At 42.2% G+C, this 72089-nt stretch overlaps 1 protein-coding gene across 6 annotated transcripts; it reads right to left on the bottom strand.

The window, feature by feature from the left end:
• Positions 1-26926: 26926 nt before the first annotated feature.
• Positions 26927-60244, bottom strand: TFAP2B (transcription factor AP-2 beta). 6 transcript variants are annotated; one of them, XM_051812657.1, is made up of 10 exons: positions 60074-60244; positions 54593-55051; positions 49472-49532; positions 41735-41809; positions 41251-41470; positions 38572-38690; positions 35792-35933; positions 33517-33776; positions 32047-32109; positions 26927-26992 (listed from the first exon to the last, which is right to left on the bottom strand). In XM_051812657.1, the coding sequence occupies exons 1-9, from the start codon at positions 60152-60154 to the stop codon at positions 32069-32071; spliced, it is 1458 nt and encodes a 485-aa protein (XP_051668617.1). In that variant the 5' UTR covers positions 60155-60244; the 3' UTR covers positions 26927-26992; positions 32047-32068. The 6 variants fall into 6 exon arrangements, with proteins under 6 accessions (XP_051668617.1, XP_051668628.1, XP_051668608.1 ...); XM_051812668.1 differs by lacking the exon at positions 26927-26992 and adding an exon at positions 56283-56309 and having other exon boundaries at positions 28717-33776; XM_051812648.1 differs by lacking the exon at positions 26927-26992 and having other exon boundaries at positions 28717-32109.
• Positions 60245-72089: the final 11845 nt, after the last annotated feature.

Below are 72089 nucleotides of genomic sequence, written 5' to 3'. Positions count from 1 at the left end.
GAGTGATTTAAAGTCTTCTAGCCTCCAAAATGAGATGGGCAGATCCAAACTCTCCATTGGGAAGATTCTTTGGTTTGTGCTAATTCACCTTAGAAGAATTAGAAGAAATTCTAATTAACTAGAAGAATATTGTGTGAGAGTATCATCTTGGCCACAGGCAAAACCATCCTCACCCCCAAACTCTGGCAGTGTTTTATTGCTTAGATGTCTACCGTTAGAGGAGATTGTCTGTATTAACAAGGAGTTTGATTCAAGTAGTCAGCCATAGCTGTCTAGTGCCACCTGTGATATTGAAGGATATTTAATCAAAAGAGTTCAGATCTCTTATATGTTCTGTGTCATATCATAGAATCACAGAATGATTTGGGTTGGAAAGGATCTTAAAGATCATCTTGTTCCAACCCCCTGCCATGGGCAGGGACACCTTCTACTAGACAATTTTGCTCAATATCTAATAACTGGACTTGGATGTCTTGGATACTTAGTAGTATCCAGCAATCTAATACCACTATGGACTCAGGTCACTCAGTCAAACATGCTTTGGGATTTTAGCCATCTAAACTAGATTTATGTATATTAATCAGAAAAGGAATCCCATACTAGAATTCCTGAGTTCACCACTGCCTCCACCACCTCAAGAAGATGATAAAGAGACACCATCTCCTGATGCAGCTGGTGAGAGTAAATTTGCAATGGAATCTTTGCTGGAGTGAGAAATCCAACACTGTAAAAATTTCTCTCATTTTACTACATAGTGAGGAGGTCTTGATCCTTCAGAGCTACTAACAATCTGAATCAACCCAGTATTTTTTTAAGCTGAGATGTTGTTGTAGTCAGGTTAGAGACCCACAAGAGGCCATTTGAATATGTCCATCTCTCTCTTGCTTATTCCCACAGAAAACAATATCTAACCATATACATTCATTTTGTACATCTGAAACCAGTAGAGATCAAGGAGCAAAGTCCAGAATCAAAGGTTCTAGGCATCAGCTTTGATCCCACGTAGAGGACATCCATTCTTCCCCTACAGAAGTGGTTGCTCACATTGAACACAGACCATGGCACTACAAACCCATGATACACTGTTAATGTACTTTAAATCCAAACTTGATTCAGATTATTCAAAACTTCACATTGAAGATTCTTCTCACTGCAAAAAACCAAGAGGGAGCAGATTTCAGGGTTCCTGAGTGGTGTGAACAAAAGGTCAATTGTCCCTCACAAAGTTACATCAGTGCCTACAGGCCTGTGCCATGTATTTGAGTTTAGTCTTCATGCTTTAAGTGGCCTCATTTCCTAGTTTATTTTGACAGTCCCTTTCCAGTCTTTGCTTTTATATGCTTACCCATTATTAGTTCACTTCTCATAATTACAGCTGCACTTTGGGTGGTATGTTTTAACTGCTCCCCTGACAGCAGAGTTCAAGCATGAAACAGTCTCTGTGCACCCTCTTTGGTGTTTGTCTTCCTTAAAAGTTCTTTCCAAGCTCTGAGATGTGCTCACTGCTGTTTGCATTATGTTCCCATCACGTTTATGTTTTTCCCTCTTTCTTTGTAGTTCTCAGTTAAGAAACTGGGATGGGAAGAAAAAAAGGAGGATGGGTGTGAATTACAACCTTAAACAAAGAGATGGTTGAGACAATAAAAACCCCTTACAATTATCCAGTCTGACTTTGCATATGCATATGAAAGTCATGTGAGTAACATGATAGTTTATATAATGTTCCCCAGACCTATTAAGCAATGTAATGATGAAGACAAAATGATTAAACCAAGATGAAGGGTTGTGAATTAAAGCCAGCTCAAAATTTTTAATCCATACCCATCCCTAAGGTAATTAAGATTTTAAATACCAATTTGACAGACTTTAGTGCTTCAGCCTCATTCATTGTTGCAAAAACTGTTTCCAAAGGCAGACCAAAACTGGAGAGAACCTCAGAGCTGTGTTCAGTGACTGAACTCTTGTCCTTTTTGAAGTCAATGAGACTTTCACCATTAACTTCAATTGTGCCACAATTTCTTTCCTGGTGCTTTTTGTACATACACTGATATAGTTTTGAAGAAAGGCATCTGTTCTGCAACAAGCTATGAGTTGACAGAGCTTGGTAGTTCTTTTATCCCATGGGAACATTGTATGTCACTGCTAAAAAGCTTTCGAATAAACTGTAGGGGACGGTATAAATAGACTCAGTGATGTTACTAGGTCAGACAAAAATAACTCTTTCAAAGGTGGCTGGACAGTGCCACATCTCTATACATCTTGCTTGCTTTTTTGGTCTTACTTATTACTCATTTCAAAATGCATCTATTTGTCCTGTGAGTAGATATGTTTGGCAAAGAAATTACAAGCAGCTACCACCGAGCACAGATGTTCATTGTCATCACTGATAGCAACAAATATCATCAGTCCAAAGCAAGATCACTCCTCTAAGGGGAAAGTATATTTAGCCATCATTCAAAAACCTCAGCCTGATATCCTTGATAGTTCAGTAACTCACTGTTTTGCCAGTGGGGCTGATAGAAGTTTCTTTGTTGTGATGGATGCATTTGCCATTACTCACCATACCGGTTCTCCCCTCCCCTCCAGCTGTTTTACTGTGGTACAATATCCAAAACCCATGAATCTTGCAGTATCCCAGCAACCTGCTCTGGAACATTCCAGCTTGACAACATTAGAGCTAATAATTCAAACAAGCTAAAACATCAAATGGGAAAGAGTCAAAGGAGACTTTTCATTAAAGGCACTGAGTATTGGGAAACCTGGGAGATAAATGGCGATCCAGTAACCATCCTTGTCAAATCTGAAAGTGTCAATGTATTGATTGCCTCATTATCATTGAATTAATTACAGTTGTATCTCTCCAGATATTTAGCTTGATATTAGGACTTGCTTTTCTTGCCAGAACAATGGTGGTTTTTTTTCAGGACTTTCAGAAGTTTGGGGTTTGTTTTTGTTTTGTTGGTTTGTTTGTTGGGGGGGGTGGGTGTTGTTTTTTCTTTCAATATGAATTGCATGTTTTGCAAAAGGATGTTGACCTGGAAAATGAATCTCTGCTTATTCATGCAAACTGACACAACATCTCTACAAATTTCCAATCTTCCAGCTCCTTCTGAGACATTCCTCTGAACCTCCAGCTAGAAGAAAAAGGTTTTTGCATCTGTTTCATTGGAATCAGTATGACTAAATATTTCACAATGTGATGGACTCCAGTGACTATGTTTGTGATGTACCTGTCAGTAAGCAAGGAACTGCATTGGGAAAGCTAATTTAGTCCATGTAATCTAGCAGGTGGTCACAGCTCTATAGAAAAATGAATTTCAATGATCCAGAACCTGAGATTCCTGATAACCAACCAACTCTCTAGTAACATTTATACACAGTAATTAGAAGATCAAACTGCCTTACTCGTTTTAGCTAACTACCTAAGTTCCTTGTGTCTTAATGTTTCTCAACTAAAGTCAACATTGACAGGAAAATTATTCAAGCACTGGCAGAGCTGCCCAGGGCAGGGGTGGAGTCTCCATTCCTGGAGGGATTTAAAAGATGTGTAGATGTGGCACTTGGGGACATGAGTTAGTGGTGCATGTGGCAGTGCTGGGGAAAGGGTTGGACTCAATGATCTCAGAAGTCTTTTCCAGCCCAAACAATTCTGTGTTTCTATGACCTAATAATCCACTGCATTAAATGTAGCAGAACAGAAGCTCCATGTGAAATAGAGGGTTTGGGAGTTGTTACTGCAGCTACATTAGTAAATATTGTTATGATTTACCTGATTAGCATTGTTATATCTCATAGAGATGATGTCTGATGTATCATCTCATCAGCCATTTATTTCCAAGTGCCTAGAGATGGAAATACTAGTATAGGAAGATTACACATATTTTCTAAATTGTTTTAGGAAAATAACCATAGATTCAACCGGCCTGGGTTTCTGAATAGACAGGGCAGCTTGTTTTTCAAGAAACTGTTTTCTCTTTCTGTGATATTATAAACACATCACTTAGGTATCTTATTTATGTTCTCATTTAAAACTGATTAATTTTCTACCTTTATCTGTGAAGGTGTCCTCATAATGAATCTGGAGTAAATAGGATGAAATCTAATATTGGATCATGTCTGCTGGTACAAGCGAGCAATTATTAAGAAACCCAATGCTGTTAGACTTTGCAGGCTAATTTATCTTTGTTTTAATGATGAAAAAAAATATGTGGAGTGAAAAACTAGAAATATAATATTTTCTAAAGAGGGAAAGTATAGGACTTTCACGGATGCTAATGATTTCAACTATTTTACACAAGAGATGCAATTAACACATGATTGTTTCTTTTTGTATTGTTTGGTGTTTTTTTAAGATAAAACTGTTTTCAGTGTTTGCTTTCAGATCCAAACACAAAAAGATCAAGAGAACCCATACTTGCCAGGTTCAACTGTGAAGATCATATTACTGAGGCAGAATCAAAGAGGATCACAATTGGCAAACTGTCTCAAATCACTACTTAACTACACATTCCCTCATCTGGATTTCATTCACAACTTCTTCCTCTTCAAGTGTATTTAGAGCTCTTGGAGGCTGAATCCAGTTAAACTGCACCATTGGTAGCTCCTCCACAAGCAGAAACCATGATCCACCTTAGCAGTGTGCAGGAAAAGTGCGAAAATCATGAAGTCTAAATTGGAAAACATCCTTTTCTTCCCAGTTTAAATGCTAGACAATCCCGTTCACTGGCAGAGGAGGAGAGGGATTATCTTTTGAAGGAAGCAGCCTGAGAAACCATGGCCATGCACTTTGATAGGAGGGGATTGGAGGCTAAAAAGTCATATTCAGAATTCACTGTGTCTGGTTGCAAAACCTCACCAAGGCACAGATTTCTGCTTCCTGATGGCTATCCCTTGGAAAAGGCACATATAAACCCCTCCACCACTAAAACCAAGCACTCAGCAATCTGCCCTCCTTGAGTCAGAGTGTGGTGTGCAACAGGAGCCAAATAAAGACACTCGTTGGCTCTGTTGAAGTTGTAACTTAAACTTGCACTGGGCATTGTCTGTTTAGGAGCAACAGTAAGACAGACACTTCCAAATCCAGATCTTTACAATAACACCTCCCATCACTTTCATCCTTCTCCTAATATCTGGGGTTTTTTTCTTTTTTACAGTAAAGTACAACTTGTAAAATAATAATAATTACCTCACAAGACAGATATGAAGCTTAATTAAATAAGGGCTGATTATCAGAAACTTGGAGCATGTGCAGAGCCTGTTTGCTATAGCTTTTCTGCTGCTAAGCTTTAGTGCAGATCAAGCCTGGGCTGTACCAGAAGTGATATGAATCATCTGTATCACAAGAAATATGACTCATTCAAGGCAGAGCCATCCAAGACCACAAATGAGACATTATTTTGATAATGAGAGATTTATAGAGGAGACACAGGGAGAAGGATCTCCTGGTTCTTTAACCCAGCCCCTATTCTAGGCCCCTACACAATCTCCTTAAAAATGTAATAATCTTCACTTGAACATCTTGACTGAGAAGGACTAGCCAGCAATTCATAGAAGATAGAAAGCAGATGAGCCTCGGTCATTTTTACACCTAAACTCAAACCAGACTTCATCAAGTTCCTCTGTTCTTTTACTGCTGGTCGCAAGCTGAGACTGGAAGTGGAAATGCCAAAGCATCCCAAAGATGGGCAGCATTTGTGATGGGATGAGAAGCAGATGTTGAAGAAATCCCTGAAGAGATGATCTTCTCACAGAAATGTCAACATTTTTTGCACAATTCAAGTCCAAGACTTCAACAAGCAGGTGGATGCAGCCTCCACTCCAAAGAACTGTTTATAATATCTTTTGTGTCACATCCAACAGCTCCATAGTCATTGGACACATCCTGGAGTATCTCAAAGGGATCAGGACCAATACATGTGTCAGTAAGTCAGTATACCTTGATTTTAACTGCCCAACTGAAGAGGTTAAACCTGGCCTGGTGGAAGGTCTCCTGTCCATGGCAGGGGGGCTGGAACTGGATGATCTTCAAGGTCCCTTCCCACTCAAAGCCCCGTCCAATCTGACCTTAAACATTTCTAGGGATTGAAATGTGTGTGGAGTTAAGTAGAGAACAAAATGCATCCTTCTCCTGTATCATTGCCTTTCTTTGTGATATCAAATTGGATGTTGGGCCTAAATTCTCAATACACTTTAATTTCCATGGAACTTTGTCTTATTGGCCTCACCTAGTTGTGAAGATAACTGCACTGAAGATTGTCCAGCTTCTGTGGTGAGAAGACATATGTAACTATTGTGAATCAAACATGGTCAGATAGAGAAATCCATTGCATTGTCTCATTTGAAAAAATGGAAACCAGAGGTGGGATTAATCCTTTCTGAGTGTGGTTAAAGTCTTGGTGACTTTAGTCTTACTAATGTACTTAAAGGTATAGTGATTTGAGCAATTTATAGTGCAATTATGCTTGTTTCCTAACTAAGAGAGAAAAATAGACTCTTTCAGCAAGTCTTTCATCTCACCTATGTAAAATACTTCTTTTAGGTCTATTTGTTTCAGGAATTACCTGTTTTCTCCACTGCATACAAAGGAAATCCATAGCAACCTCCTTAAATTTAGACTTTTAACCTATAGACATGTAAATTCCATCTTAGAAAAGAATTGAGGCATAATTTAACACTTTAACCAGAAAACTGGCTGCAAGCACCTTCTGACAGAATATTTACAATAAGATTTTTTTTCATGTAAAACTACTTTTTTAAAGAAAAAAATTATGAATTTAAGATCCAATTACTTACATTTTAAGTTTTATGGGTCTACAAGGAGCTAACAGAATGTAACATTTTGAATAAAGATTTTTTTTTTAAGGGCAATCAAACCAAATGGATATTAAATGAGGATACTGTAAACACATTCATAAAATATTATTTCTTTCTACATGTGCACTATCTTTATGGTTGCCATATACCTTAGCATTAGCATTTTTGCCTCTAACTCTTGCAAAATCTCAGGGTGTTTTATACTGATTAATTAATTAATTGTAGCTCAAATTCATTCTCTTGCATATAAAACTACCTGATGGATTCCCTGAGGCCCAGAGTCCCTTATGGTTAGTGAACAAGTGGGTGGAAAAATTAAATCTTTTTGCTTCCTGCTTTACCCCCAAGAAGATGCTTCCATAGTGCACCACAGGGCTCAGGCTACAATTTTTCATCTCAATTCATTTGACCTGTGGATATCTGAGACTGCTGATGGAAGGGTTCATGAAATGAAAAACAGCTTCACACTCCAACCACATGATTTTAAAATAAATAAATATTTTGCTCCCCTTCATTAAAGCCAAAATGAATTTGGAGACAAACTTAAATTTCACTTTTTTAATAACTGGAGATTATTCAATAGATTGGAAGTGTTTATGTCTCTGAAGCACAAAGTTCATCTCACTAGCACCGATTAAGAGTGGCACTAATCACACCTGAGTCAGTGTTAGGCACCTGGACCAAAACAGCCTTCCAGTTTCTACATGTGGATTCGATACAAAAGAGGTAGGAACCTCCAGACAGGGATTCATTAAGTCCTAAAGCAGGTTGCTAGTTGATTAACCAGGACTAGGAGTCTAATCTATACACAACCAGCATGAAGCGAGTTTAATCCCTTCATAAACAATCAGCTACTGCTCTAATGCAAGTCTTACCCAAATCAAATCAGGCTTTTTTAGTACTAAGTCAACCAGACCACTTGTTTCGAGCCCAAATAAACATCTCCAGTAACAACCAAAAACAAAGGTGAGAATTACCAACATAAACGCTCATTTCGATGAAAAAATAAATCCCTGTTTTCTAAGGCTCTTTGGCTTAAATCAAACAACCAGCTAACCTTTGAACCAGCACTGGGAAGTTTCCATTCCAATGAGAGCTTTAGGAATCCGTGCCAACAACCTACACTCCATCCCCAGTTGGCAGGAGGTTGGCAGGGATACAAAAAAACATGTTAACAATGCTGCTTTTTTTCTATATATACAGTAAACCTTATGTGTATCAACACACTTGTTTAAACAGCTTTTTGAATCTGACTCACAATCTTCATGAATACATAAAAAGTTCCAGATGTTAAAATGTCCCAGGACGTGCATTTTAACCAACTTTGTTCTGCATTTGTTGCCTGACATGCAAAGGGGGCATATTGATTAGAATTACTGGCATACTTACTGCTCCAGCTTTCCTGCTTCCTACTGAGTGGTATTTGCCATGGAATGACTTGTCTTTGTGCTATTTATTCCTAACACGATGCTCTTGGGATCCTGGGTGCTTTGGAAATTCCCTTTTCAGCAGCAGCTGGAGAGTTGAAAAGGGAAGAAAATAAAAAAGAGGGAGGGAAACAGTCTGAGACTTCACAGGTGCACTGAGGAAGAGGTTGAGTGGAGGAAGAGAAGAGGGTGAGAAGAAAATGTGTTTTCTGCCATTCCAGCTGCTAATCAGATAATGTCCAGGTCTGGGCTCAGCTGCAGCTCACCCTTGGCATGTCCACTGCAGAGCCCTTCACACCAGTGCAAAATCACTGTTTGTTTTAATTTTGTTATTAAATTTAAGACTTGGAATCCCCTGTAGCCATTTGCTTTCATTAACAGTGAGCACGTGTGCACCGCCAGAAAATCCAAGGCCTGGGAGAAACACACTGCGAATGTTACAGCTTCAGCAAAAGCCCGTTAGAAGCAAGTATCCTGGATGATTTGCATGGGAATTATCATAAAGGCTTAGTGGAGCTTAAAATAAGATTTTGTGACTCTTTCAGACCTTGCTTGCACTGATGTTGTACCAGTGCCACTTTGCTGATTTCGGTTTAGCTACTTCTGAACATGAATAAACAAAGTTTAAGTGATTTTTTTTTTTTTTTGAGTGTCCTAATCCTTTTGTTATTAAAAAGGATGAAGCACTTAGCTCCACATTCATAAAGATTTGGTGGAGTCTGTGCTCCTTTGTACTTGGATTGAAATCTTAGAATGTTATCCAGATCATTTACTACAAACACCCAAAACAGGCATCACAGAGAGCAGCAGGTATTCACTCGGTGGAGTAACCCAAACGATGACATTTAGGCTGCATGATAAGTCAGCTGACACCACCAGGACTGATACAGAGTTCTCCAGGGACTATGTGCATGTTTTACTCTATGACTTTTCAGTGCACAGTGCACACATGATGACAAGAGTCTTCCATCCCAGCCCACAAGCCAGGTGCAAAGAAATTTTCCCTCTTTTTTCCCCTGGCCCCATAAATTTTGCATTCCTCCCTGCAGAACAGCCCGTGCCTGGTGCTAGGAATGAAGGATAAATCCCTATTTCCTTCATTTTCCTCCTTTGTCCCAAATCTCATGGTATAGAACAGATTTTGATGTGGAAGATGCTCTCTGGACAAGTCAATCAACGTGTTCTTCAGGACCATGATGTTTTAGCTGAACTCACTCTGGCACAGTTAGGAACAGCCTGTGCAAGTCTGGCCTTTGGGGACCTGACACCACGAATGAGGCACAACAACAGTTGACTCAGCAGAGACTTCCACAGCTCCAGGTATCATTTAGAGACAAATGAGAGGTGGGCAGGCAGTAGGAGTTGCACAAAATCGACCACAGCTGTGAGTGCAGAGTCAGGGGTGGGACAAAATAACCTACATTTGACCACTCAACTTGAGCTTCTGGGGTATCAAATTAAAATTAAATGTGAGTGTGGGCTGACACCCTCTCTATGCTCCACTGACAGTGCTGACTATTTCCCATGGTAGGATGTTTAATTCTGGGAGAACCCATAGGCACCTACATGGTGGAAACAACACTGAGATGCCTTTACCTCCAACTGAGTCCCACCTCTCTTTATCTCTGAATGATACTTTATGTACTTGCATGCTTGGCTTCATCTGGCACTGGGTTGTAGGCAGTGCCAAAATAAATGCATAGGATTTAGGTGTTATCCAGGCAGTGGATAACATGCTCCATGAATTTGAATTAATAGGGGCAGCAAAAGGACAGATGAAGGACAAATGACGGAGAAGATATAGTTAATGCTTACAGACTGGAGATGTATAAAAGTTTGAGTAGCTCAAAGGCTTTGGTTTCCTAATATTTAGATTAGCAATCTGACCTAATGCATCTCAAACACTACAGGAATTTATTGCGATTGGAGGCATTAACCTGGAAGCACAGGAGGAGTAAATTCACCTCTCCTAACTTTAACCATCAGAAAGTTAGACATCTGTCTGCACTATTTAATCAGTTCCTCCTACAGTCAGTGAAGACAGAAACCTCTGGAAAAGCCCTAATCCATCCCAATGTAAGTGAGATGAGCTGCTCTCTGGAGGGTCCTGTCTGCTCCCGTTGACTATTGGGAGATGATCAACAGCTCAGACAACCAGCTTAGATTGGGTACCCACCGTCTAGACACGCAACATGACATGAGATAAATCTACCCCCCAGATATTCAGTATCTCTTTAGAAATCTCACGAGTGTTGCTGCAGTAACAAATATCCCTTTTTCATATTTATGCTTCCCAGAAGCAAGTTTTGATTTCTGGTGTCTCTCTCTTCTCCAACAATGATTCATTGTCGTTCTCCACTTCCCCTGTTTAAACACCTGTGTATGTACATGAATATACAGACTATACACATTAACTAACTATATCTACATGTGTAATGCAACATTCATGTATTTTATGGCATTTGGGTTTGTTTTCTTTCCTGAGAACAGGGAAATCTGACAAAGTCTCCAAGTTTCTGCACAGAATTCCAGGCATGATATACTTTTTGTATTAACTATTTATAGAATCATGGAATGGTTTGAGTTGGAAGGGACCTTAAAGATCATCTCATTCCAACCCCCTTACCATGGGTAGAGATACATTCCACGAGACCAGGTTGCTCAGACCATGGGAAACTGATGGAACTTACCAAATTATTATTAATTCTATAAGTTTTAAACATATTTTTAAGCCACTTTCTCCCAGGTGCTGTACTTAGCTCGTCCTGGGATACTCAAGTCATGTTAACCCTTGAACTTGTGTCATCTTTTCTTCCAAACTTAGTAAGCTGAGGCTTTTAAAGTTCACACTTAAAATTAACCTCTTCTCTGGTGAATCTTATAGATGTCCTGATCTATAGCTTGTGCTTCTGATCTGCAGATGGTGAGGCACAGTTGAAATAATCAGCTTTTTTTCTTTAGTTGAAAACAGGAAAAAAAGAAAAAAGGGAAAAAAAAACAGACAATACATACACAGTCTTTTTATGTCCTAATAATATCAGATGGACTTTTTTGAAGGAAAATAAATTACTAGATAAATAGCTTGCTTGGATACTAAACAGATTAGTCCTTCATGCCATTTAAAAGGAGAAAACTACTTTGTAACAGGAAAATTATTTTTATATCTCCTATCTCACCTGGTGCATTTCCCTTCCATTCTACTGATAATTCCAACATACTTTTTATTAAGAGCAATTCCAGACCCCATTATTGTTCCAAGCTCTGACATTCACATAGGAAATGAAAAACTGCCCTAACCTTCCTTCCTGCTCATAAAGTCCTGGAAGAGGTGGATAAGACCACAGAATCTTTTGACTTAGGGTAGATTTTTTTTTTCCTGCATTTGCATAAATCCCCCAGGCAGTCAGGAAGAGACAATATTTCAAACCAAATCCCAAATATTTCATTTGGAGCGGTTATCTCATAATTACAGAGCTGCTGCCAATTAGCAAAAATAGAAACTTGTGGAATAATTCTGTGCTGTTAAAGATGGAAGAAGGGATGGGACTGATGGGTTTTAATGTGTATTATATGCAGATGTACAGTCCTGGACTAAACCAGGTAGTCCCACAGAATGACCAGTGATTTCTTTGCCTGGAGGGGACACAAACCCTGAACACACCCATCCAAACACCTTTTCCTTGCAAAGTTTTTTTTTGGGGGGACAGCTATTGCTGCAACACAATGTTAATAGACAATCCGAGGTATAAACTTTATTCACCCAACAGAAATAAACTGGGAACTTGGAAGGAATATAATTATCTTTGGCAGGGGATGAGTGTCCAAATGCAGAACTTCCCTGGAAGCCTGATAACTGCAGGGAAAAAAAACCTTTCCTTTAACATCACCTTTCCCAGAAGATCTGCAATATCAGGCACCCCTGATGTCATGTGGGTCCAGAATACAGTGAGGTGAAGATAGACCTCTGGGCATTTTCAACTCTTGATGGAAAACTTTCTCTGAAAACACCTCATACTCCCCAGTCCCTCATCAGCAGATGGAACTCTGTGATTCAAGGTCATTCCTACCTCGTGTCTTATTCTCGAAGGTTTCTAACCCACTAATTTGCTGTTCTGCACATATTTTGTTTAAGTCTGTAAGACACAGACTGCTCAAGCCTTTTACAGGTGAATACAGGAAGCCGTGGTAAGGAGGGGATGAGGCAGAAGAGTTGGAGACAGACTTTGGACAAGGACCTGGAATGGCTTCACAGGGACAGAGGGCAGGGTTAGATGGGATAAACGCTTCCCTGTGAGAGTGGTGAGGCCCTGGAACAGGTTGCTCAGAGAAGCTGTGGCTGCCTCATCCCTGGAAGTGTTCAAGGCCAGGTTGGATGGGGCTTTGAGCAACCCCGTCTAATGGAGATGTCCCTGCCATGGCAGAGGGGTTGGAACCGGATGGTCTTTAAGGTCCCTTCCAAGCCCAACAATGCTATAATTTGGTGACTGTGTTCTCCTATACCATGTGCATTCAAGCACATGGGCCCCAGCTTTGTGTGGAGAATGTGTCAAGGATGAGCAAATTTAACCTTCAGTGTCACCTCAAGGCCGACCCAAATGAACAATACAAATTATCAACTGTTTCTGTATGAGACTCCTAGTTTAGAAGTACCACCATGTCACCCCTGCTCGACAGTCAAATCACTTATGTCCCACTCCCAAAGTATTTGAAATAAACTGGATCTCTGGACGTAGTTGGATAAGAGGTAGGGAAAGTCTGTAGTTTCTTGAATACTGAACAGTGTAGGACTAAGTAGGTTTGTTCCTAAAATGGGTTGAGGCTGTTGAAGATCAAAAGGGCAAAAATGTGAATCAATTATTTTACAGTGGACATCACTGAAGAAATTAAGGCCAGGCCCTGTTTCTACTGAATCAATTATAATTTTGCTCCTGATTGAAATGCAAGCTGAATCAGACTTCATAACTACTTTAATAGCCAACCCTGTGTTTTATAATGCCTGTATTTAAATGGCTTATTCATTTAACAACATCCTTTCCCCTTCATTTATGTTACAAATAAACAGAGCTGATGTCTAAAAAAAAATAATAATATAAATATTTGCTACAACTAAAAAATAGGATTCTTCTCTGGCCCTGCATTTGTTAAGGATAAATTGGGTCCGGTAATTTTTATTGTACTCATTATAAAACAGACCACACACTAGTTTCTTTTAGAAATGTTTAATCAGGGCTTAAAATTATCAGCATGGCTCCTAGGACCTGTAGCACCTTGGGATGCACAGAGGGTTTCTACTGAAGTGTCTCAGCACTTTCCTTCCTGATTTGTTAAAAAAAAAATACAATTACTGATATGATTACAAAGAGGTGGATATGGAGGCATTGTCTGCTGTAGCCTGACACCAGAAGGTGTGATATTGTCTATTTTTGCATCAAAGTCACCCAAATGAAGAATAATCTGCCCCATATGGATACTGATATGACTCGATTGTGCCATTTGGGACAGATGCCAAGGAAGTGGGGTCTGATAGCTCCAAGCTGTCTGCTGTAGAGGATGGACTTATAACTCCTTATGTTACAAATATTTTAGTTTCCTACTGTTTGGGTCAGGAGGTTTTTTCTGTTTCTGGTGTTCAGAAAGACTCACAAGAATGGACACAACCTGACATATTTTTCTTCTTTCCTGTGATGCTTTTCCAGTGTCTTTTCCACATCTTCAAACAAAATGACAGTTGGCTAAATGCCATCTTGCTTTTTTTTTTGTTTTTTAATAGACTGTGAAAGCAAAGAAAAAAATAAAGGGGATAAAAAAACAAGGAAGAGTTATTAAAATGAGGAAATTAAGATCTAGAACATATAATATAATTAACAAGCAGTGAGAAGATTAGGAAATTACTAGGTTGGCCTGCTATTTTTTTTTTCACATTTCATTTCAAGTTATTAGAAAGAATGGAGGAATCAAGAAGGAAAGGCCAAGAAATTCTTACAGCTGACCTTATTAGTGCTGTTCCTCAGATCCAGGACAAACTTAACCTCTTCCTTGTGCACTGTATCGTGTTATTCTGCTGCCTGGCAGAGCAATGAGTTAGTTGATATTGGAAAGCAGGGCAAAAAAATGTTGTCCTTATACAAATGTTAAATGTTGTTGTTATCACGTGAAAAATGCTGCTCCATCCATCCTACAAGATGAAAAGGGAGCCTGGTGTGTCTGTGACTGGGGACACAGCCAGACCAGGCTGAAGTCACACACATGCTGTTGTGTAGGTGCTTAAGGACCCTGCCAAAACAGGGTCTATAAATGCAATATATGGTTTCAAACCACAGATCATGGCCAGCCTGTGGAAAACTTGCTTGTGTTTCAGCCTGCAGGTTTAACCAGGGAGATTTGAGGGTAGGAGGGATTCCTGTCCCTGTTTCTAGTTTTGGCAGCAGCTGGCAAAAGCTCCTGCTGCAGTTTACACCTCCAGAGACCATGGGGAAGGGAAAAAACACCTCACAAATTTTCAGCTGGTGAGTGCATCAGGAAAGCCTCTCCCTCTCTCACTGCCACCATTCACACCCAGAGTTATGGTCTCTAAAACCTTTCACATGGCCTGAGAAAGGCCTGGCTGGTTCCCTTCTTTTCCCTGTAACAAGAAAGAGCAGAAGAAACTTTGCAGTTTATGGACACAATAATCTCATTAAAGCTTCACCATGGCTTCCAGAAGTTTTAATAAACCAGCTGGTTAATCACAATAATCTCCCTCCCCCCCTCCACTTTATGGAAAGATCCTGCGGTCAGGAAATATAAAACTCTCAACACGTTGACCACAGCGAGGATTACAGCCTCATGCAGTGACACTTCTCCAACTGTAGATCTTGTGTGCTGCACAAACCTCAAACAACCTCATAAACAAGTTCCAAGCAGACCTAACGCCAGGCTTGCCAAAGAGAACATCAAGAGTGATTCTGTTAATGAGGTCTGGCTGGAGCTGAAACACCTCTGCTAAGTGTGTTATTTTTAATCAAGTCATTTCCAGCAGGAACCTTTATAGGAGTGTGCACTGATTCATTCCTTAAAATTTGCACTTGAAGGCCCCAGTCTTGGGCCACTGATGTCACTGAAAGCTTTAGCAGTGACGGATGGGTGTTAAAGCAGACACTCAGTGACTTAACACCCACAGATCAGACTAAAATCCACGTCCTCAGACTCTCATATCTCAGGGAAGGCTGGGAGAACTATCCAAGAGTTCACCTCTACAACGGAGAAGGAAGTTAATAACAAATCATAGAACTATCTAAGGGCTGGAGCACTCCTGCTATGGAGATGGGCTGAGAGAGTTGGGGTTGTTCAGCTGGAGAGGAGAAGGTTTTGGGGAGACTTCATTGTGGCCTTCCAGTACTTGAAGGGGGCTTATAAAAGAGGGAGAGAGACCTTTTACGTGGACAGATAGTGACAAGACAAAGGGAAATGGTTTTAAAACTATTCTCTCTCCTAAAAGATGAGAGATTTAGATTAGATGTTAGGAAGATGTTCTTTTGTCAAAGGGTGGTGAGGCACTGGAACAGATTTCTCAGAGAAGTTGTGGATGATCCATCCCTAGAAGTGTTCAAGGTTGGATGGGGTTTGGAGGAACCTGGTGTAGTGGAAGGTGTCCCTGCCCACAGCAGGGGGCTTGGAAATAGATGGTCTTTAATGTCCCTTCTAACCAATCCCATTTCATGATTTATGATTCTAGGAACTCCCCTTGCATTCATCAGCACTGTTCTGAGCTGACCTGACATGTCACATGGCTGAGGTTCACAAGAGGGGTGCTCCTGAGCATCCTAAGGGGGTCCAATCCAGCAAGTGCATTCTGATCTGAGCAGCGTGGGTGAATAACAAGTGGTGTTACTTCCAGTTCATAACCACTTTTATTCAAAGTGCAGTAAGAGTTGTTTTTCCCAGGAAAAAGGAGATTTGAGGTTAGTGCCCTGCTCCTCTTGAAAGATTTCAGGCCTGTCTCCCAACAAAGCCTCTTAAAACACCAGGCTACTTTAGAAAAAGAGACTCACTTCCTCATGCTGCAATTAAGCCACTGTGAAACCAGGAGTGAGGAAACAGGAGGGAGCGTGATTTTCGTTTAGACAGCTATTTTGCATCCTAGAGCTGCCTTTGCATCACAAACAGTGGTAAGTCTTAAATGTGGAGACCACATTCAGAGACCCTCTGCTGCCAGGGGACACTGTGTGTTCCTCCCGAGCAACACCAGGCACTGCAATGCTGTCAGAGCAAAGTGGGTGTGGTGAGCACATCTGTGACTAAAGATACTGAGAAAGGCGAACTCATGTCTTACCTATCAGGCCACAAAAGCTGAATCCTGCTGTGCCAGAAGTTAAATCCACTTATACTAAGAAGCACATCACAAGAAAGGAGGAAATTCTATAGTAGCATCGAGACTGCTGGGGAAGTGCAGTTCTTTATATCTGAAGACCTCAAAGTGCTTCTCGGCATAAAATAACCAGGAACAAACACTTTTTTACCACTTATGTATGTCAAATTTAGCAATCAGATGTGGCCTCTTAGTTCATTGAGGGCATTAGTAAGTGTAAAAGGCAATTCACAACATCTCCTTTGAGGCCTCTGGGTCCCTCTCAAGCACAGTGAGAAACAGAGACATACAGATGATGTTCATCCAGCCTATCTGGATACTCAGGTCAGAGTCATACAAGCCTCTCCTGGAAGAAGTGCTCTCCATCCATGCAGAGGGAACCTTTGCAACTTACACAAATGTCTTCCTCAGAGCCAAGCAAAACCTAGTGAGATTAACTTCAGTCCTCAGCAAATAACCAAAATATGGTTCTCTATCCCCATTTATGAATATAAAAAATGAGGGTTAAGGCAGCTGTTCCAGCAGAGTTGAGAAAATACAGCATTTTTTCCTCACTTCCATGCCATGTTGCTACTCATTGAGCCACAATGTTTCTCTAAAGATTTTCTACTCCTGGAAATTTACTGTTTCTGGATAATGGTTCCCAAGTAGTTGCTTAATTAAAGCCCCCATGTAGCCAGTTTTATTCCAGAATTCTGGAATAGCTATTCTGGTAAATTCTGAAGTGTCAAGAAGCCCTAAGGCATGTGAAGAGAAGTGTGTGCCTGTCTCGATGAGAAGCTGTTAAAAGGAAGGTGAAAATAATAGGAAACTTGCCTGTATTGGTAAAAGGCAAAGAGTGCGTTGCTGGTAGCATCATTTTAAATCATTCTGGCACACAAATAACTGGAGCTGCACAACTAGGAGGGGAAAAGAAGGATTGAATTAATTCACCTCGTTTTTTCATTCACACATGGTCTTTGAGGTTACAATCTAGTCATTATTTGAATTCACATTCCAAATAATTTCTTGGAGGCATCTCAGTCTCAGGTCTATGAGCTGTTGATTGTGTATGTTTGATACATGAAAATCAAGCTGTGCTAATTAGTTTTGATTTTACATATGGTTTATGATGTGTTAGGTCTTTGCCTTGATTGAATAAATGTAGCTCTTAGAAACACATGTTAGACATGAAAAAATGTATTTTCAAATACCTCTGCCACAAACATCCTCTAATAGTCATTGGAAAATCTTTTTTGTACATATTTTCCTGCAGTAAACTTACAGGTTAAGTATATGTAAAAAAAAAAATCAATGCACTAGGAGTATGAACATGGAAAAAATATGTATAGTATTTTATTTGAGCAAATAGTCCATGTTTTGTAGACTGGCCCAGCACTGTTCACTATTGGGTTCATTAATTGCATCCACTAATTTTGTAGTCCTGATACTGAGCACTTATTCATGCATATGCAGCTCCAGTAAAGTCAGTGGGATTGCTTGTGACTTTGAGGACACCAGCAGAAGGGTTGTCCCAGCTAAAACTGCAGGTTAGAAAGCCCAGTCTGCATTTTGCTTTCACACACACACACACACACTGCTTGCCCCTCACATCCCTCACTCCAGAAACACGAGCATTCAGCTGTTCCCTTGTGGTCCTACTGCTGCCATCCTGGTTTCTGAGAGCCCTCCTTCACACACCAGCCCCATCACACACACACTCAGCCACACTCACCTTCAGCTTCAATCATGCCCTGCTCCCTCCACTAACATGTACTCACTGAGACACTTTCACATTGGGTTACGTACCCAACCCCTGGCACTCACATCCAGTTATGTCCAGAGTGTTACACCCACACTTAATTACAATCACACCCTCACACTCCCCATCCAGTTACACCACCAGGGCTGCTCACCCACCTCCCCCCACATTCAATTATAATCACATGTGATTAAACCTGCAATTCTGCACCTACAGTATAATCCTTCCCCGGCATTCACATCCACTTACACTCAACAGCCTTCACTGGGTGCACGTCTGCTCGTCACATTCCTGCACGCTTGGAAACACCACATTCCCTCCTTCATCCTGACAGTGAAGTGAGGTTTTCAGTTTTTCTTTTCAGTGACACAAAGAGCACCCACTTCTTACTGAGGAACAGAAGGACTCACTGTTCCTGTGGAATGTTGCCTTCCCAGGAAATCACCTTGGATACTTATTTTATACCTCCTGATAAATGTCCGCTGTGGTTGGTTTTATTTCAGTACCTGGTGGGAATTTAAATCAAGGTCCCAGTTTGCAAAATACTGGGTACTTGAAACAAAAGGCAGTTCCAACCATAAAGAGATTCCAGCTATATCTATCTTTCATCTGGAGAAACTGATGGAATTTCTTACAGAGGAATATGGTCACCTACTCAATTCCTTGTTGCATCCATGGAAGTGCTACGAAAGCAAATTCCTGGTGTTCCCTGACACATGGACAACCACTCACTGCTGCCCAAGCAGTCTACAGTCACCTGAGGTGATCTGTGTGTATAGTCCCTTCTGCATGACTGCATGGCCATCCTGAGCAGTTGGGGATGGTGATATGCAGGTAAAATCCTCCTCTTAAAGTCATCCAAAAGGTTGTTTCAGTGACCATAGACCTGGAAGTGTTCAAGACCAGGTTGGATGGGGCCCTGAGCTACCTGGTCTAGTGGAAGGTGTCTCTGCCCATGGCAGCGGTTTGGAACTAAATGATCTCTAAGTTCCCTTCCATCCCAAACCATTCCATGATTCCATGCTTCTATGACCTTTCCCTTAAGCCCATCAGGTCTTGATGAAGATAAGACCCACCTCAGAGGTGTGTGAAGCCCACACAAATGTTAACAAGAAATCTGGGATGATATGGGACTGGTTTCACGGGATAAATTCAATTCCAGGAGCATTAACCACATTCAAGAATATTAATAAAAGATCTGAAAGAAAAGAGGATAGAAAAAAGGTTGTGTACAGACACTTTAGAGGTACAAACAGAGCAAGCATCATCTGAACCAACCCATGTGCACCCGCATGCCCAGACACTGTATTATTTTTTCCAGCATTTAAAACCCACAGTCAGTCTGAACCAGACTTAAGAGGAAGCTCTGATAATGTGAAGTAATTTCTAAAGCATGTTTTGATTTAGAAAGATAAGGCAAAGCTCTATCTGAGAAGCAAATTTCCAATTGCATATTCCTGACAGAGACTCGGACTTGGGTTTTTATCAAGACAAAATCCAAACTAAATTCACTCCCGGAAGTAATGGCAGGTGGTGGGGTAAAGGAGAAAGAATAATAAAAAAAAAAAGAAAAATATCAAAAACAAAACCATCCAAACATAAAAAACCTCTGCAGGACGAGACAGAATCTATGGATAAGTGCCCGCCACCACAATAGGATACACATGGCCTGTTCAAAGATACCTTTGCAGGGAGCCAGGCCACAAATAAAACAAGACATGTGGTGTGGGGTTGAATTGGCCACTTTTTTATTAAATAAACAATTGATCCACATCAAGTAACTCTAAATCATTTAGGAGGTCTTTGTTGATCCTGACCAGAACTAATATGTGCAGATAACCTGCATTTGGTCTTACAATTATCATTCCCTGCACATCTTAGAGAAATCCCACTTCTGTGTATCCCAGAGGGGCAGGAGAGAAGATGAGGGAGAAGGGAGGGAGGGACACAAACAGGGGGAACAAACTTTTTTCATCATCCAAACATGGTAAGCGCTGTCAGAGTCTGAACAGACACAAACAACAGAGGAGGGACACACCAGTCTCAGTGTGGCACCCCCGTTCCATGCCCATACTGAAAGACCATGAATGTTCCTACTATAACTCTTGGCAAAGTCAACAGAAGGAGGTGAGAAAAGTACAAGGGGTAAAATGCATCCTGCCATTTGCTCGTGGAAAGATTAAAAGCCAGATCTTTACCACACCCTGGTGACATCAGGGATGTTGTTTCTAAGAGAAATGATAATGCAACATGAGGAAATTAGGAAGTATTTCCCCACAGCATTGTCTTAATCAACAAAGATCAAAAGGGCAACACAGAAAGGATATTTTGACCAAATACCTTGCAAAACTCATATGTAAAAGGGTGAGATTCAGGTCAGGCTGTTGTGAATACTCCAGGTTCACTCCTGTAATTATTGTGACTTCAGAGAATCTATTTTGCTGCAGTGTTCTTGGATGACATTTTGGGTAACATTTTTCAAAGGTACTGTTGACTGTTTGCTCCTCCTTCTTTTTCAGGACCTCATATTTTAGCCACCATTTCTTTAAAAGCCGTGCTAAGTGTCACCACTCCATAGGACAGTCTTAGGCATCCTACAAAACATGGAAGTGTTTTGGAAAATACGATTTGACCCTGATGTGACTGACATAACACCGTGAGCTTCTGCCTTACATGAGTCAAGGATTAGGGCCAAAAGGCAAAGATTCAGGTTCAGAAGAGTGAAAACCATGATTACTATTATATTGTTTGCTACCAACTTGAAAAAAAAAAATTAGAATGGTGTCACTGTCTAGGAGGTGTATTCTGCTTTTCAGCTGATGATCAGTCACTGCCCATTTTGATTTTCCATTAAAATATGAAAAATGCCTTCAGAGTAGTAGTTTTCTGGAGGCTTGATCCTGATGGACTAGTCCCAGCCCTGAGGGTCCATAGGGATCTCAGCAGAGTTTCTATGGCACTATTGGCATCCCAGTGCTCAGTTAACCTTCTCTTGAGAGTGTTCTTGTGCATTTACAGCCAAAGTGATCCAGATCTGATGTTTATAGTGGTTTGTTTCCTACCAAGTAAAAGAAAGGAGAAAAATCATGCAACACAATCTATGCCGTGATTAAAAGCAAAATGATAATCAGGATAGAGCAGAGAGAGCAACTTTGCAATGAAAATATCCCAGTTCACATTTTGGGTTCACACCTCTCCAATAGCTTGTGGGAAAATAGTAATAGCAGCAACAATAAACACAGGAGCAACAAAAATGTGGGATCCCAATGCCTGCGCCCACAGTGAGGATAAAAAATGCAAAGCCTGGGCCACCTCGCCTTTAATTTCCTAACTGCTGTTTTGTAAGGCTGTGTCATGCTTCTCAGTTCAAACACGCTTTGGCTCTTTATTATTCATGGGCCTTTTTCTCAGTCAGTGGTGTTGAATAATAAAACAGCCCAGGATCAAATGGGCCAATTCTCCACGCCTGACACCAACTGCTACTGTTCGCTGGGCTCTGCCAAGCGTTGCCTCTGATAATGAGTGGGATTTGGTTAAACAGTAAATTAATGAATAATGAAATATCCAGGTTGATCAGTTAGAGAGCACACTTGCTTTGCCCCCGGCCAAGTGCTCGGGGCAGAAATTACTCTCAAACGGCACTTGCCTGTGTGCTGGGCTGGATAACTATTTTACAGCCTATTGCTTGACAGGATGTTGGGAAGGGGGCGAGGGGAAAGGGGGAGGTCGGGGAAGCAGAGCGGGCAGGGCAATCTCCTTATCACCCCACACGGAGGGGAGAAGGAGTCGCTCTGGGGCTGTGCAGACACCCACACACCCCCCCAGAAAGGGGAGAGGGTTGCGAGGCTGAGGGAGGTCGTGATGAGGGAAAAGGATGAGCCCCCTCTTAGCTCTTCCTCTCTTTTCTCCCAACTTTGTTATTATTATATTGGTAGTATTATTATTATTTTTATTTTTTTATCCTGGTAAGGATTACCTTAACCCTGACTATCACTGGGGTTAACCCAACTTTCCCCCCGGTCCCATCACCTTTAATTCTCGCCTTGCACCGGCCCTGTCCGAGCGTGTTTCGGAGCGGGGCCATCCCTCCTGGCAGGGCTTGGAGCCCAGACTGGAGAAAGAGCCTCCTGGAGCCGTGTGTCAGGTGTTCTTAGCAAATAAAAGAGCCTGTGAAAGGCTGCCTGCACGGGATGGGGCATAGAAGCAGAGAGGTGGGAAAAGCAGTGTGGAAAGGAGAAAACCACCCCATACTCTTCACTTTCTGCCCTGGGAGAAATAAGTAGCTGTAAAATATTTCCCGCAAGTCAGTGACACAAGTACATATATGTACACAAACACACAGGTACGATTTTTTACGGCTGGAGGAGGGGGGAAATCCCTTACTTGGCTCTCACACTCGTCTTCTGGGTGTTTATTTGGGATGGTGGTATTGCTCTACATCGGCGAGAAAACCGCTACAATCACCATATTTTATCCAGAAGGATAACTCTCTGCAACCAACTCACCCCATTTTTTTTTTTTGGTGATTACTTTTTCCAAACTTTCCAAACAAACCCCAACTTCTTAAGTCAAAGTAAGGAGGGGGGATGAGGAAAAACAATGTGTACATATTAAAAATAAAATAAGGGAGTAGAAAACCAATCTGTTTCCAAAATGCGAGGTCGGGGCTCAGTTACTTTTGCTCGTCTCATGTCACTCCTAAGTTAAAGTTTAAAGAAACCTGTGAAGCGTAAGGAGAAGGAGGTCCCTGGTACGCCTCGGACATCGCCCCTGTACTCCCCCGGCAGCTGCCGGGCACAAGGAAAAGCCTCCAGGCTCCGGCTGCGATGGCAAGATCCCGGGAAAGAAGGACTGGAGGGGTTTAACGAGAGTTCCCTTCACTTTCTCAGTCTTCCCTATTCATCTGGCTGCACGGCGTTGTTGTGTAGGGATGAACAGCCGGCTTTGGGGCAGGTTAAAGCCCATGTTTACTTTATTCCTCGAGGAAAACAATATCTCACATTCACCGTTTAATCTTAATAACCAAATCCAGAACTTTTCGTTTTCAAGTGTTTCACCTCGTTCCTTTCTGTTCGCGTTATAACAATTTAAAATGCATTTTTAAATCCAGACTGTTTCTGTGAAAACTAGTTACCCAAAAAAATGTCTTCTAGTCCCATTTGCAGTTCTTCCACCACCACCCCACACCCTCTTCTCATCATTACCAGTTATTGTACTGTGGTTTTCTATACAGAGCTGGAAACAGGTTTCCTTTTTCCCAGCCTAAACAGGATCCACTCTGCACTGGAATAAAGCGGAGTTTATGGGTGAGCGGGGCTTATCTCGTCCCGATCGTTGCTCACAGGTTTTTGGGAAAACTACAGGTTTCGGTTAAGTCACTGGGAGTTTTGCAGGAGTAAAAAAATGCCAGGTGATGCTTTGTGCACTGAGATAAACTATTGTTAGCGCTAGTTTCATGAGGCAAAAAGATCTCCCCTGGTCCTTTGATGGATTTTTACAAGGAAAAAAAATGCCCACACGCATTCCATTCACTCTGGCGTTTTAAACCAGTAAAACTCTGGATATAATTGCAATTGTAGACAGTGTTCTTAATAAATCTCAACACGCACTAATTTATCACCAGGGAAGGACCAGTGGGTTTTGTTTTAAAGGAAATGTTCCCCTGGACCTGAGGAAAGCATCCTCCTCGCGTGCTGTCAGGAGATGAGGGAGATTTCGCTGTATGTTTTACAGGAGTAATAATCACCAGCACAGCACCTCCCCATGCTAGGGAGCCGTGGAGGTCCCACTGCACTCAAGAGAGTGTTTGCCTTTGCTTTAAAAACACCTTGCAAATATTAAACCTTTCTTTTCTTTCTTTTTTTTTTTTTTCCTGCGTGGATTTTTTTTAAATATTTGTCCCATCTGTGACCGAACAGGGGTAAAAGGATTCTTACCTCTGAAAATTCGGGTAAGAAATACATGTGCAAACACACACACTTTTTTCATTTTAGCGTTGTTCGGAGGAAGCTCCAAAGTGATTGCGGTCATTTCGTAATTGAAATTCTGAGGTTTTTTCGTCTTCATATTAAGAAGAGAGTATAGAGACACTCTTAACTCCTAAACCCCCAGAGATTTACTTCTCCCTGCCCCAAGAAACGTTCACAGGCAGACGGGGGGATTTTGCTGGAAGGGAAATCGGAGCAGCGTTTCCTACGCTGGGACATCGGGATGTGCGGGAAGCAGCAGAGCCCTGCCCTGAGGGGAGAGCGTCGGGAAGGACCGGCCCCTTGCACCGGCTGGACTCTGTTGCCAGGGTTAAATTCCGAAGGCAAAAACAAGGAGCTTTTTTTCTTTTTCCCTTAATTCCTAAAAGCCAGTGGTGGTGTGAGAATGGAACCGACTCCAGCTACGAGCACTTGTGACACGACGTGTGACACAATGTCCTGGTACAGCTTTGCACGGACACAGACACACGTCCAGCTACAGGGAGAAAATATGTGTGGATGCCTGTTTACGAGGGAGACAGAGCAAACAAAGGAATTCGGTGAATGTATCGGTCCTGGGGATTCTTTAAGACATTTGACTAGTTTCATCATAGGGACACCAGATGTTATTTATGAGGTCTCGTATTAATGTGGGCCATACCATGCAGGTGGGAGGGAAAAGGGGGGGGAGGGGAAAAAAGCCAAAGGAAGAATGAAAAGAAAAGAGTTCACCCCAAAGGGATGAAAGACAAAACTGATGTTTATGACAGTATAAATCACGGTGAAGTTTTGTAATGGAAACTAGAACTACCTGGAGTTCTAGGAAGAGAATGGTGTAAGGCAAGAGAGGAGGAGGGAGGGAAGGTCCCTGCTGGTCATGGCTGGAAAAGCAGATGAGAACCCAGCGCGGTGCTGATCTGGAGTTCTGCTGGGTTTGCTGGGTTACTGCTGCTACTGTTAAACTCAGTTTGGGTTTAACCTGAGCTGCAGCAGATGAGAGAACAGTAGAAAGACCAAGAGGCAGGGAGGAAGGAAAAAAAGAAGAGAAAGAGAGAGAAGGAGAGAGAGAAGAGAGAGAGAAGAGAGAAAGAAAGAGAGAAGGAAAGAGAGAAGGAAAGAGAGAAGAAAGAAAGAAAGAAAGAAAGAAAGAAAGAAAGAAAGAAAGAAAGAAAGAAAGAAAGAAAGAAAGAAAGAAAGAAAGAAAGAAAGAAAGAAAGAAAGAAAGAAAAGAAAGAAAGAAAGAAAGAAAGAAAGAAAGAAAGAAAGAAGAAAGAAAGAAAGAAAGAAAGAAAGAAAGAAAGAAAGAAAGAAAGAAAAGAAAGAAAGAAAGAAAGAAAGAAAGAAAGAAAGAAAGAAAGAAGAAAGAGAAAGAAAGAAAGAAAGAAGAAAGAAAGAAAGAAAGAAGAAAGAAAGGAAAGAAAGAAAGAAAGAAGAAAGAAAGAAAGAAAAGAAAGAAAGAAAGAAAGAAAGAAAGAAAGAAAGAAAGAAAGAAAGAAAGAAAGAAAGAAAGAAAGAAAGAAAGAAAGAAAGAAAGAAAGAAAGAAAGGTATCAATCTGATCTTGGCTTGTTCAAGATCACTGGGAAAATGTAGTGGAGAAGAGGAGATCAGCTGGAAGATTTCTACTTTCCTGCCACCTCGTTTCCAGAGCCCCGTGCTCCAGTGCCCGAGCCCATCCTGGGCACCACCGGGGCAGGACACACCGCTGCCTCCCGGAGTAGTGAACTTCACTTCGTTGTAAACATATACATATATGTGCTTTGAATTTGCAAGCTTAGCACTGTCGCCTGGGGCTTGGGAAACTCGGGGTGAGCCCTTCCTCCGTTCGTCGGGTCCCGTTTTAAAGGGAGCCCTCGCTTTTCCACAAGCAGGTCGTTCTGCAGAGTTACCAAAGAGCTTTCCCCGATGCATTTGTTTTGGTTTAGTTTGGAGTTTTTTAATCCCCTTTTTACATAAGTGTTGCACAGTTCTTGGACAACAGAGAAACTTCCTGGTCTCCCCCTTTTCCCCTCAAACAACCTCCTCCCAGACTCCACTGGGAGCGGCGAGGGCTATTTTGAAAGGTTTCATGCAAAACATGTGCTCTACTAAAAATAATACCATCGGTGCGATGAAAACAAAAGCAAACAAAACAAAGTCCAAAAGCATGGCATACCGCCTGGCTTTGGGGAAACAGCTCCAACGCCGCTGCTATTCCCAGCCCACCGGCATCCTCTCCCCACACCTGCCCGCAGCTGGGTCAGAGGTGTTGAGGAGAAGAGGTTTGGGGTTCCCCCACTCCCCGCCCTGCAAAGCCCCAGTGAAAAGGAGGAAAGAAGAAGGCGGGGAGGGGAAGGATTCCCTCTGCTCTTTTCTCGCAGCTCCGCTGCTCCCCCACCTCGTTTTCCCCGCTTCTCGGACCCCGGGCACTGCTGCTCCCGTCCCCCCCCATCCACCCCACCCACCCGCCTCCTCCATCCCGGGCCCCACAAACTCGCTCCGGGCGTTTTTGCCATCACACCACGGAGAGAAAGTAGGTCACGGCTGAGTCCAAGCCTGGCGGAAGCCGAGGCAGCCGAGCCTCGAAAGCTTTCCCATAGAACACACTTTGGGGTCGTCGTTTGCAATGCTGTTTGGTTTAGGTTTTTTTATTGTGATGAAGATGATGATTTATTTTGGACACCTTGGGCGATCAGCTGAGCCGGCTCCTGTAGTCCAAGCTGGAAGGAGAGGGAGAAGGGAGGTAGTTTGGGAGATGGAGGTGGGGCTGGATTTATTTTCTTGCTATTCCTCCATCCCCTCCTAGAGAAATATTAAGTTGCAAAAACCGATCCACCGCCTGTTAGGGCTCCTGTACCTCTGTCTGCCCTCTCTAACCACCGCTCTCTTAAAAACCAACAGATAAACCCCAACCCAGACGAGCCTTCGGAGCGGGTATTTAACTGAAATAGTTCGCCGCAGTAAAAGCGAGGCTTTAAACCGGTTTTCCACCCTCAGGGCTCCCTGTTTGAGCACACGCACGTGTTTGTTTTCAGGGTGACTGTGCGCAGGGTTAAAATCGACAGTCCTTTCCAGGAAAAAAAAAAAAAAAGTGTTGTCTATAATACCAGTAAAAAACAATTAATTAAAAAATCCTGAGGCCTTAATCTGCTCCCCCTTCTCCTTCCCCCAACCTCAGGGTAAACCCCGAGTCACTGCGGAGTGGCTCCGGGTTCGCCCTGGGGATCCGGTTCTCCCCTCAGCTCCGCGGCGATTACAAACCTAAATAAAGGCGATTTGGGAACGGAGGGGAAGGGAGGGGGGAAGGTGGAGAAAGGAGTTTTCGCTGGAATATTTTCTTTTGTTAATTGCTGGTGCTGCAGGTGGAGACCCAAAGGTAGAAAATAATCCCGCATTGTGAATACGAACATATCCCGATCTCTGTATAAGAGTATATATAAATATACATATATATACACACACATCCAGGTATACAGAAATGAAATGTACAATAACAGTAACACAATAGTGGGGTCAAAAAAAGTTTGCTGATATTTCAGGCTTACATAACATTTTCTTTTAATGGCTTATACTTTAGAATGAAAAAGATTTACTCCTAATTCAGCTGGTAAAAGCAAAATGAAACGAAAGCTCACGTTAACATGACATGAGGTTTATTACAGGTCTGCTTAGAATGAGGAGGTAAGAGTGGGAAAAAATATGGACACTTTTGAGTCAGACAGAAATAAAATACCAACATTTCTGAGAAGCAATATTTATTGTCTTTTTTTTGTCTTTTTTTTTTTTTTTTTAATGTAGAGACATATCCTGAATTTCCCCAAAGCCTAGAATGGGAAAATAAAGACTTCTTGGCGTTATAAGTAAATCCGTCTGCAGAATCAAAGCAGCACCAACATTCAAAAAAACTGAAGAGGAAAATACAACAAAACACAACAATCTCTTTTTTTTTTATTCTTATTCTTATTATTTATGTAAATCAGGTCATCACTGGACAAGAAACCAATTTCTACCCATTACCATAACAGCTTGTCTATAAAGAACAGAAAAGATTCAGATAGGATACTATCTAGTCAAGCGGGATATTTTTTTTTGTTGGTTTTATTTTTTCTTTCTTTTTTGTTTGTTTTTTTAATATACTTTTTGTTTTTAAATTCCCCCACCCATTCACAGAGGTATAGAGTCACAGATAAATAACCCAAAAACTACTTGCTCGCCATATTTACACATTCCCGTTAAATTAAGCATAAATAAATATATACAAACTCAATACTGAATGCCTCTCCGCATTTCTTCTCAGGAAGAGTCGATAAACTGATATTTCTCACTGCATGGTCAGATTTTTCAAGAAGAGGAGGTGAAAAGGATCGTTTGGGGCATAAAAGGAGAATTTATTATTTTTTCTTTCATCTTTCCAGTTTCTCATTTGCTTTTTCAGAGCTTTGCATTTGTTGGGGCTTTTTTTTTTTTTCCTTTATATCTCGCTGGCACACAGTGTTTCGTCTCTCTCTCAATGTTCAGGCGTTTGCCAGTGTGTTTGGGGATGTTTTCTTTTATTTTTTTTTTCCCTTTGTATAAGAAAATATACTATTTGTAAAAAGCCTACGGTCTCTCACACAGGGAAGCCGGAGGGGAGGGGGAGGTTGGCCGGATCGATCTGGCAACGCTTACGGCAGATGAAACAAGCACCAAATTCTCCGAGAAACGCATTAAAATAGAGCCGGACAGGTCTGTATGATAAACCGGTCAGAAAGAGATGAGCAGGGAAAGGGAATAAGCCCTTTGGGCACAGCTGAAGGTCTTAAAACCATCCTTCCCCCCCCTCCTTCCCGGCCCCAAATGCAAATTTGGGGATTTGGGGAGAGGTTGGTCTGGGATGCAAAGGGACTTTAAACAGCTTCTCACAGAGAATTTCTATTAGGTGGGACAAGACATGACCCGATTTTAAAGAAATCATCGGATTGTAAAAGGATTCCCATAAAATTGGCTTCTTGTTTCCTTCACATCTTGTATGAATAACAACCAGGAAAAAAAAAAAGGTCAGGGAGCGTACAAAAACAAAGATCTTTCCAACGGCAAATAGAGAATAGTTATTAAAAAAAAAAATCGAGACTGAGAATGAAATAAAATTTACAGCAACCCACCTGTTTGGTTTGAAAACAAACTTTTCACGGTCTCTCCTCAAACTTTTCCCTTGAGTTACAAAGCAAAGCTGCCGTGTTAATCCTCCTGTTTATTGATTTATGATCCCGAGGAAACCAAATCTTTTAATAACTCAATTATCAGATAAACGTCTGAGGTGCCCCGCCAACACAAGTAGTCAGGCTGGGAAAGTGGGGGGGAGCAGGAAAACGCCTTCCAGAGGGAGGCTGAGTTTAGTTTGGGGGGGACATCTCTCTCAGCACTGATAGGGGCCACCAAGCAATGGATATTTCCCTCTGGAAGCAGCACTAAGCTAGAGGGAAAACAGAGATATGTGCTTCTAGGTCATGTTTTCTCCCTGTTTGCGTTTCAATCGCAAACCTCGTGGATTTTGTCTCCATACTTTGTGGAGCGAATAGGGGACATCCCACTGCAATCAATGGGAATTTGGCTTTATTTTGCCTGAGTGATGCACAGCCTGACACGTGCAGTCTGTCTCTTCCAGGTAGAAGGCACGAGAGACAGATTGAAACTCTTCCCTCAACCTGCTCAACATTTAGGTCCTGATCCAGGTGACCAAACCTGTGCCTAGGGGAGATTTCAACAGCAGCAGGATGAGGCCCTCACACATGTGAACAGGTCTTTCCCCAAGTTCCAAAGGTTCCCTCTCCTCATTAACTCACAGTGGTGGTGGGATAACTGCCTTCTGCAGTTAAAAGGAGCATTCCCAATATTTCTCCCAAAGACAAGGGAAGACCATCCCAACATTCCCTCAGAGCCTTCAGCTGGAAGCTCTGGGGTGGCAGGGAGCAGGTCCCCATGGGCCTGTGTGTGCAGCTGGGGAGGTGGAAGACTGAGAGCCAACTTGGGGGCTGCCACACTCAAAAACCCCACTGGGTGATTCTGGAGGGCTGGACCCAAAAAATCCTGTTTGCAGAGGGCAGACAAAGCAACATCCAGCACTTTGTGCTCTGCTTCAATAAACAGAATATTCTCATCAGGTAGAGAAGGAAGATGTGCTTTGGGGTGGTGCCATTTGTTCCTCCCCAGATACACACACATCCCCTCTCCCTGTCCCACACATCACTGCTGGGACATGCCCTGCACTGGAGTCTGGATTGCCCTTCCCTAGAGGTCTGATGAAAGTGGAGGTGGTTGGCAAGGGATAGGTTTTGGAGGACTGGGAGCTGCCTGGGGGTTGCTTTTCAGTCCGGGAGTCCCCAACCCGCTGGTGAGGGATCCATGAGGATTGACCACCACACCTCCTCTGGTGACATCCTCAGGGCTGTGCCAATCCCTGCCACAACCAAACCCACTGGCAGGGACATGCCAGGGTCTAAGGATACCTGCAACTCATCCCAACAGCCCATGGAGAAGGCTACCAGCCTCAGTTCCCCCATTTTCTCACGGGAGATCCCCTATAGCACTCTGCCCCAGAAGAACCAAAGGTCCATGAGTGAGGAGCAGCTCCACAGGGGTCAGTGCTCCTTGGAGCTGGATGATTCCTGGGTTTCTGTTGCCACACACATGCCCAAATCACAAATAGAGAACAAGAGCTGAGACCTTGCTGCACAAAGATATGAAAAGCAGGGCAGGCCCTCAAGTATAACCGTGTCTCAGGGAGCTAAGGACACTAAGGATGACAAGAGGATTGTTTGCTTTAAGAAAATTCTGTTGAGGGATGTTGAGAGTATTGCTGAATTGTTTCTCCCCCACCATCCACTTTGGAAGGTATCTAGAAATTAAAGCAAGGCTAAGGCTTCTCTTTTATTTCTCTCTCTCTCTTGTTTTGAGTTCAGGTGGGCCTGCTTGGGGTGGTGGGATTGAGTCCTGCAGCTTTAACAGGGATCCTGGGGGGAGGCCTGACCCCACTGGAGTTTTGCCAGTGACTCCAGGAGGTTTTACCCACACCCAGTAACTGTTCTGACATAAGCAAAAAGATGTGTTAGTGCACGAACCCTACCCCACTGAGAAACACATGCAAGTACCCGAGACAGCGGAATCCAAACAGAAATTCACATCCTTACACTTCAGAGTTATTTTTACCAGAGAAGACAAAGAAATGCATGTTAAAAAAAATTAAAAAAAAAAAAAAAAGAGAGGAAAGAAATAAGAATTCCCCTCCACCCTCATCAGCCCAAATCATATGCATAAGACATCCTGTCAGACACCAAACCACCAAGAAAAACATTGGAATTAAGAAGTTTTTTTCCCCCCTTACCACACCGACTTGTTCAAAAGCAAAGAGTCACAAGACATTTTTTTTTTTAAAAAGCTTTCTAAGAGAAAGAGATTTCCTCAAACTGAGCTCAGAAATCAGGATATTCCCTGGCAAACCCTCCCCGCTCCCATCACGAGGAGTCAGCTCACATGGCAACCCTTTCCTCCCTGGGTACAAAACCCTAGTGCCAAGCAAGTGCAGTAACATTCAACACAGCTCTTATTTTCTTTGCAACAGTACACCTTGATTTCAACTTATATTTTTATCTCATTCAAATTATTCCCTTTGAGCTTCTTTAAAGAAGTGCACCTACAGAATTCGGTAACAACTGGCTTTGATTTGAAAAAGCAAAAAAAAAAGCAAAAAAATAAAAAGTATCAGAATATCAGAATTGTGGATTTTTTTTCTCTGTACCTGATATATTGTGTAGGGATCTCTAGTCCTCTTTGAAGAAGCTCATAAGCCAAGCGGGCAAAGCTTTAGGAAACAGAAGAAAATAAAATAGTGCATACTCCTGAGAAAGAATTACATACTCATATCACTCATTTTTTGTTGTTGTTAACAGTTCTTTAAAAATGGGGGAAGATATCTCTCACACACACTAGTCAAGGAAATTAAGGACTGAAACATTGGAATAGTTAGGAATATAAAACTCCCTAGAGAAAAAGAGGAGATCTCAGAAAATTAAGAAATCAGACAGTGCTGACATTTTACCAGACCTTACTTCCAGATTTTGCAACCCATTTATAGACAAGGCATTTTACCATCAAGGACAAGTACTAAATTACAAAGGTATGTTTGCATGCATTAATATGTGCGGCTCTACACACATATTTTATGTATATATATATATATATGTATATATCCACATATATACATATATATACACAAACATACACAGCATTCACACACCCCCCTAAGGAGGTGTGTGTGCACATCCACAGAGGCACACACAGAGGCACACACACACCCAGACACGCCTGTAAACGCTGGTCATCTAAACAGAGAGTCTGTCTAGACCAGGAAAAACAAAGCAGTTCTTAAAAAATAGAGTTGGCTAATTCAGCTGAGCTACAGTGACTCGAAACTCCCCTTCTGGTGGCACCTGAAGTTAAGATGCTGCCATGAAAGCAGCTGGTTGATGGCTTGGTGAGGGGTCTGTGCACTCACCTCCCCTCCTTTCCTAGTCTAGACAGAACCAGGGTGGTGAGATGAGATGGGATGGGAAGAGTTGGGGGGAATGATGGGGCTGCTCAGAAAGGAACACTCTGGAAGATTGTTTTAGTCAAGGTGGAGACAGGACGTTGTTGAAAACAAAAAAGAAAGAATAAAATAAAAAAAATAAAAATAAAAGCAAGACAGACTGTGCAGCTCAAGAAATCAAAGCACTGACACCAAAAAGGTTTCTGCGATTTCTTCCAATAAGTTATTCATTTCTTTCTTTTATTATTATTATTAATTATTATTATATTCCCCTCCCCCCCAAATCATTATTTAAAAAATGTGAAAGAACAGAAGTGGGAAAAAAATCCTGGTGGTTGTCTTCACACGTTCCTGGCAAGAGACTCTGAACCACTGGTCTTGCGCCATTGTGCTCCTCTGGTCTTAAATTATTGTCTTTCTTTATTATTGTTTTTATTTTATTATTATTATTTTGTCCTACCTAATAGAATTCTTCCAAAGCCCAATCCAGTATTTTTAAAGCTAAAATTAAGAAGGTTTTGTTTTAAAAGATTCTCTCTCTCTTTTCTCCTCTTATTTATTTAACTTTTTTCTTTCTTTCTCTCTCTCTAATTTTTTTTTCCTCTCTCTCTCTCTCTCTCTCTCTCTCTCTCTTTCTCTCTCATTTTCTGTGTTTCTCTTCCTTGTCTCCAGTTTTACTACCTGGTCCTTCGCCAGATGTGTGCCTGTTAGCAGTGTTGTTGTTCAAGAACATCTTGTCCATGCCTTTGAGAGCTTCAGTCAGGTAGTTTTGGAGGGCCGTGAGGGCAGCGCAGATTGCGGGGGCCCCAAAGCCATGAGTGATGAGGCTGAAGTGAGTCAAGCAGCTCTGAATGCCCGGTTCCAAAATAGGGGTGGGCCGGCTGTTCCCAATGGGCGTCCTGTCCTGGGCCAAGAGATCTGTGAATTCTTTACAAAGTTGCCTGCAGGGAAGAGAGAAAGCCAAAGAGAGGAAGGGAGAGAGAGAAAAGTGGCCGTTAGGTTCATCCAACCATTCTCTGCGACAAGCAAGGCTGAAGGAAGGGGCAGGGTCAGGCCAAAGCTGATCCCAAGACACAAGATGGGACCTTTCTGTTGCCTTCCTTTCCCAAAACTGTTTGAGGACCAGTTATGGTGAGCCAGCAGCTCAGAATGATGTTCTTCAGGGGAAAGGTTTTTGCATTTGCAGGATAACACCAGATCTGGACATAAAAGTCTCTCCAGCAGCCACAAGGATTTTCCCAAAGAACTGTGAAAACCCAACTCTGCTTGGTGGCTCTAGAAACAGCCAGGAGGAAAGGGACATATGTCTTGGGTCTGCCAAGCACCCATCCTCCTGAAGGCCTGACTGGCTCAAAGCAGCTCCCACCAGTGGTGTTCCCAAAGGAAAGCACAACCATGCACTGAGAGCTGCTGGCTGCACTGGGACTTGGTGCAGGGAAGGGCCAAAACGGAGCCTCCCCTGACACTGCTGAATCTGGGCCACCTTATTGAGAAAAACCAGGACTGTGGGACTCCATGATTGCTTATTCATGGCATGAGGAACAAAGTGAGCACTTCTAATTTTATTTTGGGGGGGTGACACCCCAATTAACACATCAGAGTCGACATCTGGCTCATGTTTGTTTGCCCGCACCTTTGAAAAATCAGATTTGACTTTTCTAATGAATTCACACACACACACACTTTTGCTTTACTCTGGTCCACAAGACCTTCAAGTCAACAAGTGCCTGGGCAATGTAGAAATCCTGGGGGCTGGTGGGGTTCCCAAAGGAAGAGTTTCTTTAAGGGTTCCCAAAGGAATAGGGGGGTTTTAAGACAAATGCCTACCCAGGGACTGGAGGGGGGGGAAAAAAAGGCCAGAATTTAAAAGAGAAAAAAAAAAAAAGGAAAAAAGAAACCCTTTAAAAAAGACATTCAGCTCTCATCCTCTGAAATTCTCTGAAATTCCCAGTGGGTTAAAGGTTTCAGAGGGTGGGGAAAGAAAAAGGTCTACTTCTATGTGTATTATCCATTAAGAAAGTGCAAGAGAGGAAACTTTGAATTTGGAGAACAAACAGTAATGAGTCCAACATTTTACATCTTCAAAGAGCAAAGCAGGGTCTGCGAGCAATTAAAGTTCTGGGACATTAATATCTTCTGACCCTGCGGAAAGGGCAATCAAATTCCAATCACGTCTAAAAAACATCTGGACAAATTTGAGCAAATGATTTTTCGACCCTCCATATATTTCTTTAAATTACACTGTCATCGGAGGCAGGGCACGTCCCAGAGCATGAAATAAATGAGAACTGTTTGGGCTGGTATTTTTCTTTCTTTTTTTTCCTCTTTTTCTTTTTCCAGATAGATGAAGATGTGTGAACACTCAGCACCCACTGCTGAGGACTCAAGCAAACCATGAAGCCTCCAGTGAGTAGCCTGGGAGGCACAGCCAAGTGTAAATCATCACATACAGCACATCCACCGAGGAAGTCCCTAGGGACAGAGATGGCTTGGAGGGGCCAAACCAAGAATCTTTAACAGTACACGGTGTTGTTCTTCCATTTTTTCCCCTTTTTTCCTCTTTTTTTTTAAATATATATTTTTTAATTAAATCACACGGAAAAGCCATTGCAATTTGGTAGCAGACAGACAGGTGCGTGTGAGCAGCAGGAGGGACAGACAGACATGCTGTGGAAGCAAAATATAGAGGGTTTTTTTTTTCCCCTTTCCTTTAACTGGGAGTGGCTTGGAAATGATGCACAATAGACAGGGAAGAGTCGCCTACAACCTCTATAGGGACAGAGTCTGCTGACAGGATTCCCACTGCAAGGGGATGCAGAGGTCCATGGGGCGATAGGAGCATCCTTCTGCCCCGCGGGGCCACTGGAAACTCCGCCTGTTTTCTCCTAGCAGCGAGCTCAGAGGAAGGGTTTAAGGAGGGGAAGGGCAGAAGGGGGGTATTTAACTTCACACTCACTTTGTAGCAAGCAGCATGTTTTTCCTGGAGTGGAGGTCGCTGGGGTCCGTGTGCTGTCTGTTCAGGTATTCAGAAACAGCTTTGGCTGGGAACTCCGTTTCACAGATGTACCCAAAATCCCGAGCTAAATGAACGGCCTCACCTGAAGGGAACGAGAGGGGGATTAACACCTCCGAACACCGCCGGCCCCGGGCTGGGCTGGCTCCGACCTGCCCACCGCTCCCCTGGGAGACACCAGCTCCTTCGGGCCGTGTTTGGAAAGCTAATAATATCCCTTCCACCTTAGGGACAGGCTTCATAGCATCCCTTCCACCTTAGGGACAGGCTCCAAGTATGTGTTTTCCCTCCACAAGTCCTAATTTGGGGACAGAAGTTGGTGGGACAGATTTTGAGCTGATGAGATTTGGTTTTGCTACAATGGTTGTGCAGAACACAGGGGAAAACATATACACCACTCACACACAGAAAAAAACTTTAAAATTAGCAGGGCCAAAAAAAAAAGTAACCAAAAAACCACAAGGGAAACCTAGAGAATCCTGAAAGACTAAAGAACTCAAACTGCTCTTAAGAGCAGAGAAATCATTCCTATTTCAACACATCAGATCACATCCAAAACTTCACAGAAGTGGATATATTGTGAACATAATGTTAATTCTTTGTGGGGCATTATATACACACTTTATCCACACAGAGTACTTGCATCATTATCACATTTAGTGCCACATTTATAAAATTATGGAGATAACTGTATTTAGCCCGATGGCAATTTAATAATCTGCATTTTTAACTGACCATCATGTAACAGGAACTCCTCTCTGCCCGGTGGAAAGATAACAACTAATGGGAACTTTTTCTGTGAAAAAAAAAATAATTATTATTCTAACTCTAATTCTAATTGTCATTTTTCCTGCCTGCCTGGTTTCAGGTTTCTTGCCTCCAGAGGTTTGTGTCATCCAACTCCTACTGGTGTACTTCACGCCACAAGAAGACAGTAGCTGCAGAAAGGAGGAAAAGAGGAGGGGAAAAAAAAACCCCTCAGACTCTAGGGGGATTCCACCAGATTATAGCTCAGCCCCTCTAGAATAAAGCATTAAACCCTTTAAAGCATCGCCTGAGGGACGAGGGGGAAGATTTCCAACACGTAAAACAGGTATGTCTAATAACTCCAGGACCACATTATTTTTAACTATCAGGAGTTGCTTTTCAACGTCATCTCCTGCTTCTCAATGCTTCTCGCTAATGATCAAACCGGTTAATGAAGGCGAGAGCACCCGGGAGAGCCTGGAAGTGGGATCCCCGCGCCGGGAAGAGTCCTCCCGGGCAGCGTTAGGGCAACAGAGGCAGGGACCGACCGGACCATTCCTGCTCCTGGCGATACAGGAGCAGCACAAGCCTGGCTGGTGGCAGGAAAAAAAAAAAAAAAAAGAAAAAAAAAAAGAAAAAAAAAAGAAAAAAAAAGAAAAAAAAAGAAAAAAATCAAACTCCATCAGGTGCAGCTTTTTCCAAAGGGAGGGATCTCCCTGAAGGTAAACTGTTGATTTGTGATGGAATCAGGGGAGAGCACAGGCATGTACACCTTGCTCCACATTTGACATAGAGCTCAGCGTCACTACATAACCCCACTAGCTTCTGAACAGCCCCGGAGAGGGGCTGTGAACTGGGGGTTCACACACCCAGCGGGGGCGAAGCTGCGCTAACCCGGGCGCCAAAGGGCACTTGTCACCCCCGAAATGCTTCACATCTCCTACAGCGAGACCCTGCATCCTGTATCCGTAACCTACAGTGTGCCTTGCTCGGCATCACCTCCACGCGGGTACCAGGAGGAGCTCCTGCCTCTCAGGCTCAGTGTTTTTGCGAGCCTTCCTTCAGCTCTGCACGCGGTAAAAGGTCTTATCGCTCCCATAACTCAGTCAAAAGAGTTGAAAAGTTAGTATCTAGCACAAATATTTATGCACGCTTACATGCAGGAGAGATAAGTGGATTATTTATATGCCTCTCGGTGTGTATGTGTAGTGCAGATACACAGAATTTATAATTGCATCCATACTATTCCGGATAGGTTTTTTTTGGAGAAGGTCCAACTTCTCTTAGCATAAACACGCACATATCCTAAACTTATTAGTGACTCTAAATTTTCCTTCTCGGTACAGTAACAACAAATCAAAGGCCACCAAAATGCCATTAGCTGACTTGAAATGAGTTGAAACTTCAGTTTCCCCTTCCCTCTCTCCTTCCTCGGAAATAGCTGGTCTCTTTGTTCGGCTCCAGCCACCTTAAGCGAAACCGAGCTCTGCGAGTCTTAAATTGCTCTGGTTTCTTACAGAAAAAAAAAATTGTATTATTTTTCCCTATTGAGCATCTTGTAGCGGTTACAAATCAGCTCGGGAGGAGTGAATTAGTGAAAGGATGGAGTAGATGTGGAGTCGGAGGGCATAGACTGGAAATGAATAACAACGAGGAATGGGACTGCCCTGCAGAATTACACATACACATACAGGTACACACACACGCACACGCATAGACACACTCCTTCATTCTTGCCGCCAAGAAGGATCAATGATTCTCCAGCCAGTGACTTCAGTTTTGGGAATGGGATCCTTCATCGTGCCGGTGTTTCTCCTAGCCCGCCCTGAGTTTCACCTCTGCAAGGTTTTCCCACCTGATCCCCAAAGTTGGTGGTGTTTCTTTCTTTTTGTTTTGAGGGTTTTTTGGTTGGTAAAATGTCAGACAGGAGTTCAGAGCAGGCAGGGGTGTGAAGGGAGCTGCGACCCTCGGCTTACCTTCCACCAGGGAGGTGAGTAAAGTGACATTTGCGGCCTTACGCCTGCCGGCTGGTAAATTCAAACCGATTTTTTCTAGCCTTTCTCGCAAAGATCTCCCCCCGTTTTTCGATTTGGCTCTAGAATTGCAAAGAAATTAACATCGTGATTAACCCCGCAGTGTTCCTGGAAGAAACGTTTAGTCTGTGCAGTCAGCGGAGCCTGGGAGGGTTTTCACTCGACGTCAAGGACTTTGGGGGTGTTGATTTCTGCTCGGCTTTGCTGAGATTTGCCTAATTTCTCCCAAGGGTAGAGGTGGGGATGAACCCACTTTTCTCCCTGTTTTATCCAGGGAAATCAAATAATGCCAAACAGCAATAATTAACAGAAAGGTCTCGATCTAGAGAACAAATGGGTTTCTGTTGTATGACGCCGACTTGCATTACGATGGAGGAAAGGGATGGGCAGAAAGGTAGAGGAAGATTCGATCACCTGGGTTTTTTCCCTTAAAGAGACAGAACGGGAAGAGAGAATAAAAAAAAAAAATCAGAAAAGCTCAAAGGGAGAATGTGTGCGCCTGTGGATAAATAGAAGAGGAGGAAAATATTTATTAAACCATTTCGCGCGCGCGTGTGAGCGTTTTCTTGTGCGGGAAGGCGATGCTGAGAGGAAGAGCTCACCTGAGGCAGGGGGCGTTATATAGAGGGAATAGAGGGAATAGATTGCCTGGGGAAAGATTTGAGTATCTGTCGGAGGTTACTGATAAGGGCAATAAAAGGATGAGTGAGCTATGGGTGGGAAATTCAGAGCTATTGTTCGAACGCCCATACATATGTAAAGCCTCAGGGATGAAATCTTGCCACCTGCGAAGTCAGGGAGAGTTTTGGCACCTAACAGCAGAGTCTGTCCCAACTATCTCTAAGTTCTTTACTTAAAATTTGTTTAAGAATTAGCAGTCACACTTAGCGAAAGGAAATCAAAAACTACAGAGAAGCCAGACTGGCATCTCACTATTTTATATCAAAGTAAATCGGACTGGATGGCAGAATTGCAAGAGAGCAGCTTTTTATATTTCATCTGCTCTGAACCAAAAGCTTGTCTAAAATTTAGATTCGAGATAGGAACTGAAGTCAGCAGCAGCCAATGGTTACGGCTTGGGCCACCTCCAGAAATCCACTGAAGTTCAATAATAATGTTTCTTTACCTTGATAATTGTATTTTCTACAGGGTATCTCTCAGATGTTCTCCCTGCTCCATTTGTGGTTGCGCAGAAGGAGCAGGAAGGTTTAGCATCTGTAAGTAAAAGTCTCTGCTGCTCTCACTGGTAAGGCTTGCAGCTGAACAATGATTACAGACATTCACGTGGAACTGCATCTATTTTAGGAGATCCTGATTCTCGTGTGTGTGTTTGGGTGACTGACTGCACGGAGCAGAACTTTCCCTCTCATCTCTAGAGATGGAGCTAGAGACCCCGACGACATCAGGGGATGGTAAGGGGGGAGCCCCAAACATAAACTGCATTTTAAACCACCTTAGACTCATCACATCCCAACTGTGGTTACAGGAGTTGTCAAGATATTTTCTCCTCTAAGATTAGCAACTTTTAAACATGATCTGAAATTTATTCAATGTCAATTTATATGAATTTGTTCCTGTCTAAAGTCTGTTCCTGTCTAAAAGTCCTACTTTTCTTACCAGTCTGGTGTCCACCTCTCCCATAGAAAATGAAGTCTTATCTCCTGTCAGTCTGAGTGGGTGAACTGGTACCTCATGCTGGTACCTCATGACTTCTTCTCTGTTCTGAATGGAGACAGAGCTTTGGCTCACCTTTCTTACAGCCAAGTCATACTGACAATTCTCAGCCCCTACCAAGAAGAAAAAAGCCTTTCCCCCTCTTAGTATTTCCAGTTAATGACCTCAGAGCTTAAACTCTTGTTTCTTTTAGATAAAACCACAATCTCCCACTTGATATGATCAAGTGGCAACAAGACCTCCCCATTTTCCTCAGCACCAATATTGCCAAATATTTTGAGGTCTTCAGCAAAATCCACCAGGATTTTAGTGGTGATTTGCACAAATATTAAAGAGCAAAGGCCTCGAGCCCAACTGTGAGTGATTCCTCCAGCAACTTTCTCTGCATGAAGCACTAAGTTTCTGACTTTCAGAGCTACCTGTTGATGACTTTTCTTTAGTCAGGTCCTTCTCTACCTTACCCTGCCTATTAGCTCCCTGCCAATCTCAATAATGTCTTGTGTGACAACAGGTCTCATAACTGACATAATTGTCTGACTGCTATTGCCATACAGAGAAAGCCTCGTGGATTTATCCAGGAAATCCCTAGAAATACATCAAGTCTTCAAAAACCTCCAGTTCACCCTGAATCACATCCAGTGTGGCATTTTATATTGCCCACTTTCTAAGAGAGAAGTGTGAGTAGGAGAAAAGATAGAAATTCTGTTCATATACAAAAGCAAAAATCTTCCTTGCCTCAGTTCCTTCATTTGCAAGCAAACAGGGCCAAATCTTTCTCTGCTGCCCATACATTCATCTCAATGTCTGTTATCTTCACTTTATCCATAAAGTTACACACACAGGCTATAACAACAAGGTCAATGCATATTTGCAATCATCTTTACTGTTGACCAAGTGTTTCTGGTGTGTGCAGGGAGCCCCCCACGTGGTCATCTTCATGCCTCTTACCTTCTAAGGACTCCTCCTAGGAGGGATGCGTTCAGACACTCCGGAGGGGAAAGTCGCCTCTGAACTTCTCCCACAGTTACTTTGTACTTTGAAGTTGAACTAAGCAAAGACAAGCGGCCGGGGACAGAGCAAAACACCTCTCCGGTGTTGACTGAAATTCCACCCAGGAAGCCATCTTTATTCATCATCAAAGAAGTAACAGATTTTGGAGGAACCGGAACTGGAGAAAGAAGAGGGGAGGAGGGGAGAGAGAAATCATCACGCCACGAAGGAGCACGGGATAACCACAGTCTCTCTGACATGCACAGAACAGCAAAATGAAAGGGAATTTTGAAACTCTGGCTACCTCCAGCAACCTAAAGGGTGCTGCTCCCCCAACCTCTAGGAAACTGCTCCATGAATGATGGATGGAGAGAAGGGTGGTACAGTACAGCCTCTATGCAGGGTTTAATCATTGGGAAATAAAATACATATTGGCAAGCACCTGGCAACTTTCGGGTTTGAGCCTGTGTCTCACCCAGAGCCCCCCGATGCCTTTTGTACAACGGACAGCGCCTTTCTGGAGGGGAAAAAAAGAGGAAAATTTACTTTTTTTTGGCTAATGTTTCCATTACTGCTAAGCTGAGCCAGGAATAAACGCAGCACACGAAGGGAGTTGCTGTCTTAAATAAGTATAAAGGCTGGAGGATACAGCAACGAGAAGACAGCTCTGTTATTGCTTTGTGTTTTTATTAAGTCTGGTTTATGAAATAAAATGAGTCTTTTCCTTTAGAAAAATGAACACCAGGAAAAAAAATATCTGGTCCTACCATGGTGTTCTCCACTCTGATCATATTGTGCTGTCCGTGAATTACTGGGAACTCTCCCGCCCCTAAATAAAGCTGTTTTAGTTACTGTAACACATATTTAAAGGTAGTTATAGGGAAAAATAAAAAGAGAACGATAAAGTGAAGCTAAATAAAATAAAACCATGTTGCTCTGCCTAAGATAAAATGAAATATTTCTTCTCTCTGAGAAACCAGTGAGGTTATTTTAAGAGTAACCAAGGGGATTATAATGAACAAATTCCTATAATAGCAACCAGACACACTCAGAAATAAACAAAAAAATTGGCTAAACTAAAACGGAGAGCAATTCCCCCGTGACATGAGTTTTGTTTACAAATGAACTTAAATAGCTCTCTCATAATTGTGTGTAACTGTTATGATTTACAGCAGGTGCTCTAATCAATCACCCAATCACTTTAATTTATAGGGAGCCTCACTGCATTTTCCCAGTTGTTTCATTTCTGCAAGTAATTGATAACAAACCGTACTTAAGGTATGTTTTATGCAGGAGTTAATAAGAGCTGACAGCTGCTACTGCTGCTTCCTCTTGGATTCACGGCAACACACGTTTCCTTATAGAAAATATACTCCAAAACTGGGGGGTTTGCTGGTGGCAGAGCCCTGGCAGTCCAGCGGGCATGTTTCAGAGGAGAAGACTAATTGATTACACACCCTCTTCGAGCAGATACTACTTCACAATCTCCCGTTTCCACTCAATCAATTGCAAAACCAATTCGGCAAATAATAGGGTTCTATTATGCACATATGCCAGCTATTTAGGTACTTATAATACATGTCAGTTAAGTCATAAAAGCCCTGTTTATTTGCAACATATCTGGAGAATCAAACCATTAGGGTTGAGCGGATATTTAAGTCGTCTGGAGCTGCTAAACAATAAGATCGGGTATCCTAATATATTACCAAGTGCTAACTACTGGGCAATTGCCAATTTTATAACCTCAGTGTATGGAATAGACACAACCGTGTTTCACTGTTTTTATTACAGATCATTTCCTACTGCCAGACCAGACCCCCACAATAAAAGCTCTATAACAGCTAAAAACCAAAAGGCATGTCGATTTTAGATATACATATTGCTTCTTATGCCTTGTGTATAGTCTCCAGTATAAACAAATTATTTTGAGTGGCTTGACTTCAGGGAATCGGAAAGTGAAATGGATTCCTATTTCTCTATTATTTTTACTTAGGCACTTTATGCAGCTCATAAAGGTGGTTTCAAATAGTTTGAGAACAGCTCAGAAACAGTTATAAAAGAGTTAGAGGCCCGCTCCTGCTTTCATTGCTATTAATAGGATTTTTTTTTGCCATTGATTCTATATAGGAAGGCTTTTTTGTGTATCAGAGGTAGTACAGCAGAGTAAAAAACCATATGTATTTTCCCCCATTATACATAAATATATCACTTATTTCATGTACGATAGTCTATTTGAGTGAAGTATCAAGTTAAAAAAATATAAACTAAAAAAAAAAAAAAGTTAGATTAAAGCAGTGCCACCAGACAGATCTTCATGACTGGCATTTTTTTCTTGGGTCAAACTCACGGGCTCAGTGGTTCGAGTACACCTTTACCGTGGCTATATTTAGTGACCAGTTTATCAGGTCACTGTCCAGTGAACTGAGAAATTAAACAAGAGGCAGCAATTCCACGAACATCTGATCTTAGTCCAAACTCACTAAAGAGAGAAGGACCCGTGCAATGCTTAAATGCACCTCAGCCCACTCGCTTTGGCCTTTCGGAGCACTCATTACATTAGTTAACCTTTGAAATATGGATTTTCACGTGCTCGGTATTTTTTTTTCCCTTGCAAATTGCTTTTGGGAAGCAAGCTGGCTCCCTTCCCTGCTTTGCTGGGAGCTCCTCAGCTTTTCCTCCTACCACTGTTTCCCTGAAAAGGACCGTAGGAACATACCCACCAGCTGGAGCCTGATAACTCTGAACCCATTTTGAGGCTTACCAGGCGGTGTAAGCATATCTATTGCAATTTCATAGCTTCAGAGAGATGTATTCTATCTAGGCTCTGTATCTTCTGTAAATTACCTAATGCTGCCTCAAAAAAGTGTTTGCCATGGAATGAATTATCTCTATCTATATCATATCTATATGTTTATCATGGCTAGAGCTTTTCAGACATAGCCCAGACAGCAGCAGAGATAATGGAACGTGGAGGTTTTGTGGGTGAAGAGATCCGTGTGTGCGGCTGCATGTGTCAAATCCCTGCGTGGATGTAAATAAACCCTAATGCAGGGTGTATTTTTAGCCGATGTCAACTTTCCCAGTTGGTTGGGGATTGCCACAACTGCTGGAGTAAAACAGAATAATACACACGTATCCACGCAGAGTCCCCACCACTCTGCTTTCACTTCATCCCATTTAGTTCTTGTTATCCTCAGCAGAAACTCTTCGATTTTCTTTCACTCCCAAACTCTATTTGCTGTGTGTATGTGAGCACTCACAAATACATAATTCCCCCTTTTAAAATCCCTGCCTTCTCCCTTGCTTTATATTTCTTTCTTTACCTCCTTTGTCTCTCTTTTCTCCTCTCCTTTCTCCTTTTCCATCCCTTTATCTCTCTTTCCTCCCTCCTTCTTTTTTTCTCCCTCCTTTTTTTTTTCCCTCTTTCTCCTCCTGTGGTTCCTTCCAGCCTCTTTGTCATTTCTCCCCCTTCCATTTCTCTTCAGCTTATCAATAAACCGGGAGAGCAACACTAGCCGCTTGATTTGTTAGTAATTATAAGCATACTGTTCCTGCAAACGGGATCTCTAGATGAGTGAGATCGCTTTAAAACGACAGCAGGAAATGGTGGGGAAATGGAGCATGGCGAAACTCAGCGTGAAGCTTTCAGTTCTTTACATGTTTACAATTTTCTGTGCATACATTAAGTCTTAGGGTTCTTTTTTTTTTTTTTTTTTTTTTGTATGGTGGTTCTCTGTTGGGTTGCTTGCCAAAAACCTGTGAAAATGCGCACAAATGTGAACTCACAAGAGGAAATGGAAATAAAAGCCATTTTATGGACACTAAATATAAAGAAATAATAGATTTATGTCCTGAAAATAGCTGAATAATAGGGGTTTAAGCTATGGATATTATTGCAATAATCCCGGTGAATAATCTGATAGTCAATCAGTCAATCAATCAAATAATCAATCAGAGGAAATGTTTCTTATATTTCTTACTAACAAACACCATGGACAAATTAATTATTGATCAGCTGTTAAATTCTTTCATTTTTTTTTAATCTGCCTACTGGTCCTGAAATGAGTAGAAAATTCTTTGTCCAGTATAACAACAGGACTTTGCTGTAACTGGTGATTTGATCTGACTCAGTGGCCAAGTCTAAAAAGTCTGGAGCAGCGTCTTACACGCTGGATCTAAAAGACCCGGATCTTATTTTAATTTTAATGAACAAATACGGAAAGTGTGTGTTCATCTCCCATTTCCTCCTGTCCTCCTCGTCTCCTCCTCTCCTCCCTCCCCTCTCCTCCAACCGCAGTCCCTTTCCTCTGCAAGCTGGGACTAAATTTCAAAGCGAAACGTATTCCCTCGAAATTGTTTTGCATTCAATTAAAGGGGATCCTAAGGTTCAGTGGGTAATCCAGGAATGAGCACGAAGCTGAGTGGCAGCAAAGCACCATCTCCGATTCCCAGATCTATCACCTGAAAAGCTGGGGCCAGAGTGGTTTTCAGTTAATCATTTATCCTAAACTTCAAGAGGTGGGGAGGAAAGTCATGTCGTGTTATTTAGAGTTAAAAGCGAAAGGTTAGGATACCTTCTTTCATATGTTTCCCCAAAGTAGTGGGAACAATAGAGTGTGTTTGCAAGGAGACCACGAATTAAGGTGTTCGAGTTAAAATGGCCTTTCATGCTAAATCAGGTGTGAGTGTGCAGGCGATCGTCAGAAAGAGTTGACAGTAAATAAATACATCAGAATAATTTTAAGACTCTGACTGTGCCCCAGAGTCACAAAAAATTAACTCGGGACTTGGGCCACGAAAGATTTTGCAAGAGGACAACTTCTTTCACCACAGTCGGTGCCAAGCAGATTTCAGATGAGCACTTGACAAGGGAGCTCTATCTTTTATTCCTGACACATGGAAAACTTTCCCTTCATTTCAGCAGAAATCGAGGGAAAGGCCTCCAAACGTGCAGCCGGTAAGCTCTGAAAGCTTAGTTATAACTGATATTAATACTCTTGGTGATCATTATTATCATCTCGATGATTTATCTGGCTCCCTCCCTCCCACTTCCACCACCCAAATCTTAATGGAACTAGGAGTTAACGATGATTTTTTAATGTCTCGTTGCATTTTTAGGCTGTTAATGTACCGCATCCTTCTCATTATTAGTTTATTGATTGTTCATTGACCAGCCCCCTTCAAATCGTATTAACCACCCTCTGCCAGCTTAGATTAGGGGAGTTTAAAAAGCACCTTTCATTATTTCCCCACCACCACCACCACGACCACGGTGGAGTTCAGGCTTGGTAGCTTAATGCTCGCTCTAATGGGGCAGCTAAGAGACGAGGGGCCACGGTCCCTGCCTATTGCATTAATAGCTCAAAGGGGGCTAATACAGAAAATTAGCCTTAAACGAGCTCTGGAGATCTCCAAATGAAAGAGCCATTTATCACGCTGGCTACCTTCACTCCACTCGTTTGCTCTCTCTACTGGGAACAACTCATTTCCTCTTAACTAAATTACTTCAGAAATGTCAAGTAAGCTCAGATAGCAAACATAACAAGAGGCTGGGTGTGTGTAATCTATTGTGGGGGATCGATACGTGAGATAAATCAATAGCCGTGTATGAATCCCTATATAATTTCCTTAATAATTTGGCAAAGCTTTTGCATAGATAGATAATTCCCTCTGCAGGCCTGAAAGACCATGAACAGACACAGTCTGGGTGATATAATTAAGTTTAGAGTCTAAGTCTCCATCATACTTCTCCCACTGCTTTGTAATTAAAGAATTTTAGGCACTAAACCAGGATTTGGTGAAGTAGACCCCCTCCAAGCCTCGACTGGCAAATATGTATCACGGGAACGTTCCACTGGACAAAAATCAGTCAATACCTTTCTGTCTCTCTATCTATCTGTGCCATCTCCCTGCAATAACGACTCACAGAGTTTAAATAACTTATTCTTCCTTCAAAGTACATCCTCACAGCTACAAAGTGCAGGGAACAAAGCGAAATTGATACTGAGCACTCTCTGTGTTGCTCCTTCTCTCGTCCTGATTAAATATTGACTGCCACAAGTGTGACCTGCTATTTATTACCCATTTCTCTTCCTCGGCACCCAGGAAAATCGCTGGGCGAGAAAATACAATATTCCTTTATGCTGGGAAGTCTCTTAGAGCTCAGCATTACTTCTAAGGAAGAAAACGCTGCTGCAGTGACTTTTAAACAGTTGCAAACACATATCAGGGTCTTTTTTAGTAACCTAATTTCCGAAGTGCATATGTCTCCTGCTCATCATGTGTATACTCAGAGTATCTCTTCTTCTGGCTGCAAATAGGCACATGTAATCCCATATAGACGAGACTGGGTCTCTTTAGGAGGCAGCTGCTCGACCTGGGGCCGTTGCAATGCCCACATATAAAAAGCACACCTAAATATATATACCTTACACATATAAAAATCTATACCTGATCCATAGAATTATTGATATTCACATTCCAGTGCTACTCGCTCTCTAACTGTACCACCGAGCACACACGTGGAATGTCTCTGCTGTCCTCGTCAGCTGAAGGAGGGAGAGGCAGAGACGTGTGCGTGTTTAAAAAAAAAAAAAAAAAAAGAAAGAGTATTTTGAACTGTGTATTCTGTGAAAAACCAGCGGGGAACAACATTGGGAAGGAGTCTCTCGACCACAAATCAAGCACCAATTAATCAAATACACACAAGAGACAACATCATGTATGAGGTGTCAAGTGGGGGTGGGGAAGGGGGAGGAGAGTGAGGAAAAAAAAAGGTTAAAAATACAACCAGAAACCATCAGGTTACAGACCCTGAGTAGATACTCCATTAAACATTCAAACTGAACCAAAACAGTAGAAATCTTTTTTTTTTTCCTTTTTAAAGGTAACTTTGTTTCTTAAAAAAAGAAAAACAAACAAACAAACAACTAAGCAACCAACCAAAAAAACCAAAAAACCTTCGACTTTTCAACCAATAGTCATAAATGGTGCTGCCAAAGGGTCTTCAAGTTTTCATCTGTCCTCCCTCAAACAACTAGACCTTGATCATGTGTGTGAAAGAGACCGTACATGAAGATTTAAATTAAAAAAAAAAACCAAAAAAAACAAAAACAAAAACAAAAAACCAAGCAAACAGCAAAACAAACCATAAATACACGGAAGGACCTCGTGCTGCCTTCAACACGTTTTAAGCAAACACCCTCCGCGTTATTTTGCTTTACATCCTACAAGATCATCGCTATTAAACCATTTGTGAGCATTTGACAAATAACAAGGTCCTGGAGATAAGTGCTGCTGATAGTAAGCATAAGGGACAGCATTTCTAAGCCTCATCTCTGGTACTTAAAATTGAATCTAGAAATAGAAACTCCTTAGATAATTAAAGATAGCTTTCCCTCCATTTGCAGCGTGTGATCTGTTTAATGTCTATCAGCATAACACAACACTAATCGCCGAGCATCTTCCAGGGACTGTCAGAGAAATGTAAAAAAATTAAGCAGCTGCAATACGCCCAAAATGAGTTATTGTAATTACATTTAATTAGTTTAATTAGTTAATTATTTTGCTTACAGCTGTACAAGAGACTGCAAACATTTGTTAATATCACATTCCCTTTAACAGTATGGGGTGATTCTGCAGTTACACTAAATCATGGGCGCATATGTAGAAAGATGTAAAAAATGGGCATGGGGAAGGGGGGAACCTTGGAGGAAGGGGGAAGGGAGGAATCTTGGAGGAAGCAGGGAAGGGGGCCGGGGCTGCCTTTCCATGGGCATCTCTTTCTCTCCACGTTTTATTCGCCTGTGAAATGCATTTAAACCCCAAAGGGAATCAACCACCTTCCTCTATTAAAAGCCAAGGGGTTCCCATCGAAGACTCTCGAGGTGAGGGGGGAAAAGAGGAGAGGAGGGCCCATGGAAACTGCATTCGAGCATGGGGTGCTCCATTAGAGAGCATTTGTGTCACTAAACCCTTTGAAGGACGGGGGAGGCGGGGATATAAACTTTCCTGTTCACATATCTTATCCCCTCACTCTATCTGCTGATCCAATCAACTATTCATCTTGCTGCCATGTATTCCTGCTTCCCGGAGAAATTAATTGCCCCAAAGTCAAAATATATCATGAAGATATTGCTACACAGTAAAAGTTTGTCTAGCTTGTTGGAATAATCCATACCTTTTTTAATGACAGACTGGTCCAATAAGTTCATACCGCTGTTATTGGCATCTTCAACTGACTGTGGATATAAAAACATCACTATTCAAATTGACTGGATATTAAAGAATCACGTACATAAATCATGTCATTCCAAACTGGAGTTCCTGTTATTTCCATTTATATTAATTCACTAGGGGAGGGAGAATTTTTCTTTTACTATTATTATTGTTGCTATTATTATTTCCCCAAATCGAGAAGAAAATGAAATTCTTACAAATTATATAGTCTTCTAATAAAACAAAAAGAGGTGTGAAGCATATGGGGCGCAATAGTGGTTTTGTTATCTTATAAAACATAGATATCACATAGACTTCTTTGCATTCCATAAAGCTTTATATTTCTTCCTTTGAAAATGTGGCAATTTGGCAACATCTGCAAGATCTATTGCATGACATAAACGAACACGATTAAGGACAACTTAAATGCTCCCTCCCCTTTCCTTCCCCTCCTCCTTCTTCTTTTTGTTTTTTGTTTGTTTGTTTAACCCTGCTACATCTTAATAATTCAAGGGCCATTTACTTTTTATATATCATAGTTTACATTATGGACTTTTAATTAAAGCCTGAGCCTTTCGGAGCGCAGCGCAACGCCCACATTGTACAGGGGACGGGCAGAAAGAGATTTACAGCTCTCGAGGTTGCTTCCATGTCCTGAATTAGTGGGGACGGGGAGGGAGGAGCGGGAATATACATTATCAAAAGTATGAACCACCAAATTGATCGCCTAGGAAAAAAGGTCCCGATTTCAAAGCCGTGTTTTCACACTTTCCCCCTTCTTTTCAGCCCGCTGAGGAGCACACCTGTTATTACGGCATTAACTTCTTTGGCAGGGAAGAGAACAAAGACGGGCACAGAGGACACAGCAAATCTTGCGTTTCATTTCTCAACACGAAAGTGGGATATATATATATATATATATAAAAAACCCCAAACAACTAAAACTACCGCTGAATCTGCGTCCGGTAGAGTAAAATCATCTCCCAAAGAGATGAGATGTCTTAAGAGTAATTTACTGCAGAATTCCGACAGGTTCCATTTTAGGGTCGATTCTAGAGAAAGGAGGGACCTGTGAGTTTCTTGACTTTATTATTTTATTTTTTCTCATTATTATTTAGGGTTTAGGGTTTTGGATGTTATTGTATGTTTGAGTTGTTGTCACATTTTTTCTTGATAAGGAAAACACCTTCACAGCAAAGCAATGATTTTCGTCACTATTATTTTAACTTTATCTTTGCTACACCGAGAGGCTGAGCTTATCCGGATCTAGCCCTTATCTCCATCTCTGTGCTCAGCGGAGACATTCCAGATGGAATATGATTTAGGAGAAAATTACATCTGCCCAAAACGTGACGGAACAATATTTTCTACGAGAGCTTTCCTTTCATTTTCCTTGAATACACCCTCCAACGAGCCTACACACACACGCAGAGGGTTGCCTTATGTGATGTGTTTGGGCATGGCTGTGTCTCTCTCTCATAATCAATAGGCTACATACCTAAAGGGCACAAAATAAAATTACAAAGTCTTCCCTCCTTTCCCTGAGCAGCTCCCGACGAGGGATGATGAGCAAATCCTGCAGCCTGCTGGAGTGCAGCGTGGCGCACCTCGATGGCACAGAATTGGAGGTAAACATGAAACACCACCTTCCCTTTTATTTTTTTTCCATCTTTCCTCCTGATCTCGCCCTATCTCTGGAGTCGATGGTTGTGCACACCCTTTATGCGTGTGCATGCACTCCGCTCGCTCCATCAGCAACGTGGGTTAGTTGTTGTAGTTAATGAGAAGACTCCTGTCTGATTTTCTATCTAATTACGCCCTCCTGCTGGGTTTTTGTACAGGATATTCGCTCAGCATGCTGGCAGTTAATAGTCACAGAGAGGATCGTAAAGATTTAATTAGGACTGCATGCGGAAACGTGGAAAAACAACTCAGACTTTTAATTACTAGACTTCTTTAGTTAAAAGTGATACCAGGGGTTACTTTATAAGAGACTTGGGTGTTTTGGTGCAACTTAACTTTCCTTGTCTCTAGCTGGCACGTAGTAGCAGCGTGAGTGAGGAGGAGGAGCGGAGGTGTGTGTGCAGGGAGGGGAAAGGTGATGAGTTTCCAGATGTACTTGGAAAATCTGGAGGGGAAGATTCCCTTCCCTTCCCTCCTCCAATAATCTGATAGCATGGAGCTTCCTGAATACTATCTATAATCACATTATTCAACAGCTATCGACCTGAAAAATCCAGACTTTATTTTCCTTCAAAGAGTCTGAATATTACCTTCATTGCATCTTTTACTACTATAACCCTACTTTTGCCCAGCCGATGGGGAGAAAAAAATATCTGAGGTTGTAATGGTGGGTTTTTATTTTTTTTCAGAGTCCCTATTAGATGATGCAAATTTTTTTCAATAAGTAGGTCTTGGCTTTTCTGTTCCCTGTCTGAAGGCTGTAAATCGCAGATTGAAAATTCCTCTCGAAAGGGGCAGCAATAGCAATACAATATGTCCTGTTTACAATAACAGAGCGCTATCATGTTACAATCACTTAATTCTAGCCCTGGACAATGGCTCACACATGGCCTGGATTTGGTGTTTATAAAATAACCACTGTTTCTTTCTGTCACGCACTCTCTTTCTCTGTCTCCTCCTCAGCCCAGCCCATCCTCATGGCACATATTTGATAAGACATGCATAAGCTAAAGCAAAGAGAAACATCTTTATCCAACTGTATATCTAGATATCGGTTCAGCTTTCTGGACTATTAAGAAAATAATACTTGAAATCCTTCCTGGAAATTCTATCTAGTGATGGCGGATAATAAGTATATGTGGTCTAAATAAAAATCCCTGTAGCTAGAATGGATTCCTCGAATCTAGAATAAATCCATACTGAATATCAGGATGGAAAACTGCCCAATTTCATCTGTCACTAGTGGAGGGACAAGAATAGAAAATGCTGAGCGGTAGAAGCGAGTTCTGGGCTGCTTTCCCTCCTGCCTGTGTTGACTTGCAGTTGGACACCTCTTCCTTCATGTGTTTCTCCCTGGGACACCCTCCTCCCCCCAACCTGAGACCAAACTTACAGAAATAAAGGGTCTGTTTAATTTCCTGTTGTCTCAGTCCCCCAAAACAAGGACTCCAGCTCTGCTGGTCCACAGCTTCGCCTGCCCCATCCTACCCCGATCCCACCCCATCCCACCCCCCGGCCCGGCCAGCCCGGGCGAGCAGGTCGGGGATGGCCGCGGGTCGTCACCGCTGCGCTCGGAGGCATCGAGGGGAGGCAATTGCCGTCAGCATTGTGCCCTGTCTGCAGAAGGGATGTTTTATTGGAAAAGGGATGGAGAGCTGCTTCATTTGAGCTCCTCTTTCCCTTTTATTTCTGCTCTTTCTTTCCTTTTTTTCCTTCTTTACGTCTGTCTCTCTTCCTTTCCATATCTTTCCATATCTTTCCATTTCTTTCCCTCTCCCCTTCCTCTACCTTTTTTTTTTTTCTGCGTTTTATCTTTTTCTTCTCTCCTTTTTACCTCTTTCCTTTACCTTCCCTCTTTTCTGTTTTTTCTCTTTTTTTTCTCACAAAAATACAACAGTTGTCGTCTTTTCTTCGGGGAAAGTGTAAATATCAAAGCACAAACAGCATTTAACGCCTATCGGCTGCAGAGAGAAAGGAGAGCGATCTCCTTCCCGCATTCACAGAGGTAAAACTCGCCTTGACTTGCAGACCAGCTTGTCTGAGCCAGGAATGCGAGACGAGACTTGCGCATCGCGCCCGTGGGGGTCAGGGGTTGCCCCCAGGTCTCAAAGCCACCTTGGAAACCTGCAGGAACCAGCGACCCGACGGTCACTGAGCTCGGAGGCAGGAGCAAATCCAAACAGCAAAACCTTTCTATTTCTAAAGCATCTCGACCCAGCAAAGACCGGGGATTTTCCCGTGAAGCCCTAGAACAAGCCAAGCCACAAGCCAAAGCAATACATCCCCTCCGCTTCCCTGCCGCTGATTCCTATAATGTCCAGCACATCCTTTTTCACGGCTACTTTTTTTTCTTCCCAGGCTCCTCTTTTTTCCTTTCTTTTTCCCTTTCTGTAACTTTGTAGTCCGTATTTCATCCAATGATTCTTTTCTTTATTTATTCCAAGACTAAATACATGTGTCATATACACATATGTGTGTGTATATATATATATATAAAATATGATATAGAAATTCTGGGAAAAAAAAAAAAACAACTAAAAAGAATGGAAGGGAACCCCCAAAATCCCGATTAGTAAAGACTAATGCAGGACTTGGCCCCTGGAGGCTTCAGCCTCGGGCTCGGGGGTCCCCACGGGCTGTGCATGCCCAGCTCCAGCAAGGTGCAAAGCAGCCCAGCACCGAAGCTGTTAAGGGCCTTTCTGTTTTTAGGAAATAACACGTGATGATGAGTTTCGCGTGGGATGGAAGAAAGCTGGGAAATACCGTGCTTTGAGCCCGGCGAAACTCCTTTGTTACCCAAAAGAGAGAATAAAACTATTTAAAATCAGTGCTACCTTACCCAACTACACTTAAAAAAATAAGGAGGGAGCGGGGGGGATGGACACCGGACTTGTTTCTGATTACCAGTTATTGCTTTGGGTTTGGGTTTTGTTTATATTTTGCCTCCCTCCCGGACGAAAAATGTAGTAATTCGACAGTTTCATCAAAATCCCTGAACGGCAGGAAATTGGTTGGGGGGGGAAGGGGGTGGAAGCTGAGATTGCATGGGAAATAACTGGAATTTGAAAAACCAGGCTTGAACTCTGCCAGCTTTTGAAACACGTGGAATATTTGGAGCAGCATGTCCGCCTTCCCCCTGCACTCTGCTGGCTTGCCATGTAGGGGAGGGTTTATAGAGCACAGCCTGTGCGTGACAGCAAGGAAATAAATTCTCTTATAAAAAAAAAAATATAGAAAAATAGAGGGAGAGGGAGGGGGAGAACCACAGTTATAATCCCAGAACGGAAAAAAAGAATGGCAACCCACAGCAATATCGCTGGAAATCCCTCACTGATCATTCCCAGCCCAGGCATGGGGGCTCCAGATGCATTGCCCGGGAGAAAGGAACGCGGTGCCTTACCTGGACCTCCTCCATCCCTGGGTGTCCGATGCCATGCAGAGAAAGGCTGTCCCCCATGCCGGAGTCAAGGCCATGGTGAGCTGAGTGCAGGAGGACATCTGGCCTCCTTACTGAGTGGTAGTCCCGCCTGGGGTCCAGTCCCGAGAGCTGGGGCAGGGCGGCCCGAGGCTGTGGCAGCAGTGACCCGGTTTCTGATCCCACCTCTTGCCTCTGCCTCTGTCCCCAGGGGTGCTGCTGGGGCTGATGCAAGGGGTTTAGGGAGTAGGGGTCATTGACATGGGAGTAAGGGTCCTGGCTTTGGTGGTAAGGAAGAGGCTGGTAGGGGGGTGGGAAATAAGGCGGCTGGAAATCCGAGGATGGGGTGTGAGAGAGCGGAGGAGCGCTGGAGTAGGGTCCCTGCGAGACGGATCCCAGCTGGGACAGCCTGGAACTGTGGCTGGGCACTCCATCATGCCGGTCCTACAGGCGGAATGACATAAAAACAACAACAAAAAAGAAGACCTTTAAAAAAAAAAATGAAAGGAGCAAACCCCATCCCAAAATAAAATAAAATAAAACCGTAAACAGTTGGAAACTGGAATTCAGATGTGCCCCTTTCCCCTGCCACGTATTAGAAATGTTACAGTGTTTCGTACCCACATTGTGTCTGTTCCCGGTAACCATCAAGAAGGGGGAAGGGGGCGGGGGGTGTGAGGGAGAATTGCTAAATGTCAAAATTAAAACTGTAGGACTAGTGCTCCGTATGCATATATGATCTGCAGTTTCAGACCAGTAATATAATTCTCCATCCACAGCCCCCCAAATCAAACCAAAGGTAAAAAATAAATAAATAAAAAAAGAAAATTAGGAGCCTCACACCACCCATCCATCCAAACAACCCACTCTTTCCCCTGCCTAAAGTTTCCAAACGTTTGTTTATTCCCACTGCTGAAGTCCTCAAAATCACCAACCCATTTTCACGTGGAAAAGCCCAAAAAGAAAGTTGCACTTCTCGGAGGACTCCGAGGTGAGAAGTTGTGCAAAAAAAGGACGTGGGGAAAAAAAAAAAAAAGAAACTCTAAATAAAACCCACGCGGGATCTTTGCTTAAAGAGAGTCTACCTCTTAAAAAATAAATTTAAAAAAATCAAACAAAATAAAAATGAAACGTCGGCATTGAACAAATCCAGTCGCTATGATTTCTGCAGCAACTTCCAGTGTCTTTTGTTTCCTTTTGCAGTATTGTATTCCGGAGTATGGGGTGGGGGTTAATTGTAATGAAAAGTCTTTGGGGTGTGTGGAGGGGACGGGGGGGGGGGGGGAATGTGTAGAGGTTTCAGAGAAAAGGTGGGAGAGGAGTTTTGTCCAACTCCCTCGCACTGAAGCTGCGAGGCTAAAGTAAACAACAAAAATATCTATTCCACAAAGTGCAGCTCAAACCCCCACAAGCAGTGGCACACATGGTTAAAAAAAAAAAAAAAAAAAAGGAAAAAAAGTTCTTTTTCCCCCTACTCTCCCCCCAGACTCCCCTCGCTCAAATCGGGAACACACAATGCAAAAAGGGAGAAGCAGCTGCAAGCCTCCTCCAATTATTGTGCTAAATTACCAAGCCAAAGGCGTTTAAAAAGAGAGAGAGAGGGAGAGAGAGAGACAACAGATCGAGAGAGAGAGAGAGAACATGCAATTCTAGTACAACATGGATCCAAACTCACCATGGCGGAATAGGTGTGGACTAACATCTGGAAATAAAAAAAGTCTTGTAATAGCTAAAAATAAAATAATGGTGATAATACTAATAACTGGAGGGAAAAATATCAAGGAGATCTGCACAGGGACGTGTTGGACACAGGAGAACAGCTTGAGATATTTCGAAGTCTATCCATCAAAAAAAAAAACAGAGGTTAAAAAAAAAAAAAAAAAAAAAAAAAAAAAAAAAAAAAAAAAAAAAGACCAATGCCCCCAAAACCGAGCCTGGAAACCTCTATCTACATATATGATTTACCCCTCCCTCTCAGTTTTTTTTCCTCCTTTTTTTTGTTGTTTTTTTCTTTTCTTTTCTTTTTTTTTTTTTTTTGCCTTTGAGCTCCCAAATACAATCCTCTTCAACCCAAGGCTAGGCTCAGACTGCTCCTCTACCCCTTCCTCCCTTTCCTTCTCTACACCGCCTCATAATAATTGATATTCATGACTATTAATATTACACGACTACTTTAAAGGGAGAATGCAGGACCAAATGGAGCGTGAAGCTGGCAGCCAGCTCGAGAGCTCCCCTACTATTGTAAATGACGTTCATTCAGTGGAGAATTACTAGATGTAATCAGACGAGGGGGGCTGGCAGAGGCAGAGTTTGGGGAGAGGGAGAGGGGGGAAAAAGTTTACCAAGGAAGAGGCAGAACTTCAATTAACTCGAGAGGAGGAAGATGCGGAAAGTAGACACTGCTGAGCTGGAGCAAGGAAGTGAGATGAAGCAATGCTAGAGGCGAAGAAGAAAAGCATATTCCTTTTTTTTTCTTCAAATATATATTTAATTATACATTCTTAATACGAGGAATTGATTGCCTTTGGTGTTTTTGTTCTTTTAGTTTGTTGTTGTTTTTTTTTTTTTTAACAAATAATGAAGAAAAAGAGGCTTTTTTAATCCTTTTTTTTGTTGTTATTTTTAAAGAAATGGAAGAAGATCTGTGCAGTCGCTGTAATAGATGCCTATTTACAGCGAAGATTAAGCCCTTCTGGTGCGTGTTACAGATCGTATTTATTCGCAATAGGCAAATAAATACTTGAATCTACGTTATTTGGCTCATTTTTTTTCCTAAATCCTATTTCTACAACTCGATACGAAAAAAAAAGTATAAATGTACATAGATCTCCCGATTTTCACCCAAATGCGAAATGTATGAAGTGAATTTTAAAGGATAGTAAATTTATAGTTTTGAGGCAAAGCCAGGGGCGATATAAAACCTTTTTGATGTTGCAGGAACCCGTTCAACTGGACTGTCTGCCATTTCTGTTAAAGTTCAACTTACGTTCCTTCCTAAATAGGCTCACACTTCCCAGAGCAGCCTCCGCCCCCCGCACATACACGCACACACACACTTTTGTTTTAAGAACAGATTCATTTTAAGTGGCTGAGACGCCTCTACCATCGTGTTGTTAATTATAAATCGGAAAGAAGAGAGGGAAATATTTTTTAAGGCAAATCTGGAGGGTTTCAGCGCTTTAAAAAAAAAATCGACAACGATTTTTTTTTTTTCTAATGCTGCACGTTACAAGATGCCTCGGAGCGCACCCCCAAGTTCGGGAATACCCAGCCCGCAGCCAAATCCCCCCTAATCGCTCCCCCAACTCCTCTTCTCTCCCACGGCAACCTACAAACACGAGTGTCCGTCAATTCATAGCGCTTTTAAAAATCCCTCTGAAAAGGAGGGTGGAATAAAACCCCTCATCCCCGACCTCGGCAGCCGGGGAGGGGAGATGTTTTGTCGCCTGCTGCTGCGGGCAGAGACAATGGCCGGGCTGTGCCTGGGGATGGGGAGGGAAAAGCAGCGAGGGCTCCACGGGCTGGGGACACACGGGGACACACACACGGGGACCGACACACACTCACACACACACTCTCTCTCTCACACACACACACACACACACGTGCTCGTTCTGCGCTCGTTCTGCAGATGCCGGGTTTTGCCAAGGATAATTATCCTGACGGCAGCTTTTGGGAAAGGAGACATTTCTTCCGTGCGGCTGCCGGATCCCCTCCCAGATTCCCTCCATCCCGTCCTTCCTCCGGCCGGGAACAGCCGGAGCTGTACCTTCCCCCCGATCTCTTTCTCCGCTTTTCCCGGGAGTTTCCCCTCTGTAAGTGCCGGAGGGGAGGGATGCGGGGACGGGGCGGCCCCGACGGCGCTTCCCTGGAGGGGCTACGGCCGCTGCCCGGTACCCTGAGCCCTGTCCGGCCCCTGTCCGTCCCCTGTCCCGTCCCCTGTCCGTCCCTTGCCCAGGACACGTCCCCTAGCCAGTCCCTGCCCAGCCCCTGCCCAGTACCCAGCCCCGCGCTCAATGCCCTGTGTCTGGTCGGTACCCAGTCCCTGCCGGGTCCCCCATACCTGTTCGATTCCCAGCCCCTGCCCAGCCCCTGCCCGGTTCCTGCCCAGCCCCTGTGCACTCCCTGGTCCCTGCTCGGTGCCCAGTCCCTCCCCGGCCCCTATTTGGTCCCCGGTCCCTTCTCGATCCCCGGTCTCTGCTCGATCTCCAGCCCCTGCCCAGTCCCTGCCCAGTCTCTGACCAGTCCCTGCCCGGTCCCTGCCGGGTCCCTGCCGGGCGCCTGGTCCCTCCTCAGCTCCCAGTCCCTCCCCGGCCCCTGTCCGCTCCCCAGTCCCTGCCCTGTCCCCGGCTCTTTCCCAGTCCCCGGTTTCTTCCCGGCCACCTCCCCACGGAGCAGCTCCCGCTCTGGAGCTGGCGGATTGCTCCCTTCTGAAAATCACCCCCCCACACCTCCGAGACCGCCGAGCCAATGCCTTCCCCTCAATTAAAAAATAAAAATTATGAAAAAAAAAAGATTTTATGGAGTACCATTCCTCACTTACATACACGTATTTCCCCAACCCCGCTTCTGAGCGAATCCCGCACGCTGGTTTAACTTACAAGAAATACACTCCCGCAGCCCGTTTGGGAAAGATCCGGCTCAGGAAACCGTGAAAAATTAAGAAAGGTTTCGCGGTGTTTGAGCTGTGATTTTTAACCCCCCACCACCCTTGGTTTGCTTTTTGACCTCGAAAATAAGGTCTGAATAAAGCTCTCAACTTTTCGTGCCCGCGGACTGTGCGGAGCTGCCTTTGACTGTATCGGTTCGGGTGCGTGTGCTCACATACGTGCGAGAATGTATGTGCCGCTTAATTAATGAGAGTATATGTATACATGCACATCTTATCTATTGCTATAGAGGCACAAAAAGTCGTAAAAAACGTATCCGATTCTGAAAACAAGAAAAGGGAACAAAAAAAAAAATAAATAAAAAAATCCACATTCAGGCTGAGCTTAGCTTGGAATTGCAAAATAAAAAATAAAAGAATGAAATGCATCCGGTCCCTGAATACCAGATTGTGTTTTTCTTCTATTTTCTTTTTTTTTCTCGACATTTGTCCATATTTAATCGAATTATATCTAATTAGAGGTCTAAACAATCAAACTCTTGCCTTTAAGTTGCCTCATTCCAATCCCCAGATCATTTCTTTGATGTTTTAAATCGCATCAAACAGCTTTTCCATGAAAAAAAAAAAAAGTTTAAGACTTGGCATGCTGAATACAAATATGCAAATAAATAAGCATTTAAGCATTTACTCTTGGTTTCCCGTCTCTATACTTGTGTGTGTTGGTGTATGTCTCTATTTCTGCCTAGATGTATATGCAGAGATATATATGTATTATAAAGTCATGCCTGTATCTATATACTAGATGTATATTTAAATATACATATACTCTCTTACTTATATGCATGTTATATACTCACCTCATAGATATCTTCATACTTGACATTTTCAACCAGTTTCCAGAGCATGATGGCAGGCTGTTCTCTAGGAGGTGAGTGCATTCATGTGAAGAGCAGATGTCTGGATTCTCAGTACTTCTCTGTCTGTAATGATCCATCTATAATTGGAAATGGGGGACAGACACCAAATCCGACGTTCCTCTTCCATCGCAACTTATATCTGTTGTCTGAAACAATAGGCTGCACAAGTCTACCTCAATGGGATAGTAAAAATCTGTTACATAGTTACATATAGCTACAGACATATATGCAACTAGATATAGACATATACACATTAGAGACTTATATGTAGCATATAAAATATATACATATACAGAGTTGCACATACACAGACTACACATACATGCACATATACACGTATAAATCTCTGAACGGACAACTTTTTTTCCACGTATAGACATATTAATTGCCACATTTAGGTATGTAAATTATATATATTTTTGCACACATAGGCACATGGATGCTACCCTTTATATATGCACATATGCACACAAGCCTGGTCACTTTATATAGGAGTGTGTTTAAATACATATTTGTGTACCTAATTATACATTTACACATATATATGTTGATATAGAGGGATTAAATAAATGTATTATGTAGTGTATATATCTGCTATTTTAGTAGATGGATGGATAGATAGATAGATGGATGGATAGATAGATAGATAGATAGATAGATAGATAGATAGATAGAATGGAGAAATTAAATGAATATATTTTCGATCCTCCCTAGAATAAAATAAAGAATAATTTGCCTCTGCACTAAGCGATTCATCATTTGCAAGGAGATATTATGCTTTTCCCCCCATGTAATATGCTTTTATTTACATGTCCAGAAATTATCTTCTCATATGCAGTTAAACACCAAAACAGCGTCTCATCAAAGCACATTCAAGCAAATCTAAAAGGAGTAAATTTAGATCAATGTTTTCCACTGGAAAGACTTATACTTTTAGTCTTGGACTGTATATTTTATAACTTAGAAATACTTTATATGGGGGGGAAAAAAGGCGGGGGGGAAGGAGTTTAGTAAACCCTTCACTGCACGTATTTGAATAGCGATTACTACTTTCAGAAAACGATTAAAACCAGAGTTGGATTTGTGCATTTCCCGGACAGCCCTCGGTTTGGAAGGGGAGAGGAGGAGTTGGACCAGTTTTAACCTTTTTTTTTTTTTTTTTTTTTCCCCCCAGGAGAACCTTCCTTCTCATTGTCCGATTTTTTTAACACGTTGAACGGCAAAGAGCCGGCACAGGCAGCAGAGCCCATCTCTGCCTTTGAAAGGAAACAATCGAGCTTTGCAGTGGGCTGGTGCACCAGGAGGGGGAAAAAAACGGGGGAAAAAAGAGACACAGAGGCAGAGAGACAGAGAGAAAGAAGGTGTTTCTAAATTCAAGGTCCTGTCTCTGGAAATTTCAAGCCCTGCCTATAAGGTCCCTACAAATCTTTGTTATTCTGCATGGGATCCTATGGGAAAGTGCACAGTGTCCTTTGTACTTTCAAAGGTCCTACAGGTAAAGACGCTTTTATATATATATGTATAATCTCGGAAGCGAAGAGAACTTTGTCAGGAGACACATTTGCTGGTGCGTGGTTGGCTGGTGGGAAGGGTGGGCTTTGCTTTTTCTGTTCGCTTTGGCCTCAAATTAAGGCAGAAAGTATAAATTCATCTCTTTTCCCCTCAGCCTCTGCACCATCCCGCCACCCCTCCCCATTTCACCGTGTACATCTTCTTCTAAAACCTCAACCCACAAAAGGCAAGAGGCAAATAACAGCCAGATATTACAGCAGGAGCTGGACAACGGTCTTGCTGGAAGTTCTTTAGGCAGATACGAGTTTTTCCTTAGCACAGCCAGTGCTGCACTGAGGAGAAGGAGAGCACATCATTGGGTGGGTTGGACTGCTCATTTCAACTGAAGCAATAGAGTAAAAAATGCTGAAAAAAGAGAGAGGATGTGTGCTGTTTGCATGTGGGTGTGCGGAGATACCCAGGCAGACACCCTTATCCACCTATAGATCTGAATGACCCTCTTAGAAAAATGCCAAGCTCATAAAAGGACAGTTTGCCATCACTTTTGTTAAAGTCTTTGAGTCATGAAGGCTGGCACAGGGCAGAGTGAATGTGCTTCGTGACGGCTAATGCTTTACAATTTCGTGGCACCCTGAATTAAATATGCTCTGAGTGCTGGGGGAGGGGAGAGGAGAGGAGCGGAAAAAAAAAAAGAAGCTAAAATAGACTTGACGTCCACTGTCTCTTTGCAAACAGATTGGTATAGACAGTAAATTCTGGCTTTCAAACCCCACTATTATTACATTTCTCTTGCATTTGCAAAACACGACAAACGAACAAGAGATCATTTAGAAAATCAAACTGAACAAAGGTTCTTCGCGATTTTTTCTCGCTTGTTTTGTACCCCTCACCCCCCCAGCTGCCTCCAGTCTAATTCAGCAATTCCAATCAGCGACACTCGCACCGGTTTATACCTCAAATGTGCAACGAGCGCTGAGTCCAAGAGGCGACACACGTATTCAGAACTGACCATTATAACCTATATTTCCAAAACTAGCAAAATAAAAGGTGAAAACCAGCCGTTTTCCGGCAGTTTGGGGCGTGTTTTTCCAACCTCTTCCAAGGAAAACCCCGGTTTTTTCAGCGGTGAGCTGGGCAGGGGCACTGCAGCCTCAGCCTGGCAGCTGCGATGGCAAAGGAATATTTTCTACTTTTTTTTTTTTTTTGAAAGGATACCATTACATCTGGCCCTGCCCATGCCGGAGGAAGCCCCCCCAGCCCCCAGCACCGTTCCAGCTCTGGTGGTGCGGGCGATGGCCCCTCGGGAGCCGGGAGCGCCGGAGCGCGATGAGCGGGACAGCGGCGCCCTCTGATGGGGACTCCCCTTCCCGCAGCAGCTGCTCCCGAAATCCGCTTCACCTCCGGCCTTTATAGCATGGAATGGTTTGAGTAAGAAGGGACCTTAAATATCATCTGGTTCCAACCTCCCTTCCACGGGTAGGGACACCCTCCACTAACCCAGGATGCTCCAAACCCCGTCCAACGTGGCCCTGGACACTTCCAGGTATGGGACAGCCACAGCTTCTCTGGGAATCCTGTGCCAGGATGTCACCACCCTCGCAGGGAAGTATTTCTTCCTAATACCTCATCTAAACCTGCCCTTTTTCAGTGTAAAGCCATTCCCCCCTCGTCCCATCGTCCCATGCCCTTGTCCAAAGTCCCTCTCCAGCTCTCTTAGAGCCCCTTTAGGCACTGGAAGAGGTTTTAGGGTCTCCTTGGAGCCTCCTCTTCTCTAGGCTGAACAACCCCAATTCTCTCAGCCTGTCTCCAGAGCAGTGTCTCCATCCCTCTGAGCATCTTTGTGGACTCCTCTGGACTGATCCAAGAGATCCACGTCCATAACTGGGATTTTACAATTTCTGTTGGAAATTATGTTGTTATGAGGGTTTCCCCCATAAGGATGAAATTACAATTTCTTATTTACACCGATTTTTAATTAACAGGCCACTCAGCATTTGAATCCCTACCTTATAATTAGAATGAATCTTTCATACCCCACTGTTAAATACATTCAATATTACTCACCGTAGGATGGTTAGAATACAGACTAGGTCAAATATCCCAATCATCCCAATGAGATAACTGTTGATAGCTTGGGGAGGGAGAGGACCTGCAATAATGTGATGGCCACTTTGGTGAGAAGTCGAAAAAAAATCTGATTTTAGTGAACAAGTTATGCTGCCCTCATTTCATATCCTGTTTCCAAGATTATTGGTTTGGTTGTTTTATTTTTTTCTCTTTTTTAACTTTTCCTGTCCTTAGTCAAGGCTCTGTTTCAGAAATGGACTTTCAGTCCTGATCTGCCTTTCAAATACAGCGTGGATCTCTATAAATAAAAATCTGTCTTCCTCAGTGTCCAGCTCCCAGCACATCTATGTTGTTGGTTGGAATTTAAAACAAATCCGTTTATCCCAGCGCCCTCTGCTGCTCGCTGCTCTCATGTAAAGACAGGTTTCTGAGGTCTACCAAAAGCCTTCAAACTCTTTCTTCCCCCCTCCTCCTCGATAATTTTCTTCCACGTGTATTTCAGAATTCAGTATTTTTTATTAAAAAGCTTTTCAATTTAATTCACAGGGGGAAAATCACATAACATTGCAGGTATCTCAAAATGTAGCTTAAAATTTACTGCCTGCTTATTGATAGATTTACAAAATCATTGCTTTGGTGACCATTTTATACTTTTTTTTTTTTTTGTGAATAATACCAAGACTCTTCTCTTAAAAATCCAACTTCCTATATTTTTTTTTTGGTAAATTAAGTTTCCCTACCACCTCTGCAGACATAATAAGGGTTTTTCATAGAATCATACAATTGCAGAATCATAGAATCATTTGAGTTGGAAGGGGACATTAAAAGTCATCTGCTTCAACCCCCTTCAGTGAGACAAGGGACACTTTCAACTAGATGAGATTGCTCAAAGCCTCATCCAACCTGACCTTGAAGGTTTCCAGGAATGGGACACCTACAGCCTCTCTGGGTAACCCGTGCCCAGTGTTTCACCATCCTCATTGTAAAATTCCTTCCTTATATCTAGTCTGAACCTAACCTTTTTTTTTTGGTTTATAACCATGAATCTTTGTTCTGTCATTACCAGTCCCTGCTAAAAATTCTGTCCCCATCATTTGACATTTTCCCAAACCCACCTCATTCTTCAATGAGGAACATCACCAAACCCAGCAGAGAGAAAGATACCAGGAGCAGCTTTTAGCAAGTCAGGAAAGCTCAACCACATGTGTTGAGCCCCTATGGGCAGGTCCAAACAGTTTGCCACATTTAACAACCCCAGGTCTCTCAGCTGCTCCTCATAGGACTAGTTCTCTAGGCCCTTCACCAGCTTTATTGCCCTTCTCTGGACACACTCCAGCACCTTCTTGTGGTGAGGGGCCCAAAACTGAACACACTGATTTGTCTAACCATGATAAAAAATCAGCTCAAATGCCACTCAGTTATCTCCAGTATTCTCCAGGTTTTGACAGCAGGAATCCCTATTTGTGAGCCCACACATTCCAGCTCATATCCAGTTTTACGCAGTTTAGTTCTCCCAGAACAAGCCTCACACATCCTGTGGGCTGTTTGGAAAAGGGAGCCCCTCCAAGTGTTTTCTGTATTACTGGACTGAAAATTACTCTTGTATCCAAGTTTACTTTTGTTTGCAATTCATGTCTCTGTGTTTTATCCCTCTGTACCGCAATTTTTTTTCCCAAGAAATGTGGGCACACGTTGTCAACAAGGACCCAGACCCTGAGGCAATGTGATGGGATACCTCACCAAACACCAAGCTGCAGCTTTGGCATCCCCTCTCCTGAACTGTTCCACGTACTCCAAACTCTCTGGAGCAGGAATAATCAATCTCTCAGGGTAAGAATGAAGAACATTTCTTATGTCACTATCCCTCAATCTTTATTTTGATCTGATGTAGGTACTCAGCTAAGGTTAAGTGAACTTCATAAGTGTTTGACCCCTTCCTATGGGCTTGGATGTCCCATATTGTTGGCTTGTGTTTCCTTGTCTTAGGATTAAAACCTCCTCTTTGAGCAGGGATCCTGAGTGCCAGCTCCATGGTATTCCATGACCAACAGAAAAACCAGGAGTTAGGTGATATAGCATTAAATTGAAGACTTTACACATGATCTACCAGGGGATGATTTATCCTTTCTAACACAAAGGGGAGTCTGGGGAGATCCAAGAGCTGCTGGCAGAGATGCAGCAAATCCTTCCTCTCCACATCTACCTTTTGAAAGTGAATTAATCCTTCCTAAACCTGCTTCCTCCTAGAAGCCAAACAAAACACACAGAAAACTTAATAAACTCGTTTCCTTTAAACTTTGAAACTAATTGTATAAGGTTATCTTTCAGTTTCCTCAGCTGGGATATGGAATGTTGCATTGGAAACATTGTTCATCTGAATAAAGCATATACTTTTTATTTTTTTATTGTTCCCACTCCAAAAGAATCCCCCTTCCCCTGTACTGAAATAAAGACACATAGTCAAGAACAGATAAACTGCAGCCAGTAAAGGCAAGTCTTAGTTTTCTGGAATATTGAAAATTACAGAAAGTTAGGAGATTCCATTTTTATTAGTTTTACTTAATTCAGCTACATTTCTGTGGATGCAAAGAGTGTGTATGTGATTTAGCAAAAAACCAATTTTGAAATTATATTTATATGATGGAATGCACTTTTTTCATTTTAGGACATAACCAATAGAGTGAATTATCTATTTAAATTTCATGACAGGAGACAGTTAATCAGTTTTAAGGGAAGAGAATAAAAACTAAGACTTGGACTATTATCTGTTTTGAGAATATATTTGTTTCCTCCAGTGTCACCCCCTTCTCCTTTCTTTTTAATTCCTGCACTCTCTTAACTTGCTTTCCAGCAGTAGGTGCTCAGATAATATGACTGTAGGCAGTGCTTTAGGGAGTTAAAACATTCTGGGTACATGAAAGGAGATACAGCCAAGTCAGCAAACTACATCTATAGGGGAAAACACATTTCAGGCTCCTGAAATTGCTCATAATGTATCTGGAGTCACAACATTCCCTGGATTCTCCATTCACTTTGTTCCTATACTGCACTGTGCCCTTCAGGGACTTTAGTCCAAGTAATAGTGGGGTTTAGGTCCCTTCCCAAACCTTCCGTTCCCAAACCTTCCCAAACCTTCCCAAACCTTCCCAAACCTTCCCTTCCTAGACCTTCCCTTCCCTTCCCATGAAGAAACCAGTGACAAGGAACATTTCTGGCTCCTCAATTTTCCTATTCCTCAGCAGTTCACAGGATCCTGGCATGGTTTGGGTCCATATCAGCAATTTTAGGCAGCTTCCAGGCACAGTTTGGGGGTCAGCAAAGACCAGACACTATTCCCAGGAATTAGAAGGATATGACCACCTTGGTTTAGAGTCCTTTCAGTCCTCTAAAGTTTAGTAATATGGATATGAGCTATTCTGTGCTAGTTAAGTCATGGCACATAATTCAGATGTAGTCTAAAAAATTAGACACAAACTTGTTTGAATTAGGTTAACTGCATCCTCACTGCTCTCCATGCAATATTCATTCTAGGGAAAGAACATGATATTAATATTAATATAAACATGCAATTTAGAGTTGTAATCCTAAGGTAATTGTATATCATTGCTTTCATTATTATAAATGTAGAAGCACAATAAAAATCAGTGTTTCCTGCCTAAAAGGCATAGGAATGAGCAAGTGTAAATGAATCATTTGTAACAGCTCTGAAATTAAACATTTTGTTCTCCAGTATTAGAATAAGAAACTTGAAAATTCAAATTTTAGCCTTTGTCCCACCCCTAGTTTTGAAATGAGCATCTAAGGATTTGATTTGGCTACTAGAAGAGAACTTACGGTGCAAAAACTTACAAGAAACTGCACTTGGATAATCAAATTTTTTATGGGTTTTTCAGAATGCCTTCCTAAATATGTAATGACAGTGTTCCTTATAAAATGGCTCACAGAATTACTGCTCCATTGTGATAACATTGGTCTTTATTATTTAAGTTCATCATGATGATTTTCTTCTCCAACTGGGTAATTAGAAGTTTCAGCCCACTTTTTTTTTTTTTTTTTTTCAGGGGCCTTAAACTGGGTTTTCTCACATGTTAGAATCACAAGAGCAGTTTCACAATTCCCTGAATGACCAACCTTGTTTTTCAGTCCTCTTTTAAAAAAAAAAAATCTCTGATAACTAGAGTTGTTTCTAAGTTTACGATGAATCTGTAAAACCTCAGTGAAAATATAAAATAGAAATATCCTTTAAAACATATGGGATATAAATGAAGGGACCTTAATTAGTGTAGTGGAGAGGGAGACTGGAATTCAGGAGAATGGTTCCTTCTCAGCCCTGCTTGTATTTCTCCCATGTGCATGACCTTGGCCTACACCTGTTTCTGAAGCTCTGTTTTGAATTTTGTTCCTTGTTAGTCATCAGTCAGAGAACCCTAGAACCCTAAAACAGTAGAATCACAGAATCACAGAATGGTTTCAGTTGGAAGAGACCTTAAATTCCATCTCATTCCAACCCTCCTGCCATGGGCAGAGACACCTTCCACTAGACCAGATTACTCAAAGCCCTGTTCACCATGGCCTTGTCACACAATTAATTAAAAGGAACCTGATCACATCTTAGAGGCATGAACATCAGGAAGATACTTAATTGCCAAAAATACAAGAGAGCAGTGCTGCAGCAGCAAGAACAGCATTCAGCAAAGTTCCCCATTGTGTCAAAATCCCTTATGCTGTGCAGGATCTCTTGTGCAAATGAAGGGTGTTGCTGTTTGGTCAGCTTCTCTCATTCCCCAGGGGTTTCCATTTGTGCATCCTTTGAATATGGAATTAATGTAAAGTACAGCAGTCAAACCATTTTTTACAAGTCATGAAAATAGACCAGGAACTGAGGGATGGCCACAGAAACAAAAGCTACAGTGGTTCAGTTAATCTAACTTCTGCAGAACATGGGCCAGAAAATCTGCCTGGAACAACTGCTGGATGAGTTACACTGTACCTGTAGAAGCACTAATAATAACATTATCTTGGTTTTTAGTTTTTAAGGCCATGAACATAAAATCTTTGCCTAACTTAACAAATTATTCCTTTCTTAATCACTGTACATGATAAGGATGTAAATCTGTTTTCCATTTTGGGTTTTGTTGAAGGCAAATGTTAAACCAGTAAAATCTAGTTGGGTGTATCTGTTAACCTTTTTCAGTTCTGTGAATCACCTTTTTATTAAGATGAATAAATTAAGCTTGTTTTGTCTTTAATTATATAGTAGATTCCCTTACACTTCACAGAATCATGGAATGGTTGAAGTTGGAAGGAACTTCTGGAGGTCACCTAGTCCATCCTCCCTTCTCAAGCAGGGCCACCTAGAGCTGGTTGCCCAGGACCACGTCTAGATGACTTCTGAATATCTCCAGGGAGGGAAGATCCACAACCTTCCCAGGTAACCTCTGCCAGTGCCTGGCCACCTTCACAGTCAAACAATGTTTCCTGATGTTCAGAAGAACCTCTTGTATTTCAGAGGGTGCCTTTGGTCTCTGGTCTTGTCACTGGGCACCGCTGAGAAGAGCTTGTCTGTTCTCTTTGTCCCTTCAGGGATTCATATACATTGATAAAACCCCCACGTGCCTTCTCTTCTCAAGGCTAAACTCTCACAGCTTTCTCAGCCTTTCCCCATGAGACATTCTCCAGAATCTTGATCATCTCAGTGGTCCTTTGTTGGACCCTCTCCAGCCTATCCATGTCCCTCTTGTATTGAGAAGCCTAGAACTGGATGGAGTACTCCAGGTATGGCCTCATCAGTGCTCATAAGAGGAGAATGTCACCTCCCATCTGCTTCCAACACTCCCAGTGCAGATCAGGATACCATTTTACCCCCTTTGTGGGAAGGACATGCTATTGGCTCACACCCAGCTTGGTGTCCATGAGGACCCAAGGTCATTTTCTGTAAAGATTCAGACAGTGCTTGGCTTGACATCAGTGGTGCAATGTGACTTTATTCACCTCACCACCAGCTTTTTTGAAAGGGATATATAAAAAAGGAGGATATTATTCCATGTTCCATAGCTTCACATCTGCAAGAGACACAACATGACCTTTACAAATAAGTACTTTTAGTACTTATTTAGTGCTTATGTAATGCTTTTGTTTATTTAGACACCAGACACTCTTGGCCTTCTGCCCTCAAGTTCAAGTTCATACTTGGTGTATCATTCCCTAAAAACAAAAGTTCCCTTTCAGAGCTGCTGCTTTCCTAAGCAGACTCCACCATCTCAAAGGGAAAAATTATGTGTTTTCTTCTTAGATATACAAATTCATTTTTCATCTGTTAATAACTTGTTTACTGACATCCAACTTGTTGAAAAATCCAGATCATGGTACATTTTATTTCTTAGCCACTTTTACTGCAATCTTTCAGCCATTTACAAATGTTGTCATCAATAGGTATTATTTATTCTCATAGATGAGAAGATAAACTATTATCAGAGTGGGAACTGAAACCTAAATATCTATTAGAAATTTATGTGTTTAGTTATTATTCTCTCTTCTTCATCCATTTCAGGTTCAAATAGATAACTTTAGATCCATTTAATCCATTTAACATTTTGATTAATTGTTATATTTGTAGTCAACATCGCTGTGGTTGTGAGTTAAATACGCTCTAGAACACAATCAAATTTGTCATCTCATTAAAAGGAAGAAAAACAAGTTCATTTGCAGCATTTATTTTCTGTAAACTCATATCGATTAGTATTAATTATATTATCCTCCTTTAATATTTTTATTAATTGAGTCCTCAGTCAGATAATTCATTAGTGGGAACAGAACTGATGCCAGACTGTTAAGCATCTAATTATGTGGATTTTTCTGTTCATATTTTAAAAAATTTAGCAACAAATTGTCTTCAATGCTTCACCAAGTCATAAAAAAAAGAAATATTTATTTTCCAGACATGTGCTCATTTCTTTGAGAGCTCCTCAAATTGTCATATTGTAAAATATTGAGCAACCACAGATGAAGTTATTCCTTTGTTTGTATCCATAGCATTTGTTTTCTTCTTCTGAGGGATTAGTAACAGTTGCTGTGAGAGGTTACTGAACCTGCTGGTCTAGTTTAATACCATTATTGCACTGCACTGATACCTGCTATTAACGTTTTCTCTCATGTACTCATGTGTATAGAGTCAAATCTGAACACGTTTTTAAATTAAAATATTGCAGAACAAATAGGACTTTTTTTCTCATTTTGAAATCTCATGAACCCAGAAACAATCACTTTCTGTGATTTCAGATGGAATATTGAAAAAAAACCCAGCAGGTGTTAGATGTAAGAAAAAGAAATCACTTGAAAAAGACTGAAACATTTCCACTCCTTGTGCCACACTGTCCCCTCGACATGGGTATGAAATCAGAACAACTCCTTATACTGATCTGGTACGTTCTCTGCAGAGCAGAAACTGAGACACAAGGAAAGAAAATTCTGCATGGATAACATACAACTCTAAAATATACAGATAATGCACACTGAAATTTGTAGATCAGTAATTACATATGGACTCTTTTGACTCCGGGTATTCCTCCTAGAAGCAGCTGAATCTTCCTCAGCTGTGTGCCGGACATACACTAGGGTTTGTAGGGCAGGTTTTTAGTGGGACAGGAGATGTTTGGGGACAGCCACTTGGGTTTCAGGGGCTAGAGAGAATCCAGTTTTGTTGTCAGTGTTATTTTTGAGAATGGGAATTCTGGGTAATCATGAAGGAACAGTAAAATAGCAAACAGCTTGAGCACTGCTTTTAAGTCTCTCCTGATCTCCCATACTCTTCTAGTGCTAGAACAGCTTCTGAAAAAGTGTGGGCTTGGATTAACTAGTAGTATCCCAAGAATGGGGAAAAAGGGGTAGCACATATCAGAGAGACCTTTCCTATTGTGCTCTCTGGATGCAATCACCTCTTTTGAAGGGAGAAACCATGCTGTATTGCTCTTCAGACTCATATCTGTGAGGAACACAAGAAGAAGTCCTATAGAATAAGGGGGAATATAGTGCTAATAAACAGAGCTCTCTGGAATTAGTCCTGGTCCTATTGAAGTCCATGGTGACTTTGTTATTGACTCAAGTAAAGGCTGAATAGGGTCACTAAGACAACCCCAAAGTACTTGGGTACCAAAAATCAAGGATGTAGTGTGATACTGGAAAACAAAAGGAATTATCACTGTTTTGGGGTATTCTGTAACTAAGTGAAAGCAAGAAACTAGGAGATTCCCTTTGAACTGGCATTTAGAGGAGGTAGAAGAAAGCCCATTTTGAGCTGTGTTAAATAGCAGATACACTTTATATAATCATCTTTAAATATTATTCAATTAATCAGACTTTTGTTTCTCATCCCAGGGAT

This window comes from Manacus candei, unplaced genomic scaffold (assembly GCF_025592945.1).
Source record: "Manacus candei isolate 608988 ecotype Guabito, Panama unplaced genomic scaffold, ASM2559294v1 h1tg000007l, whole genome shotgun sequence".
In the NCBI taxonomy this organism is placed as follows: Eukaryota; Metazoa; Chordata; class Aves; order Passeriformes; family Pipridae; genus Manacus; species Manacus candei.
This window is presented reverse-complemented; position numbering and strand designations above follow the sequence as displayed.

Coding starts and splice junctions, on each gene's coding strand:
- TFAP2B (XM_051812668.1), bottom strand. CDS start 60,154: ATGCACTCACCTCCTAGAGAACAGCCTGCCATCATGCTCTGGAAACTG. Junction 56,310..60,073: donor AGTATGAAGATATCTATGAG/GTGAGTATATAA, acceptor TTTTATTTCCAG/ATGTTAGTCCACACCTATTC. Junction 35,934..38,571: donor ACTCACCTCCCTGGTGGAAG/GTAAGCCGAGGG, acceptor CGTTCCCTTCAG/GTGAGGCCGTTCATTTAGCT.